This window comes from Mesocricetus auratus, unplaced genomic scaffold (genome assembly GCF_017639785.1).
Source record: "Mesocricetus auratus isolate SY011 unplaced genomic scaffold, BCM_Maur_2.0 Super-Scaffold_100676, whole genome shotgun sequence".
NCBI classification, from domain to species: Eukaryota; Metazoa; Chordata; class Mammalia; order Rodentia; family Cricetidae; genus Mesocricetus; species Mesocricetus auratus.
The window spans coordinates 45799904-45871992 of record NW_024429266.1 but is presented as its reverse complement, the minus strand read 5'-3'; the positions used below and the strand labels follow the sequence as shown (position 1 = coordinate 45871992).

The 72089-nt window shown below is 36.1% G+C and overlaps 1 protein-coding gene across 1 annotated transcript; it reads right to left on the bottom strand.

Annotated features, from left to right (window-relative positions):
- Window positions 1-17870: 17870 nt before the first annotated feature.
- Rgs21 (regulator of G protein signaling 21) lies at window positions 17871-40895 on the bottom strand. The gene is made up of 4 exons (XM_005073464.1): window positions 40885-40895; window positions 36736-36812; window positions 33268-33434; window positions 17871-18074 (listed from the first exon to the last, which is right to left on the bottom strand). The coding sequence occupies exons 1-4, from the start codon at window positions 40893-40895 to the stop codon at window positions 17871-17873; spliced, it is 459 nt and encodes a 152-aa protein (XP_005073521.1).
- Window positions 40896-72089: the final 31194 nt, after the last annotated feature.

The following is a 72089-nucleotide window of genomic DNA, read 5'->3' as shown; positions in this document are numbered from 1 at the left end:
ATTCCTTTAAGGTATTTCATCGGTATAGGTTCCCACTGGTTTATGATGGTCCCATTCTGCTGCCTCTATGATGCTGGATTTTCTGTCACAGTTGATGGAAAGACCACCTTAGGAAGATCTCCTAGGTGTCTTGTAAGTATACCTATTTCATTGCCAGGTGGCCTAAAGGCTAGTGACTCAGAGTCTGAGGTTTCAAATGGTGAATCCTCTAAAGATGGTAATCTTGTGTCAATATCATCTCGGGGGCTTGGATTTCCTGAATCAAAAAATTGTTCCAATGACTTGATAGAATCTGTACATGCATGATTCCAAGCATTTCATATTGTTGTCATTAGAGGCTCAAAAGGCATGTAAATTGCCTTCTGGAAATATCATCCTATCTGCTAAATGGCCATTGCCTTCAGACACAGAGTGAATTGTCCCTGCTAATTTGGTAACTTCCTCCTGGCTGGACTCTATTTTGGCTATAAATGCAGTGGATATTGAATTAAATGTGTCTTGAAGGTTGTTCCTATTGAGTTCCAAATTATCCACTCTGGAGGCTAAGTCTTCTTTTCCCTGAAGATCCTGAATCTTTGACTCTAATTTTTTAATCATTTGTACAATTTGTCTATTATCTGTCTGTTTATTCACTCTTTTCCATGTGATTATGTGTATTAGAAGGCTAACCATGAGCATTAGACACAAATACATTTGAAATATATCATACTTGTCTTCTAATACATAATCCATGACATTGGCAATGGGATCTCCATCCTTCTGCAGTGTTATATTATCTTCCATGGTATAATTAGATATTCTTACCACCTATTACAAAGTACTAGTTGTAACACTTTTAACTGATTTGTGTTGTTGAGAGGAATCTTACCTGTACTTACTGCGCATGGCCAGCAGACAGGGCAGGTGTACCATTCGGCTTCTCTTCAGAAGATCTGTTTTCACCAAAAAGAATCTGAAAATTCTAACAACAGCTTGTAAAGAAATTAGCAAACAGATTCAGGGAGGAAAAGGCCTGGGGACATGCGGCTAGAAGTAGCCATAAATTCTCAGAAACAGAAGGGGTAAAATCATGTTGCATGGCCAGGATGAGCTGTGCAACTCTGGGAGGCTAGGTGGTCAGGTGGGCAGCAAGCATGCCAGGCTGCTGGGAAGCCAGGAGGGCGGGTCAGTGGGGCACAGGGCCTGCTGCAATTGCTCCCCTCGGTCTTGCATGCTGGTGTAAGAATGGTGTGGAGCACAGAGCCCACAGAAGTGAGGTGGGGGGCGGGAAATGCAGGTGAGCGTGGTGGGCCTGGCTGGAATGCGGTGGACCACTAATGGCCAGGGTCAGAGTCATAGAGAGCATGGAGCCGAGAGATGGTGGTTCTCGTGATGTTGCTAGAACCCAGCAGCAGCAGACACATACCCCGTGGCCCGTTGTGGCAGCGGGGAATGTGTGCTTCTTGGCAGCAGTGCTGTGATGCTATCTGGGTGGCAGACCAGTTTGTGAACTCCTGTGCACAGTCTCCTGGGGTAGGCAGAAGGAAAGCTGCCCATGGGGGGCCGTGGGTGAGCACTCACCTCGGGGGCTGGTCGAGTGGAGGGGAGGCTATTCAATGCAAGCAGAGCCTGGACCTGCTGTTACTGAATGCAGCATAGCCTGTGGGCAGTTCTTTTTTTTCCCTCAATATATGTTTTTAGTTAAATTAGAAACATGGATGTTTCACATGTCAATCCCAGCTCTCTCTCCTACCCCTCCTCCCTTGTCCCTGCACCAGCTTGTCCAGCCCCCCACCCAGTTTCCAGATCATTTCCCAGGGAGTGTGAGGCCCTCCTTGGGGATCTCCAAAGCCTGTCATTTCATCCAGGGCAGGACCTAGGTCCTTCCACATGTGACCAGGCTGAGAGAGTATCCCTCTATTTGGAATGGGCTCCCAAAATCATTCATACACCATGGTAAGCACTGATCTACTATCCAAGGCTCCAGTGATTTCTGTGGCCTCCTCACTGACACTACATTCATGGAGTCTGGATCAGTCCACTGTTGGCTTCTCAGCCATCAGTCTGGGAGTCAATAGCTTCCCCTTATCCGGTCAGCTGTCTTTGTAGGTTTCACCATCATGGTCTTGACCCCTTTGCTCATCACTCCTCCATCTCTGTCACTAGGTTCCAGGAGTTCAGTTCGATGTTTAACTGTGGGTATCTGTCTCTGCTTCCATTAGTCACTGGATGAAGGTTCTAGGATGGCATATAAGGTAGTCATCAACCTTATCATCAAGGAGGAGCTATTAATGTAGACTCTCTGCTATTGTTTAGTTTGTCAGTTGGTGTTATCCTTGTAGACCACTATATATCTCACTCATGTCAGCTCCCTCTTCAAGCCTATAATGACTTGATCTATTATGGCATCTCTCATCCTGCTCTCCTCTATTCTTACCTCGACTCAACCTTCCTGCTCCCCCATGCCTTCTTCTCCCCTTCTCTTATCCCCCTCACTTTTTCCTGGTTCCTTCTCCTCTCCCCTGATTTTCCCAGTCTGCTCAGGAGATCTTGACTCATTCTACATCTCTGGGGTATTATGCATCTCTCTTGGGAACCTCCCTGTTTCCCAGACTCACTCAGGATGGTTTCCTCTAATGCCTTCCTTTTGCCTGCAAATTTCAAGATTCCATTCCTTTTTTTTTTTTTTTTTTGCTGAGTAGTACTCCATTGTATAAATGTACCACATTTTCTTTTTCCAGTATTCAGTTTTGGGGCATCTAGATTGCTTCAAGGATCTAGTTATTATATGTAATGCTGCTATGAACATAGTGGAACAGACATCCTTGTTGTGTGAATGGGCATCTTTTGGGTATATGTCTAAGAGTGGAATTGCTCGGTCTTCTGGTAGACTGAGTCCCATTTTCCTGAGGAAACTTCATACTAATTTCCACAGTGGCTGTATGAGTTGGCACTCCCACCAGCAGTGGAGAAGTGTTCCCCTTTCTCTACATCCTCTCCAGCACAAATTGTCATTGGTGTTTTTATTTTAGCCATTCTGACAGGAGTAAGATGATATGTTAGAGTTGCTTTGATTTGCATTTCCCTAATGGCTAATGATGTTGAGCACTTTCTCAAGTGTCTCTCAGCCATTTTATACTCCTCTATTGAAAATTCTCTATTTAGTTCAGTCCCCCACTTTTTAATTGGATCCTTTGATGTTTTGGAGACTTGTTTCTTGAGTTCTTTAAAAACTCTAGCAGGGAACTATTACAGTGGATAAACACCTTCAGCAATATGGCAGGCTACATGATCAACTCAAGATCAGTAGCCCTACTATATATAGATGATAAAAGGGCCAAGAAAGAAATCAGAGAAACATCAACCTTTACAATTGCCACAAACAATATAAAATACCCGGGGGCAATGCTAACCAAACAAGTGAAAGACCTGTATCGCAAGAACTTTGAGTCTTTAAAGAAAGAAATTAAAGAAGCCCTCAGAAAATGGAACGATCTCCTATGCTCTTGAATAGGTAGGATCAACGTAGTAAAAATGGCAATCCTGCAAGAAGTAATCTACAGATTCAATGCAATCCCCATTAAAATACCAGCACAATTCTTCATAGACATTGAAAGAACAATAACCAATTTTGTATAGAAAAAACAAAAGACCCATGATAGCCAAAACAACCTTACTCAACAAAGCAACATCTGGAGGCATCACCATCCCTGACCTCAAGCTCTATTAGAGAGCTGTAGTTCTGAAAACAATTTGGTATTGGCACAAAAATACACGGATAGACCAATGGAATCAAATTGAACACCCTGTTATTAACGCATACAGGTATGAACATCTGATCTTCGACAAAGAAGCTAAAAATATACAATGGAAAAAAGAAAGCATCTTTAACCTGGCTTAACTGGATGTTTGCATGTAGAACAATGTGGATAGATCCATGTCTATCACCATGCACAAAACTTAAGTCCAAATGGATCAATGACCTCAACATAAATCCTGCCACACTGAACCTCTTAGAAGAGAAAATGGGTGGTATCCTTGAACGAATTGGTACAGGATACAGTTTCCTGAACATAACACCAGTAGCACAGACAGTGAGGTCAACAATTAATAAATGGGACCTCTGAAACTGAGAAGCTTCTGTAAGGCAAAGGACACAGTCAGAAAGACAAAAATGCAGCCACAGAATGGGAAAAGATATTCACTAATTTACAAAGAAGTGCGGGAAGTTCTTTAGGCAGCAGTCACTTTTTTGCTAAGGACAAAGAAGTTTGGCTCCAAGCTGCCTGTCTGGCTGGTTAGGGCCAAAGTTTCTGACTCCTTACAGGAGTGGGTGCTGACACCAGCTGAAGATGGAAATAATACTATCTGCAAAGGGAGGTCTAATATATTTATTAAATATACTTAGAAGATAAACAGAGGGAGAGGAGCTCTGGGAACGTAGCTAGCTTCCAAGAGAGCAAGCTTTTGCTTTTCCTTTCCTTTTAGCCTCTCCGGTCCCCATACCCCTGTCCACCCCTTTAGGGCATGGACAGTATTGTGGGCTCACTGCTACTGTAAGGATCGGGTTTTTTTTCAGTTTTGCATAAAATTTTTAAATAGAAGATATATAGAGAATGATAGAGATTTCATTTGGCCTCCAAATCCTGAGATATTTATCATCTGACTGTGTAGGCATTCACAAACCTTTGATAGCCAGGAATGAACTTACCATTACTCTGCAGTGTTGACCAGATTTCAGACTCAGGCATATGGTAACATGTAGACTCACAAGTTACAAGCTGTTTCAGCTGATCTGAACAAGGGGTTGCTCTCGGACCTCAGACTGATATCTGGAAAACCAGCATAGGACTGTTCTAAAACCCCTGAATGAGGATGTCAATTTGGAGGTCTGGTTAATCTATGGGGCCTCTAGTGGTGGATCAGTATTTATCTCTAGTATATGAATGGACTTTGGGAGCCCAATCCATGTAGAGGGATACTCTTTTAGCCTAGACACACAGGGAAAGAGGATGGGTTAGGAGGTCAGTGGGGGTAGGGGGAGAGGGGAGGGAGAAGGAACTGGGATTGACATGTAAAAGAAGCTTACTCTTAATTTAAATAATAAAAGGGGAAAAAAGAAGTTATGAGCTGTTTCACCAACTAGATAAACCTGTCAGATAAACTTAAAAGTTAAAATTGTATTATTCTCAAAGACATTTACCTGTTTCATCTATAATTATAAGAATACATCAGCATTTTTAAATTGGCTATAAAGTCTTATTGTCTTCTTAAATAACTTTATTCAATTAATAAATAAATAAATTTTGATGGCATGTTTGTCTTTTATTTGCACCTCAATCATTCTTTTAACTCTTAACAATTTAAGCAAGGTATAAATGAGCAACTTCTCTCCATTCTATTCACGAACCAACTTTTCAGCATCCTAATACAACATGACTTTAGACAAATATGTGTAAATTTTCCTATATTGTTCATTTAAGAGTCTAGACATTTCTGTAATAGAATTGGAATTAAGGCTTCTGTGTTCTTGATTTTCTTCAATATTTTTAAGACTACATTTTTTGAGGGCAATTTAGTTTCATAGCAAAATTAACAGAAAGTTGTGAAGATTTTCCATGTATTACATGCTTCCATACACCCAGAACCCTTCCCAATGTCAGCAATCCTCATCCCCACTGATGAGATGCATTTAATGCAGTTGACAAACATACATTAATGTGATGCAAACACTCAAAGTGCAGAGTTTCCATGTAGACTCATGTTGATGTTCTTGTTTAAGGCTAAGCTGTTTATGTAGGCAGTAGTGAGTCCTCATAGCCAGTGCCCATCTGCTTTTGCCAGCAGATCTGCATATTTGTCAAGAGACAGGCACAGTTTGCTTCAAGTTTTAGGTTTTATTGTTACTGCATGCCTTAATTAAATAATGTGCTGCCAGATAAAGATAGTGAGTACAGGATTTAGTTCAACAACGACTAAATTAAGTACTTTAGGAAGATTTAGTAAAAATGAATTGTTTAAAAATTGCTGTGCAATTAAGTCTGAATGAAGTCTTTGCAGAAGATTGATCTGTTGGGCTGAGAACAAGCATTTGTTTGGAAGAACTTATTTTAGAAAACACTTGCATTACACTTAAATCCACTTTGTTAAATAGGAAAGTGTTCACTTTATATAGATGAGTAGCAGCTAGAAGACTTACTTGTTTTCGTGTATTATGATAACAAGACAGTTGTATTTATTTTTCATAGAAAGGGATCAGGACTTACTGGGATTCCCTAAGATTGCAATTCCATCATAAAGAGACACTGCTCTGCTTTCATATATTAGCTCAAGGTCCTGTGTGGAAGTGTGAGGACTGAGAAGTTGTTGGGGGGAGAGTGTGTGCCTTTTGGTTTGAATGCCTGAAGTACTGACCTTTCTCAGGTATACAACATAGACAATTGCCATGAATAGTTTAAGTACTGACACTATACTAGATTGGGCTGTCACATTTGGAAGAAAAGACCTGTAATAATGTCTACATTCAGGTCATTTCTTTATGTTTTCACTCTTTTGAAAAAATTTATAACTACAAATTGGAGCATTTTAAAATGATTGGCTTGAAATCAAGAGATAAACACTGTGATATTGAATCCAAAAACACCTGTAGGAGTCATGTTTTGAGTAATACGCATGATTTACTAATTGCTATCATATCCTAATTAAACTGGAGCTGATCAGGTTTAATAAGGTGTCTCACAGGCTGATAAGAAAGATAATCATTAAGAAGAATAAAGAAGAATAGATATTTTGTGACCTTCTTTTAAACTTTGTTTTCATGAATTTTTCCTGGAACCCTCTTAATGATATATGTTTGTTATCATAACCTTTGTACAAAAGTTGGAAAGAAGCAATTATTTTTATATAAAAGGAAAGAGAACTTTGAATCGTCAATGTTCTCTTTTGAGGATTTTAATATAAATGTGGAATTCAGTTGTACTTATGGCCACTTATGAGGATGCAGGTCTTGTGCCAAGCCTTTACCCACCTCATCAGGCTGTGGCCACAGGAAAACATTGTTTAGAAATTCAGAATGGTCATAATCATTGAACCAAGGGAAGTTCAACTCGGTGATATTAAAGAAGGAATAGTCACAGAAACCTGAAGTGGTTTATTCACCAATATAGGTAATATTATAATATTAGTGGAACATTGTTATTGTGGAAGAGTGAACACAAAAGTCAAAAGATGAGGATGCCATAAGCAGGACTTGTATTATAAATGGGTTATTGTACATTTCAGATTTAAAAGCTTTGAAATTATCTGGAGCATAGAGTGTCCACTTAAGAGCTCAAAAAAGGAGAACTGATAATATTTTCAGTTCAGGAACACTCAGACAAAGAACAAAAGTAAATAAACATCCTAAGAGTTTCAGAGAAGGGGTTAGTAAAAATATTTGGAAAAGCAGAAGAATTATGAGCCATGACAACTATGGTGACACTATTGATGGGAGGAAGGTAGAGATTCAGTGGTCCTGCCATTTGTTACAAATAATGTTGAAGAACCATGGACAAAATGATTGCTGATGTTAGGCTTTGGAATCCAGGAAATAGGCAGCCGATATCACAAGTGATGCTGGAGAGTATCATACATGTTCTGGACTAGAAGCAAGATGGTAAATTGCCTCTGGTTATATGCTATCAAAGGTCTTGAGAAATAGCTATGTGTTGGTCTTCATCTGGTTAAGCAAACTTTAGTTTCAACTATGTGGTTACAAGGAGAGTCTTCACAATATTTTCACACAATGTTATATGTTTTTTAAAGGTTTCAAAAACTAACATTAAATACAAGTGTTTAAGACGGTTGTCCCTTTTGGTTCTGATTTATTTCCACTCACTCTCCACTTTTGACAGCAGTTGGCTGTGCTTTTAGAAAGCAGTTGAAAGACCCTGTAAAAGGTACTTTAAGAGGCCAGCAGGAGCTTCTCTGTCAAATCCAGACTCAGGTTGAGGCAGACAGTTAGCCAGTCCCATGTGCAACCCAAACTATAGCTTTCTTTAATTGAACAATCATGGACTTTGTCTTTTCTCCTTGGAAATTTTAGGGGTTCTTTAAAATGAACAAGAGAATACTGAGTATACACCAAATACACACGATGGTTTTCATGGGGAGTGTAAACCAGGTTGGTTACAGAACAGTGACCAAGTTTATGAGAGAAGTGAGGCTTCTTCACTGAAAACTGAATCATTTGTGTATTTATAACTGCTGCCGGAAGCTGGGTATATTCGCTGCAACATGCAGCTCCTTCACACCCTTGCTAAGCATGTGATGGAGGGAACAGATAGGCTCCACATAGAAAGATCAACACTTCTTTGCAGGGGATATCATCGCCTTGCTTCTGTCAGCCTGAATCTCCACCAAGATATTTTGTTATAATCTAGCATTACTATTTCATTCTTTCAGATACAAAAATCAAGGAGTCAATATTTGCTTGACTTGCTTGGTTTATTACATGATGGTTTTTGTTCGTTTTCATCATTTCTTTCTAAATGTGTCATCTTCCCGTGTTCTGTGTTCTGTGCTGTATATCCTGTTTCCTATGGTCTGTATTCTGTTTCCTGTGCTCTACACCCTCCTTTTTGTGCCCTGTATTGTGTTCCCTAGGTTCTATACTCTTTTTGTTGTATCTTCTCATGTTTTGCTCTTGACTTCTTTGCTGTCTTTGCTAGGTAGCCACTGTATTTACCCCACATTGATTCATAATTTCCTTTATCAGTTCACTTCATTTAAATGAGCTCAGTTCTTCATTGTTATGTACTAAAAGGTGGCAAGATGAATATCAAATTTATATGCATACATGTTATGAAATTATTTTGGCTTTAGTTATTTTAGTGATAGTTTTCTTTGAGCAGATATTTTGAAGTATAACCCATGGCTTTTTGGTTTGTGGTATAATTTTATAATTTTTTAAACATTTTTTATTTCTACAGTTTATTTCAAAATGTTTTAGTATGAAATTCTGAGGACTACTTAGACAACAGTTATTAAACACTCTGAATATACTCCTTAATATTGAGGAGAAATGATCTCATTTCATAATTCATGATTATTTTTTAGTTATTCACAGAATGATGAAATGAATACATTATTTCCTATTAAGCATCTTTTAAGAGAGGTATTGATCGAGAAAATAGATCTTCTGACTTGATTAGTATTGTTTTATTTTACAATGCTTTAGGACATTGTTCTTCTTATAATTACTGCAATTTGTAAAGATTGAAGTCATTAACACTCTCCCCAAAGTGGAATTTTTTCTTTTTGAGGCAGGGTTTCTCTGTGTAGCCATAGTTGTCCTGGAACTCGATCTGTAGACCAGGCTGGCCTTGAACTCACAAAGATCTGCCTGCCTCTGCCTCCTGAATACTGAGATTAACGTCACATGCCATTACCACCACCTGGCTGCCAAAATGGAATCTTAAGCAGAAAAAGTTCATTGAGTAGGCATGTATGTTGTTCATCTATAAATATGATTTTAGGTTTTTCAACAGGTTTTCAACTCTTTCTTTTTTTAATTTAAATCAGAAGCAAGCTTGTTCCACAGTCAATACTAGCTCCCTCTCCCTCTCCTGTCCCCTACCCCCCCCCCAACCTCCTACTTCATCCCCTCTGTGCTCCTCAGGGAGGGTGAGGACTTCCATGGGGGATCAAAGCCATTATTGCTATGATGTCAACTTTTTACTTGATATAAAATCTGTAGTTTGAAAATGAATTTTATCTGCCTAAAACATTTTTGAAGTTCAATCTGTAACCTTCAACTGTTAGGATTTATATAATTTTTAGAGAGACTGGTTCTAGAGGAAAAACCTGCAAATGAATCAATGGATTTATTTTACAAGGCCTAATAGTTTAAAGTTTCAGTACATCAGTCATAAATTAAACAATGTAAATCTTCCCTAATATGATCTGCTTTGTAAACCAAGGGTTGTGGCATATTTTCATAATAGATTTATACTGCTATTAATTATTTGAATGACTAATAGTAAAGCTATATTTTTCTTCCCTACAACAGTGATTTTTTTAAAAACTTCTATGCAGAACATGATTTTAAAAATTTATTTATTTACTTTTAAATTTAAATTTAAATTAGAAACAAGGTTTCTACACATGTCAATTCCAGGTCCCTCTCCCTTTCCCTCACCCCTCCCACACCCTCCCACCAACCCCTCCAATATCCCCTCATTTCCCCAGGGAGGGTGAGGCCCTCCTTGTGGGTATCCATAGTCTGTCATTTCATCTTGGGCAAGGCCTAGACCCTCCCCCAAGAGTCCAGGGTTAGAGTGCATCTCTCATTGTTGGATGGGTGCCCAAAGTCCATTTGTATACCCGGGATAAATACTGATCTACTACCCAAGGCCCAATAGATTACCTAGGCCTCCTCACTGACACCCATGTTCAAGGGCTCTTGATCAGTCCCATGATGCATTTCCAGGCATCAGCCTGGGATTCAAGAGCTAGCCCTTGTCAGGGCAGATGTTTCTGGGGGTTAAACCAGCCCAGTCTTAATCCCTTTGGTCATCAGTCCTCCCTCTCTGTCACTGGATTTCCTGAGTTCAGCCCAGTGTTTAGCTGTGGCAGACTGTCTCTGCTTCCATCAGCCATTGAATGAAGGTTCTGTTTCCCAGACTCTCTGGTCATGGGATTTTAGGCTGGCACTACCCAGATGTATGTCTAAAATCCATATATGAGAGAGTATATGCCATGTTTCTCTTTTTGTGAGTGGGTTAGCTCACTCAGGATGGTTTCTTCTAGTGCCATCCATTTGCCTGCAAATTTCAGGATTCCATTGTTTTTTTCTGCTTCATAGTACTCCTTTGTGTAAATGTACCACATTTTCTTTATCCACTCTTAGGTTGAGGGGCATCTAGGTTGTTTCCAAGTTCTGGCTATTACAAATAATGCTGCTGTGAACATAGTGGAACAGACATCCTTGTTGTATGAATGGGCCCATCTTTTGGATATATGCCTAAGAGTGGAGTTGCTGGGTCTTGTGGTAGGTTTATTTCCATTTTTCTGAGGAGTCTCTATACTGATTTCCAAAGTGGCTGTACAAGTTGGCACTCCCACCAACAGTGGAGGAGTGTTCCCCTTTACCACAATGTCTCCAGCATAAATTGTTGTTGGTGTTTTGATTTTAGCCATTCTGACAGGAGTAAGATGGTATCTCAGAGTTGTTTTGATTTGCATTTCCTGGATGGCTAAGGATGTTGAATACTTTTTCAAGTGCCTCTCAGCCATTTTAGATTCCTATAATGAGAATTCTCTATTTAGTTCTGTACCCCACTTTTTAATTGGATCCTTAGGTGTTTTGGAGGCTTGCTTCTTGAGTTCTTTGTAGATTCTGGAGATCAGCCCTCTGTCATATGTGGGGTTAGTGAATATCTTTTCTCATTCTGTGGGCTGCCTTTTTGTCTTTCTGACTGTGTCCTTTGCCTTACAGAAGTTTCTCAGTTTCAGAAGGTCCCATTCATTAATTGTTGACCTCACTGTCTGTGCTACTGGCGTTATGTTCAGGAAGCTGTCTCCTGTACCAATTCATTCAAGGGTACCACCCACTTTTTCTTCTAAGAGGCTCAGTGTGGCTGGATTTATGTTGAGGTCATTGATCCATTTGGACTTAAGTTTTATGCATGGTGATAGATACGGATCTGTCTGCATTCTTCTACATGCAATCATCCAGTTATGCCAGCACCATTTGTTAAAGATGCTTTCTTTTTTCCATTGTATATTTTTAGCTTCTTTGTTGAAGATCAGATGTTCATACCTGTATGGGTTAATATCAGGGTGTTCAATTCGATTCTATTGTTCTATCTGTCTCTTTTTGTGCCAATACCAAGTTGTTTTCAGGACTACAGCTCTATAATAGAGCTTGAGGTTGGGGATGGTGATGCCTCCAGATGATGCTTTGTTGACTAAGGTTGTTTTGGCTATCCTGGGTCTTTTGTTTTAACATACAAAATGATTATTGTTCTTTCAAGTTCTGTGAAGAATTGTTCTGGGATTTTAATGGGGATTGCATTGAATCTGTAGATTGCTTTTGGCAGGATTGCCATTTTTACTCCATTGATCCTAACTATCCCAGAGCATGGGATATCTTTCCGTTTTCTAAGGGCTTCTTTAAATACTCAAAGTTCTTTTGATACAGGTCTTTCACTTATTTGGTTAGCATTACACCAAGGTATTTTATGTTGTTTGTTGCAACTATAAAGGTTGATGTTTCTCTGATTTATTTCTTGGCCATTTTATTGTCTGTATATAGTATGGCTACTGATCCTGAGTTGATCTCGTATCCTGCCACTTTGCTGAGGTGTTAACCAGCTGTAAGAGTTCCCTGGAAGTGTTCTTTGGGTCATTCATGTAAACTATTATATCATCTGCAAATAGTGAAAGTTTGACCTCTTCCTTTCCAATTTGTATCCCCTTGATCTCCTTTTGTTGTTGTATGGCTCTAGATAGAACTTCAAGTACAATATTGAAAAGGTATGTAGAGAATGGACAGCCTTGTATTGTTTCTGATTTTAGTGGAATCACGTTGAATTTCTGTCCATTTATTTTGATGTTGGCTGTTGGTGTGCTGTATATAGCTTTTTATTATGTTTAGGTATGTTCCTGTTATCCCAGATCTCTCCAAGACCTTTATCATGAAGGGGTGTTGGATTTTGTCAAAGGCCTTTTCTGCATCTAGTGAGATGATCATGTGATTTTTGTTTTTCAGCTTGTTTACATGGTGGATTACATTGATGGATTTTCGTATTTTGAACCATCCCTGCATCCCTGGGATGAAACCTACTTGATCGTGGTGAATGATTGTTTTGATGTGTTCTTGGATCCGATTTGCCAGTATTTTATTGAGTATCTTTGTGTCAATGTTCATGAGGGATATTGGTCTGAAGTTCTCTTACCTAGTTGTGTCTTTGTGTGGCTTAGGGATCAAGGTTATTGGAGCCTCGTAGAAAGAGGTTGGCAAAGACCCTTCTGCTTCTATTGGATGTAATACTTTGACAAGAATTGATATAAGCTGCTCTTTGGACTTCTGGTAGAATTCTGCACTGAGGTCATCTGGACCTGGGCTTTTTTTTGGTTGGGAGACTTTTGGTGACTGCTTCTATTTCCATAGGGGTTATAGGTCTGTTTAAATTGCTTATCTGTTCTTGATTTAATTTTGGATAGTGATAGCTATCCAGAAAATTGTCCATTTCCTTTAAATTTTCAAATTTTGTGGAGTACGGTTTTGAAAGTATGACCTGATGATTCTCTGAATTTCCTCAGAGTCCATTGTTATGTCCCCCTTTTCATTTCTGATTTTGTTAATATGACTAATATTAAAACCATATTTTTCCTCCCTAACAACAGTGATTTTTTAAAACTTCTATATAGAACATGAATTTAAATTCAGGATTATATTTATAGAGCAAACATTACATATTTGGAAAATAGAATGAAAACAGTAATTCAAAGATATTACACACAAAATATTTATTATTTAAAGGCCTATACTGACACTGTAAAAATAACACTATTATTGAAAGCCACAGCAAATAAATATAAGCATTTTATACATCTAAATTATGGAAACTGTAATATTTTCATTAGTTTTTATTAAATGAACCAGCCATTTATTAGATCTTTGTCTAAGTCATCACCATTTCTAACATGAATGTTTCAAGTATTACACTCTTTTTCTAAATATATAAAGAAGTAAAGTTATTTGAACAAAGAACCCATATAGATGTAAAGAACCTAATATTTCAAAAAATTCTCACTTTTGAAAACAAATAAATGCTTAAATTTATATAAGAAAAACATGGAATTGAATAGGATAATTTTCAGTGCTGTGCATATAGCAGAGTTCACATAGGTACTTGCCACAGGAGCATGAGGACTGGAGCTCACTCAGTTACACCGTATCATTTACAAGTGTGGGAATGGTAATGAGGCACCTCCAGCTAATCTAGTTAACTGAAGAGTGATGGTTTCAGTTAGTGATCCCCTTCTCAAACATTAAAATGAAAATCATCAGGGAAGATAATTGACATCACTTCTGATCATCATATACATAAACACACGCATATGCATTTACATGTACCCATGCACACATACACAAAATGATAATTTTTATTTCTTAAGAATATTCAGAAACTTTAATTATGCCAGCACCATTTGTTGAAGATGCTTTCTTTATTCCATTGTATATTTTTAGCTTCTTTGTCAAAGATCAGATGTTCGTACGTGTGTGGGTTAATACCCGGATTTTCAATTCGATTCCATTGGTCTACCTGTCTATTTTTGTGCCAATACCAAGCTGTTTTCAGGACTATAGCTCTATAATAGAGCTTGAGGTCAGGGATGGTGATGCCTCCGGACATTGCCTTGTTGAACAGGGTTGTTTTGGCTATCCTGGGTCTTTTGTTTTTCCATACAAAATTGATTATTGTTCTTTCAAGGTCTGTGAAGAATTGTGCTGGGATTTTAATGAGGATTGCATTGAATCTGTAGATTGCTTTTGGCAGGATTGCCATTTTTACTACGTTGATCCTACCTATCCAAGAGCATGGGAGATCTTTCCATTTTCTGAGGGCTTCTTTAATTTCTTTCTTTAAAGATTCAAAATTCTTACGATACAGGTCATTCACTTGTTTGGTTAGCGTTACCCCAAGGTATTTTATGTTGTTTGTGGCAATTGTAAAGGGTGATGTTTCTCTGATTTCTCTTTCAGCCCTTTTATCATCTATATATAGTAGGGCTACTGATTTTGTTGAGTTGATCTTGTAGCCTGCCACTTTGCTGAAGGTGTTAATCAGCTGTAAGAGTTCCCTGGTAGAGTTCTTTGGGTCATTGATGTAAACTATCATATCGTCTACAAACAGTGAAAGTTTGACCTCTTCCTTCCCAATTTGTATCCCCTTGATCCCCCTTTGTTGTCGTATGGCAATAGCTAGAACTTCAAGTACCATGTTGAAAAGGTATGGAGAGAGTGGACATTACTATAATTCTACACTTAACTATATAATAACAGAATAACAACCTGATTAAATGTCTTTAGGATTTTTTTCTGTTACAATATATCTGGCAATCTATATATGCGAGCTCGTGCATGCACATACACACACACACACACACACACACACACACACACACACACACATTCAAACTCAGGCAGTCCTCAAACTTGAACTCTTCCTGTTGGGGTGGTAGAATTAACAGTATGTTCCAATGTACTTGGCTTGCAGCCAATATTATTTAAAAGAACAAAAACATGATGTGGTTTCCTAAAAATTAAGATCTTTTGTGAAAATAAAAGGGGATTTTTGGAGGAGGAAGAGGACTAGTGGGAGTGAGAGGATAATGAAGGTTGAAGTAATCAAGGCATCTTATACCTATGCTTGAAAAAATCACATCACAGGGAATCATAGTGCTTTGCTCAGCTAATATACACTAATAAACAGGAAAACCAGCCTTTGTTTCACTTACAAACATTCCAGTGTCTACTCATTTAAAATTGGAAGTAATTATACATATATTCTGTATTCTAATACAATCTATAAATAGCAATTATAAAAACACATTTCTTCTTTCTTCAATGGCATTCTGTAAGTAGTTACCACTTAACATTCATTCCTGATACTTCCTATTAAAATGCAATGGAAAATCTGACAAAAAGAGGCACACAGAAAAAAAAGAGGCACATGGCCTGTGTGACTCTTTATATACATAATAATTGATTACTATTCTGACAACACCCCACCTTTTTACATACTCGTAAAAAGAGTTCATTTTAAATTAATTTACAACACCATGAAATAAATTGCTTTACTATGTGGCTGGAAAGTAAAGCAGACCAATATTAGACATAATTGTATTCAAATTCCTATATAAGGCCTGTGTGGGTGAAGACTAGTGACAGAAGTTTTTGCATTGGAACTATATGTGTGAAGATTAGTGATGCTGATACCAAGTGTTCTGTTTAGTTCTCAAAGACAATTTATTTTTGTTTTCCCCCTGATAAATGTTTTTTTTCTGTAGTTATCCAAACTGACTGCTTATGTTACAGTCATGTCACTGTAAAGCTTTCGTGACTGGGAATATCATCTGCTAAGTATTGAACAATGTTGTAAGGTTTTCTTTTCTTATTGTTAAATTGGTAAATACAGAGTTATCACTTTTGATGTGTGTTACAGAAGTAAAAGAGGCTCATTTCTGAAGGTCTTTGGTTGGTGTTTCTTAAGAGGCCATTTAACATCCAGTTTTAAACAAACCATGCTGGTCTCAGTATATTGCTATGCAATATGTCAAGCTCCTATGGCCTTAGCGTGGTGAACATGGGATGGGAGGATCCTTCACTTTTGTCAAAGTTTGACTGCACTGTTTGCTAATAAGTTGAAAACTAATTGTAGAAACAATTCAGACGTTTGTGGCAACCTGCCAGAGTGTGGGAGGATTTGTAGGAGTTGAGATTCCACACTTCGGTGCAACTCAAGTGGGAAGGGACTACACTACTTTCTTGGATCAAGCATCAGTATGACAAGGTGGTGACATCCACTGCTCTTACAGCTTTGTCACTCACCAGATGTGTGAACTCAAGAAACAAGTGAGATTTCAGAGTTTTTCCCTGTATTTGTAAGTAAGAGTATGATTTTATGATTTCTGGATGCCTTACATTTCCTGGAATAAATAGAGTATCCCATTTTAAAAAAAGATACTAATGTTAGAACCTCTAGAATAAATGCTACTACAGTACAAATATTTTACATTAGTGGACAAAAATATCCAAACATGTCAGTTCATTTGTTTTATGCTAGGATTGGAAGAATTTGCAAGTACACAGGAAATAGTCCATTTGCATGTGTTTAAGTGTCTTCATGATGATGATGAGGCAAGATTTTTGTCTACCAAATGAATAGTTCATGGAAACAAAATAAGTTTCCGTTGTTGTCCCTCCATTTCAAAACCTCAGTCTCAAATAGATAATGGCAATGAACATGAATAAATCTGCAAATATAAAATGGAAATGCAATGATATGTTGAATCATTACAACATTGCCTATACAGAAAATAATTTATTTTTGTCACATTTGCATAAATAAATGATTTAGGAAAATAAAAATTTTAAACTTGTTTTGGATATCATGGACAAATTCCAGCACTGAGTGAATGAATAGATTCTTAGCCTACAATGCAATAACAGTCACTGCAACATTAATCATCATTTGTAGTTGGTTGTGCCTCTTTCCTCTCTGTTTATCTTAGTAGGAAGATATAAAATTCACCACTCGCAAGTCCCTTTTCATATACATGTTTATGTCAGGCTACTGGTGATCCAAGTAATAAATTTTGAAGTATTTGGTCTCTGGGATTCTCAGGTTTATGCACTAGTATGTACCATCCATTAAGTTTTCTTTTTAACTTGAAAGCCCCAGTAGTTCAGATAATCATCACATTATCAGTTATAATTCATGGGGAATAGTTGAATCCAGCAAGTCAAAATTATCTTTAGGTTCAAAATTTTTCTTTCTAGAGAAGTGAGGTTTTTGAATAATGCAAATAGTATTTAAAATGTTGTATATGATATTAAGCAGTCTTCAATTTTGTGACATGAAGATATGTATTTTTTGAAATTATAATGTATATAATTATTGACTTATGCTTGAAAAGTATATTTGTCTTCATGAACTCACTCTGTATCCTTCCAGCAGTTTTCTAAGTATCTGATATAGTGACTAAATTTGTAACACATAACTTACATATGTATATGAATTTGGCTGAAGTACAAGCATTTTCTAAACTCTGAAATGATTTGTAGTCTTGGTATATTTTAAATATTGCAGCCTTTAGTATACTGTTTTCATTTACCTTCATCACAGGAAAGGCAGCCATCTTTTATGATTTGCAACCTGTTGGCCATTTACCAGTTTCTTATAAATTTCTGATTTTAGAAAACGAGGAAATGAATCCTTGGCCATGAGACTATAGATTAATTTCTGAGCCTCATCAAAGCATTTTGGAGTTGGTTCATCAATATTTCTTGAGATGAGGTCTCTGGTACTGAAGTCAATGTTAATCTGTAGAAAACAAGGTTACATGTCATTATATGAGGTTATTCAACCCATGCATGACTTACCCGAATAGTAGGTACATGTGCTGCTGAATTTTTCCAAACACAAAGTTATTTGATGGAAAGTAGCAGCAAGATCATGCATTTACTTTTGACACGAAAAATACATTCTTGGTTTTAAAATTTATTTTAGAGAGGGGTGGCATTGGCAGGAAACAGATAAAGCTGACTTTTAATATTTTAAAATAGCAAATGTAAATGTAAACAAGACACATTATGATCTGAAACATCTTTTCTTTCATACCAGTTTAGTTTTCTAACATTGTGATCTGACTTTCAAATGTGTATTTTACCTAGGAATAACTATAATATCCTTGTTTTTCACCATTCTCCATATACCTAGCAAAGCTTTTGGGTTCCCATAGCATTGCTTTTCTATTTTATTTCTTTCTATTTGACAAAATGAAACAAATTATGACTTTTCTTCACTGTCATTATACTTCATGAAGAGCAAAATATACATGTATGTATATGTATGTTCAATTATATATACATACAAAACAGACAATCAAAAGCAAACAAACAATAAAATCAACACACCCAGAAACCAGAACAACTGTGTCTTCAGAAGGGCCTAATAGAATTCAATTATATTGGATAGCATTCATCAGAGAAACTGCTAACCTGCAGACCAACTTTTCTATCCATATTCCAGGATAATTGAGCAGCAAATATTTTATCCAAGGCAATTGAATTAAACTAAAAATATGCATGATGTATAAATATATATTTGAATCTTAATACTACTATAAGCTCCTCAAAGGCAGGTGCTGTATCTCATTTATTATTATTTCTAGTACTTAACTGAATACCCATGACATAATAAGAAATCAATAGATATTTACGGAATAAAATGAGAACATCTCAGGAGAAAATGTGAGAGTTGATAAAGTGCTACAATTTGGAGATTTGGTAAAGGCAAACCCATAAATTTCATTATGCATCATTGAAGTGATACAAAGTGATAGATAGACAGAACTGCAATTAAATCTAATTCAGCTGCTGACTTGCTTTGCATATAAGAAAATCAAATCTGTACTTTTAATTTTCCAGGCAGAAAGGAGAACAGTAAGGGCTCTTACCTTAATGTGTTTTATTTATTAATGACTAAATATTACAAAATATTTTAGTGAACATTATTATTTTAGGGAGAAGAATAATACAAATAATTAATTGGAAAGGAGTCATCAAAGGAGCATGATTAGTCTTTGTACAATTTTCTTTGATAAGGATTTCAGACACTCACTGATCCCAGATCCATCTATAATTTTATCCTTTTATTCAGCTTCTTTTGTCCCTCCTCAGAGATCCAGATAAAATGTTGAAACTTCATTAAGCACCACAAAACCTGTAATCAGTTGTCCCTTCTTCATTTATGAGGACATGTGAACATTTTCAGATCTATGCTCTAACATTGATGCCTTGGTGACCTTGGGTCATGTGTTTCCTTACTTAGTGTATTGATAGTCTGATGATCTAACAAGAGGAAGATCCATTGATTGAGTTCTCAAAATAAATGGCGTTGTCTAATATGTGTCAAATGCTGTCTCCATTTTGGGAAAAGACATCGGATGAAATGAAATTTATCACAGTTAAAAATGAATAATAAAAGATTTCTGACAGATAAACAGTACAAAACCTTGATGCAAGGAAGAATTTTAAGTTAAAAAGAGATAGTTGCCTAGTTGGCTGGGGTATAATATACAAGATGATGTGTGGAGCAACTTAAGTTATATTTAGACATTATCCAGAAGATGTTTGACTGACAATAGCCTTAATTGGTGCTTACTGTATAATCATGCATACTGTTATCAAGCCACCATTGGCATCACCTTTACTATAATCATCACCATCTTTGTGATCATAATCATCTCTGATTTATGCATTCATGACCTTTGTGGTGTAGTCTCATTACCCATTTCTTTTGTTGTATGTGTACTCTGGAGCCAACAGCTCTACCACTGAGCTGTACCTCCTGTTTCTATGTTTACTTTGTATTACAAGAAGACTTTAAAATTCTCAGGATATTCTTACTGCTTGGCTACTTCAGAACATGTTTTCCATGTATCCTGCTTAATAAGATAGTGCTTCTCATATAAGTCTTCCACCAGACGTTTTGTCTTTCAGACTAGACTCAAGTACTACTTTCCTTGTGGGATAATGAGCAGATTAAAAAAAATCATGACCTCCCAAAAGATTTTTAATTACAGAGAATCTGTCAGATATTTATACTTTCTGCATTCCTCACAAGGTTAAGGAACCAATAAATACGTACTGGAAAGCTCAAGTGAAGAAATGGTTGTATATTTATTCAAAATCATTCTAAAATGTAAAAAGAATTCCATTTAAATCCATTAGTGATAATTAATATTATTACCAAAATGTATTCATTTCTAACTTGCTTGCTTCTCTGCCAAGGAACTGCCAACCATGGGTATTGATAACTCAATGATGAGCATATCTTTGTTCCCAGGAGACAATCAGCAGTTTGATGAAGATTTGTCTTGGCAATTCAGTTTAATGTCAGTGACAAAAACATCACACCCACATGTTTATATAAATGCCATTATTTTTCTTCAACTTGTTCAAGCTTGACACACTGGAGTCATCCCCGACACCTCTTCTCTAGTCATCGAGTGTGTGTGCTTCTGTGCCTGTGAACATTGTGCCTTTGATCGTGGAGTTTCACAGTAACTTTTCTTTCACTTTCACTCTTGTGTCTACACTTTAGCTTTTACTACTTAACCTTATTCCTGTCTCTTTTGCATTTCATGTAAAATCTTTTCCTCTCAACACGGTGTACTGTATTACCACATCATTTTTTACCAAAACACTGTTGATTGCATGAATATTATGGAATTCCATTAATTTTCTGGGATATGCTTGTGAAAGATCCCACTGTGACATCTGAGTCAAAGTGTCACAGAATAGATGTCTCTTATTTTCTTGTTATTATGTGTAATTTTGTTGTAGAAGTCTTAATTCAGATATGCTTAAAAAGATTTGGGTATAAAAGCTTTAGTTAATGTTAAGAACTTAATTTTGGTTTCTGAGAAAGGAAATTCATTATGACAAGATACTCAAAAGTTAAGAGGATGGAAATTGACCCGTCTTTTATCTCTATTTCTTCCGATTCTTTTTTCTAAATTGTTCATTTTCTACATCTCTCAAAAATATCAGCAGAATGGATATTCATTTCCAGTATTCTGTCTTCTTTTCTTTTTAATTTTATTTTTCTTAGAAACTCTCTTTTTTCCAGTGACAAATTTTTGAAAACTAGATTCAATTTGAAAATAATTTGCAAGAATATATAAAAATGATTTTAAATCTGAAAACAGTTGCAAGTGGAATATTAATAATGATGTGCTAATTGTTCATGTGAACCTTTTTTGTTAACTGTCACATATGACTGTAAAATGATTACATTTATATTCCTCATTGTTTAGAAAATGTGTCATATATTTAAACCCTAGTCATTTTCATGATTCCCTGAGTTGAACTCACTTAGGGTATTATTTAAGGAGTTGTATAGAGTGGGGCTAAAATCTGAGGATATGAAGAAAATCATGATGAAAAATCAGCTTGAAGTACACATTTTGAGAAAGCAATTCAAAAGAAAAAAAATACACTATCTAGAAGTGTGTCTCTCCCAAGAAAATGAGATTTGAAATCAGTCTTTGAAGTATCTGTATGAGTAGGAAATATGAAATCTGGGGCATGCCTGTGGGAGAACTCACTGTAAGAAGCCTGCTAGCCTCCAAAGAAGGAAAGGCAAGAGCTGGGTAAGTAAAGCAGGCAGGAGACCCTGTAGCGCTATACTGCTCTTTTATGTATAATGAGTGCAATGAGGAGAGTTTTAAGTGATGTGAACACATGTTTGAATAGTTGCTGACTCTGAGTGGCCTCAAAAGCAAGGTTTGAATATGAGGAAGATGATCTAGAAAACTTATCAGACAGGTGGGCAAAGATGGTGGATTAGGGAGTGACAATGCAAGGACATATGTAACTTCCAAAAACATTTAGGAATAGGGTAAAGAGGCCTCATAATCCAATTGTTATGACCTGAGAGCATGTCTTAAGAATGTCTGGGTTTGGGGCATATTCTAAAGAATGATAGGAATACTGATTAGCTATGGACTGTAAGAGAAAGAATGATGAGCTGGGCGGTGGTGGCACACGCCTTTAATCCCAGTACTCGGGAGGCAGAGGCAGGTGGATCTCTGAGTTCGAGAGTTTGAGGCCGGGCTGGACCGACAGCCTCTAAAACAATACAGAGAAACCCTGTCTTGTAAAAACCAAAAAAAAAAAAAAAAAGAATGATGAATGGAGAGATGATTACAATGATCTAGTCAAAACAATGGCAAACCACAGTTGTCATGAACTGAGATTTTAACAAGTCAGTAGATGAAAGTTCTGAAAGAGAAATAACACTCAGTTTTCAATTTATATCTATTAAATTGTTATATATTAACAATATGAGCATTGTTTATATCAAAGTAAATATATATTAATAATATAAATGAATATTTGCTTTTGCTTGTATAGATACTCTTTGATTACAGACACTTTGAGAAATAGTATTTTATTTGCTTATATTTCAAACCTTTAGCTTCTGTAACTCAGACTACTATATTGTCTGCCAATCTCACAAACAGGACATAAGACTGTGATTCTTATGAAAGGACAGTTGAGATTTTATCACAGCCATTTTGAGGCTTTTAATCCTTCTGATTTTTGCAGGGGTTGTGCTGCAGTTGATAAGGACAAGTCTTTGCACTGAGATGATGACTCTCAGGATGATGTTTGTTGCAGTTATTTAACATATCTTTATTATAAAATGCAGAAAAACTTAATACTTATGAGCACTGGTTAGTTGAAAGTTACACAAGACAAGTTCCCCTTTGCATTCTACACCATCAGTTTTAAATTCTTTCAGCTTTCATCAAATTATTTTCACAGGAACGATGTATTTTAAAATGTACCTGTTGGCTCTCTCTCTTGCCTCTAAACTGTGCCTTATATATTTTCACATAATTTGAATGAAAAGTTTTCAGTTCTGCTCCCACATTCAAATTGTGTGGATGTTCCTCATTTAGGATATAGAGTGTAGCAGGAGACTGTCATTAAGCAAAGCATGCAAGCATTCATAAGTAAAATGTTTTACAAAGCCTGAACAGGTACGTCTGTCTTAGACCTCATTCATGACAGCACTTCAAAATTACTATTTAAACCAAAGCCATCTGTTTTTTTTTCGAGGCTGGGTTTCTCTGTATTGTTTTGGAGGCTTTCCTGGAACTCGCTTTGTAGACCAGGATGGCCTCGAACTCACAGAGATCCGCCTGCCTCTGCCTCCCGAGTGCTGGGATTAAAGGCGTGTGCCACCAACGCCCAGCTCCAAAGCCATCTGTTATCATGTTTTTGGTTACTTACTTCTATTTAATCATCACTAACACTTCTTGTATTACTTCATTTTTGGTATCATTAAAGGCAAATAAATACCCTGAAATGTATTCTTCACAGTCATGATTAAAGAAAACATAGACTTTGCAGCATCTACAAGGAAATTGTGCCTGCTCAAGACTGTATCTGCTTGTTTTCAGTGGCTTTGGTGACAGAAACAGATGCCAGAAGTTGGGAGGCATTGCTAGCATATTAAACTGGGCAAGAGAAAGGAAGGGAATGGAATTAAAAAGCACCTTGACTAATTAGACACACAGTCAAAGCAAAGATGGAATTGAATAAGAACCAGATGCCTCTTCAATTTCTGTGGGAAAAAGAGCTGACACATATAAAATCGTGATGAACACATATTTCTAAATATACATTCTGGGGCTTTTTGTTGCTGTTAGTACAGCTGGAAGGGAGTCAGATTTATGGCTTTATCACCATTATCAACTTGGTTGTCCCGACTTTAAAGACACAAAAATACAGGGAAGCTTAAAGATTGCATCAGGTTTGTGTTTTTAGCTTGAAATTCATATTCATGGTTCTCTGGGAAGGAGAAATAGGAGAGATCTCTTGGGTGGACTGGGGGGGTGGGTGGGAGTGTGTGGGCATGGGAACTCGAGTGATCGGGTTGTGGGGTGGGAGGAGGAGAAAGAGTACTGAAAGTGATGACTGGAAAGGGGGGGCTTTTCTGGGTCAGGAAGAAACAAGATCCAAGGCGAGTTCCCATGAATCTGTAAGGAAGACTGGCCTAAGACTCCCAGAAATAGTAGATATGTAGCCTGAAATGGCTACCCCTGTGACCAGATTGGTGACTAACCTAAATGTCATCAGAGAGAGAGCCTTCATCCAGTAACTGATGGAAACATATATAAAGACCCACAGCTAAATATTAGGTCAAGCTTGGGGAATCCTGCTGAAAAGAGCAAGGAAGGATTGTAGGAGTCAGAGGGGTCAAGGACATCACAAGAAAGACCACAGTGGAAACATGCTCTTTATGGTGGGATGTCATGCTCAGCAAATGTAGTGGGGAGGGGCTTGGTCCTTCCTCAACTTAAAGGGCCAGGCTTTGTTTTCTCCCCATGGGAGCCCTTACTCTTTGGGAAGAGTAGATGGGGATGGGCTAGAGGGGGTAGGTGAGGGAGTAGGTGAGTGGGAAGGAGAACTGTGATTAGAATGTAAAATGAAATTTAAATACATAAAAGAAAAAGAAGGAAAACCCACAGAAACAGCTAAGTTGATTCATAGGAACTCACAGAGTCTGAAACAACAACCAGGAATCCTGCATGTGACCTACCTAAGCCCTCTACATATATGTGACAGCTGTGTAGCTTGGTCTATTTGTATGACTCCTAATAATATTTTGGCTGGCTCTTGGGAACCTATTCTACATACTGGAGAAGCAAAGGGGTCAAGACCAGGCTGGAGAAACCCACAGAAACAGCTGACCTGAAGAAGGGGTTGATCATGGACCCCAGACTGACATCTGGGAAACCAGCATAGGACCAATCCAGAACCCCCGAAAGTGGGTGTCAGTTAGGAGGCCTGGGCAATTTATGGGGCCTCTGGTAATGGATCAGTATTATCCCTAGTATACGAATGGACTTTTGGGTCCCATTCCACCCATTCCACATAGAGGGATAATCTCTCAGCCTAGACACATGGGGGAGGACCTAGGCACTGATCCAAATGATATAACAGACTTTGAAGATCCCCCATGGAAGGCCTCACCCTCTCTGGGGTACAGGAAGGGAATGGCATAGGGAGTCAGTGGGGGGCAAGAGAGGAAGGTAGGAGAAGGAATTGGTATTGACATGCAAAACAGGCTTGTTTCTAATTTAAATCAAAAAAGGAAAAACTGTACAATTAGAAGACACACTCATGTTACTCTTTGCCTCCTAATACCGTATTTGAACCTGGACTTCATAGTCTAATATGTCCCAAAAATTAGAGAAAATGTAAGATGGAAAATTAAATATTTCATAGAATAGAAAATAGATTTTGTATGACTATGTTTCATTCTGCCTTTAGGGTAAACATCAAGGCTACAAGTCTATGTCAGAAACACTTAAAATGAGTAGCAGATCTAGAGAAGGAATTTGAAACTTAGAAGCATAGGCTGAAGACATCTTTCCTTACTGGCCCTTGCAGCTGGGAGTCTCATCTTCATCATTATGTTTTTAATGTTTGGGTCATTTTTCTCCTGCACCAAGGGTGCTAGAAACGTGTCTAATACAGTAAATGAATGTGCTGATGAAACAAGACAGTCCACATAAAAGCATTTGGCAATTACTTCAGTTCATTTAGTCATCATTCCGTATTTCTGTTTCTATCATCTGTCTGTCTGTCTGTCATCATCTATTATCTCTTACACTCCTTTGTTCTTTAAAGAGATCTCTTTTATATCCTGCCATACAGCCTCAAGATGCCTAGGTAAATTGCTTTATGTTTGGATGGTCCTTTCCTTGACTCTTGTCTCTCTCATTTATCTGTCCTTTCTTCTTCATTTCTTGCTTTACTCATTTCTGTCTCTTCTTAAATCCTGTTCAAGGTTTATTGCTTAATTTCTCTGATATTTGCTTTCTGATCTCCTGGACACAGACTTTCCCATTGCATGGTTTCCTCTTACTTTGCATTCTCCCATCATAATGCTTGTGAAACCTACTGTAATTTATTTAAACATTGAGTCTTTCCAATGAGTAGCTCATTTACTGAAGAACTAATACTGTCTCTTTTCTTTGAGGTTCCAACATAGTGCTCCGCATAAAATATATGCACAGCTGTCAAAAAATGAATAAATGGAAGGGAATTAAGAAATGAACAAAACCAATATATTTGGAGATAACTAGTTTTGAGTGAACTATAAGTTATCAGTAACTAGTAAATAAAAATAATTCTCAAAGCCACTTCAACACATTGGAGAATTGACACTAAAATGAAATATGAAAATGAATATAGAATATAGAATAAAAAGTGTTATTACAGTAACAGAGAAATGCACCTGCACACCTATTTTCATAGACTCCTCTCTACCAACAAGCCCCATACCTATTTCTTCCCTCCAGTTTCAAACTAATCTTTTTAAAATGCTTTAATTTAATGCCCTATGTCAGAATCATATGTTTTTCCTGACAAGAGATAATGCAATGTCATCTGCTTCATACTTAATCTTGTACTTTAGGCCAGTTTTCTAATTATATAAATCTCATTTTTAATAAAACTGGAAAAATGTCTAGTTAGATACCTTATTCTGTTTACTTATCCTTATACCTACAGGTAAATATGGCTCATGCTTTTCATTAGAGAGTCTTTTTTTTAAATAGACAAGACCCACAAGTGCTAAAATGCAGAGAATAAGTAACTATAGAGTGCTTATTCCTACCTCATACATCGACAATGCGACACCTGCACCCAAGGCTCAGGGAACACAGGCATGGGACTATAAAGTCTGTAAGAGCCAGAGGACAGGATAACTGCTGTAAGATAGTATCTTCTCTACATAACAGGGAAGTTGCACCTAATGGCAACACTGGTTGACATGCCAACATGGATGGGGGAAATTTCACAAAAGCCAACCCTTAGATGAAGAAGTATAAGCAATCAATGGCTGTTGAGAATGAATCTGTTCTCTTCAGGGATTAGCCCTATGAGATCATCCAAACCCAAGTGGTTAGCTTTTAACAAGTGTACAGACGAGCAACACTAAATGTACCCAGTAAGATGTGTACGTAGGCAGAAGTGATAATGAACAGCTTATGAGTTTGAGAGGGAGTAGGGGTGTGGGGGAGGAGCTGAAGATAAGAAAGAAAGGACGTAGAAATGATGTAAATATAGTGTTATACATGAAGTTGTCTCCAAAATTAAAAATAAAAACAAGGAAAGAACCTAAAATGAAGCTAAACTTGGACATATTTTTTTAATTAGCTCAATTAGTGCAATTCCCAGCAATTGAACTCAGGGCCTTGTGTTTGCTCATTATGCACTCTGACAGCAGGCTGCACCCTAGCCCCTAAATTTATATAATTTATAAACACTGTACTGTAGTTTTACTGAACAACTTTCTAATCTCACAGAGTGGGAGTGAACTACTGGCAACTAGTAATAGTGGATGTAACAGTGGACTTGGTATTTCTCTTAGCTTTTAAGATTTTTTTGCTTTTATTTTATATATACGAGTGTTTTGTCTACATGTGTGTATGTGAAACACCACATCAAATCTGTGGAGATAAGAAGAGGGCAGATTCCTTGGAACTAGTGTAGCCAAGTATGCTGTGAGATAACATGTAGATGCTGGGAACCAAATTCAGATCCTCTGCAAGAGCAACAAGACCTCTTATTGCCAAATCATCTCCCCAGTCTCCCAATACTTTTATTTTATTGATGACATGTAATAATATAATTTATAAGTATTTCAAATATATAAAAGCCGTTGGTGAGAAATACAGTATTTAGTTTTTCTAGGATAGTTTCTTAAACTAATATTTGACTTTACAATTTCTAAATGTATGAAATTAATGGTACAAAATGAAATATGAACAAGTACAATATGGAGAATTATGTTTTCTTTGTTACTTTCAAGTGCTTTTCATGTAAATTACTGAAACTTGGAAAAGAAGTTGTTTAAAAATATTCTAAATGTGTAGTCATTTACTCAAAATAGCTGGAAAATGCAACTTTCTTCATGACACATTTTTTCCCTTGGCCCATTATGGTGAGGTTCCTTCAGTGAGTTTCCCCTTTGAGTGGAAGCTGATGTTTTGTTAATGTATTTTGTGCAATGTGTGTTCACATGTACTTTATTAAATTCTTAGAAGCCTGTCTTTACATCTTCACAGAAATCTTCAAGTGATTGCTTATAATATTCTAAAATTTAACAGCTTTCCTAGGGACATGCTCACAGAAAAGTCTGATTAAAATATCTTACAAACTTTTCCACTTGATTTGAGTCCCAATCTTATTATTTCATTTATCACTATTTTCTTCTGCTTCACGTGTGTATGCTATTCTCCAGTTTTAGAAGAGGAAGATGAATCCCACATATGAAATAGTTCCACAATATAAAGGAGGCACAGGGTGAATCCAAATTATGATTTAGCCAAACTTTAGAGTTTTTGCCATATCATAACCTCTCATGGATAAGTGGGAAGCAGAGGGAAGGTGCCTCTATAAAAGAGAAGGCATGAAGTGCAGCTGAGATTGCTAACTCCCTCAGAGAAACCTGAAAGTCCACTTTTTGTGTGTAGTCTTTGCTTGTGAGGACCATAGTCTGATAACCATGTGACCTCAGTTTGCAGACAAGGGTCAGTAACTAGCTTAGTGTAATCTAGATGCAATGAATTAAAATTGATAAGGTCTGTAGCAATTTTACAGAGGAAAAAATAAAGGCATGAGTGTTTGAAAGGAAATAAGGCTTAGTAGACATCTAGACCACATGGCTCTGCCACTGTTCTTCAGTGCAGGACTTTCTACCAAGGAAATTGGCTATAATTCAATTCTTTATTAAGAGTCAGTTACACAGTGTCAGCTGAATACAGAATAAAGGAGAACAGTCTCCTATGAACTCCTCTGAAACTAACTTTCTACTTATGAAAATTACTGTATCTTCTAACCCAGTTATAAATATGATCACATAGTCTCCTCAAGTTTGTCTACCAGATAAATCTGAATCTTCGATATTGCATTTTTATCTCCAACAATGGAGATAAAAATCTCAAACCTATTCTCCACTCTTCTGCTGGTATTAGCAATATAAAAATCCTTGTAATATGGATTTTAGATATGGATCAGGATAGTGCCAGTCTGCACTTCCACAGATAGGGAGTCTGGGAAACAGGAAAGAACCTAAAAGATATGCATATATGCATAGTACCCAAGAGAAGAGGATGGAGACAAGATCCTCTGAATGGATGGGGAACACGGCGAGGGGTTGGGGGGAGTGGGACCTGGGAAGAATAGAGGGGGTAAAGAGGAAGGGAGTTGGTCATGGGGGAACAGGAAGTTGAGGGGGTGGGGGTAGAATAGGGGGAAGAGGGAATCATAGGATCGAAGACAGATCAGGCACCAGAGTGACCTCGAGTGATCTAAAGGTATAACATCAACCGACAGTGGGGAGGCCAGCATGGGACTGATCTGGACCCCCCAAATGTGAGTGTCAGTGAGAAGGCCTGGGCAACCTATGGGGCCCTGAGCTGTGGATCAGTGTCTATCCCTGGTATACAAACTGTCTTCATGTGCCTATAGCACAAAGAGAGATGCTCTCTCAGCCTGGACTCTTAGGGGAGTGCCTTGACCCTACCAAGAGTAAAATGACAGACTCTAGATATCCCCTATGTGGATGGATTTGGCAATAGGGGGGGGAGGGGAGTGCGGGAGGAGGGGTGGGAGAGGGAACTGGGATTGACATGTAAAACAAGCTATTTAAAATTAAAATAAAAAATGATAAAAAATACTTGTAATATATGAAAATACCTCAATGCTTTATATCAGAGTGCTAAAGCAGTATGTTTTCATCTGAAATATCCTATCTTTGCTTGATCTTTTCATAACCCATCTGTTTAATCAGTGATTCACTCTACAAATTTATCCTATACCTTTCCATGTGGTTATAATCTCTTTTCTACAATGGCAATAATTAACTTTAAGTGTGGTTTATTACCATATGATCTCCTTTATATTTGTGGAGTCTTCTCAATAACTTATTCTATCTTATTGAATTTATTATGTGAACAGATACTCAAAAGTTCTAGTTAGTAAATAAACCTACCAGCATATGTATTACCATTTATATGTAATTGAAAGGCAAGAAGTATTTGGACTTAGCAACTTTGTTGGTAAATAAAGCAAAGCATTCAAATATTCTGAGATATTTGCATTAGAAACAGTGAATGGTAATGGTGAATAATAGAAAGAGATTGGCTATATATGTATAAACACACACACACACTTTGATTTAAATGAATTTTGTCGTGTTTAAATACATTTTTGGAGTAATTTTGAAACAATCTAACCATTATTTGAAAAGGAACCATAATTTTATTTAAATTATTTGGATGTATAAAATGTCAAAAGCTATAAAACTTTTATATCCTACAACAGTCATTGCATTATTTAACTAGATTATTACTGATGTTTATTTTAGAAGGAAATATTAGAAAAATAAACATAGCTGTTTAATCAAAACTGTTAACTTAAGTTGGAGTTCAGCTACACAGTTTTATACTTTCAAATTTTATTTTAACCTATAAGTATAGATGTTTTTCCCTGTATATACAATTATGTGCCACATATGTGCCTGGAACCCTTGGGTACTAGAAGACAGTATCCTATTTCCAGGAAGAGAAGTTACATTTGTCATCTGTTTTGTGGGTGCCTGCAATTGAACCCTGGTCCTCTGCAAGAGCACTGAGTGCTCTTAGCCACTGAGGCATCTTTTCAGTCCAGTAGCCAAAGCTTTAAAACTATCTTTTCATTAGCTTTTTTTTTTAAATGAATAGTGTTTACTAATGCTATCTTAAAGTAGCCACTGCTAATTAGATTTGTAAGGGAAGAAAAATACTGCCTTTAAAATGAGGATTGCAATAAAAAATATTTTTAGGGCTGCTTTCAAAACCTTTTAGGAAATGACACATTAATCAACTTGACAAATCACATATACTACATTTCCAATTTTCCAGAATTATTTATTGATTTTTAGATGGTGACTTGGAAATGAATGCTGAAGTATCTCCACAGGAGTTAAAGTTCTTCTCTACCCCCTGTGAATTCCAGACCACACTTGAGTGGTTCTCCTGTCTGTTAGTGTTATAGCAAACTAGTAACAACTGCAGTAATTAATGTCCATCTAAAAGTTGAACTTCCTATAACTTTGTCTTCTAGATTTTTATAAATGTGTTTGCATTCCATGTAACTTATGCTTTGCCTATAATAACCACCACTTTTCCCTATGTTGGAATAGAAATTATAGTAACTTATAAGTATCTTACCTCTGTAGAGAAGGTCACTGATGCAGTGAACTCATTACTAGTTTATTTCAGCTTCCTGTTTGCCTACAACTTATGAAGGCCACTACTTCTTGTTACATATTTTCAAGGTAACTTTACAGACCTTAACATGTAAATTCTTTAAATCGTAGTTACAGTTAACACTAGATTGTATAGTGCCCAGTCTTTATATTGATGCACTGGAAATTAAGCCAAACACAATGAAGGCTTTCCATACCAGAAACACCATCAAAGGGTTCAGTGAAATATTCTGTTACCAGTATGATTTTCTGAGCTTGGATTTCCAGCCCCCAAGTAAAAGCTGAGTATGATTATAACCCTGAAGGGGTGGAGACACATGGATCCTCAGTGTTAGATGGCTATCCAGTGCATCCAAAACAGTGGGCTCCAGATTTGGTGAGAGACCCTGTCTCCAAAATTAAGGTGGGTAATCACTTGGTATGCTCTTTCCTGGGAAGACTCTCTCTCTTCTCTGCCTTCCTTGGTTGTCTATGGTTCTTTACGTGTCATTGAGGCCTCATGGACTTTCCCCTGTCCACTTTGTCATGTATGAAAAAAGAAGCCACAAATTTGAAGGAGAGCAGGGAGAGGTATATGGGAGGGTTTGGAGGAAAAAAAGCTGTTGTTTTTCTACTTACATAGAGGCTGCATCATTGTTGTTTCTGCCAGTAACTGCACAGCTCCTGGCCCTCTTCTTAGGCAGTGCCAGCTGGGACTTTTATGTCCCATCTGCCTCCTGCCACTGCCACCAAATGTAGTTTTTAACTAAGTCTTTATCGTTCTATTTATCAATAAGACCCAAGAGTCAGAGGCAGGGATGAAAACTGCTGGCTCAGAGAAGTTGAGGAACAACCAGCTCACTTCTTCACCAGCATCTTGAAAAGAGTGTCCCTGCGCTCTGCCAAACCAGAAAGGACTGCCACACTCAAAGGCCCTCCCTCCTACTTCCTGAGAGTCTCTCTATCCATTTTCCCAGACTCCTTCTTATTCTCTATGGTTACAATTCTGTCAAGTAGGTGCTGGCTCGGCCTGCTGACACAAGGTTGATTTTTACTTAATTAAAGCTCAGGATTCACAGTATGATCATATATCCCACAAAAAAAGGGAAGCAGAAATGTTGTAATTATGCTGTAATCTCAAAAATAAAAATAATTAAAAATTAAGGTGGATGATTATATAGTAACATTCCTGAAAGCCAATGCCTGACCTCTACACATACAGCTGGGTGAATCTGCACATACATGTGCATGCATGAAAGTGGGCACAGACAGACACGTGAACACAATAAAAATCTAAAACGAACACTATTTCAAGAGATATTGTCAGCATAATTCTAGATTTCCCCATAAGACCCTTTGTATTTTCTTGTATTTAAGTGGCATGGGTGGGACCTTGTCACTTCATACATACCTCTGGCTCATTTTCACACAAAGGCAATCCACACCTCATTTTGAGCAGAGGGCAATACTGCATTCTGTAGGGCATACTTCTAAGACATTAAAAATGAAGATTGCTTAGATCTACCACATGGTTTTCTTTCACATATATTAATTCAAAAGTATACGAGTGTTTAATGTATTTTCATATTGCTGACATCTTCTGTCTGGAAAACGAAATGGTCAGCTTACTCTTTAGACAGAGCCAACTCTAACTGTGAGTAGCTTGTGTGGGCTGCAACTTCAATGCTCTACTCACCTCTTTTGGGGCATCAGCTACAATGAATTCAGAGTAAATCATCTTGGCTTTAGTAGCAATCTTTTCTCTACTTTCTGTCCTCTTGAAGTCTTCACAGGCAAGCCAGAACTCAACATTTTCTTCACTAAATTCTGATTTTAGAAATGTTCGGAAAGCATCCAAACCAGCTAAAAAACATTTAAGAAAGCTTTGCATCATCTACAAGATACTAACATTCCCCACATAAGTCCATTGCATCAAATGAGCATTTATTGAATAGTCAGTGGTAAATATTTAATCATCCAGTCTAAAATATTACTTACATAGTATCAATTCCAAATTAGTAAACTTAATTTTGAGGACTAATCATAGGTCCAAAGTATTTCCATTTATGCTTTAAAAATTAACTTCATTAACAGGGAAATCTACACTTTCTATTTCTAGATCTGTCTTACATTTCAGAGTATGTCTTGATGACTACTGGGTAGGAACCCCATGGGCTACTGAACTGCTTAGCTCAAGTTAATTATGTTATAATAACCAGTTTAAGAATATGTTTCTTTTCTATGAGCTTTTGAGACATAATTTGAAACTGAGGGACAAAGCTATGTTGGTTTGGGCTCAAAGGAGAAGCAGCAATGCTGATATTAAATGCTTTGTGGGGACTACATTGGACAAATATGATCACTAAGCAATAAAGTAACTGGGGGTGAATGGTTATTCTTTTCTTTGTTGATGGGCAATTTTAATTCTGAAAGTCAAATAACGGGGTTTCCCCAATGTTTCTTTAAGCGATATACTTTATGTGAAATGTCTCATATTCTGCCTCACAGTCAGATTTTCTTGTGGCAACTTTGCAGTAGGTGTTGCATAGGAGCCCACTTATTTGTAGGCTAATTTCCTTTGACTTGACTAGAATATGTATTTATAGAAAAAAATCAATAACCGCAGTTACATCTTTAACCTATAATACCGTATGTCGTATCCCTCTATTATTATACATCCATTAAAATATGGGCCACAATCCATAGCTTTCACAGATATTTTAGTCCTCATCAAAATGCACCTTGCAGAATTTTTTGTGAAATATCCACAGCTAATTATAAAAGGTGGTTCTTGCTCAATGTTTTGAGCTAAGTGTGGATGAGAGTATGCCTCCAGACATGTGCTATGTTAGAACATTATGTTCAGAACTCCTATTTTAACTAGACTGTTCTGGTATCTTAAGGTCTTGGTATTCAGGTTTGCAGTTTGCATTTGGACAGATAGGTTTGTAAGTATGGCTTTATGTCTGATACGGTACATGTTTGCTAGGGCTTTTGTCACTTAAGACTTTGCCTTCCAAAACACTGGTGGCATTCTCATCCATCTGTCATAAGGGTCCCTTTGCAGATACTCAGAGCACCTATTTCCCCATGGTAGACTGAGAGAGTTATCACCAATGTCCATCATCTGGAAGAAGATAGCTTATGGAAATACAGGGGATTGAAAGACTGGCTGGAAAAAGAAAATGTGAGAGAAATGGGAAATGTCAATTTTTTATAGGTTGCTGCATGTGAGAAACAAAAGTGAAATTTAACAATAAAATAAGGCATAACTTTCTAGAACAAAATCTCAAGTGTCTGAAATGCTAAATAAAAGTGGCATGATGTTTTTCTTATGTGAAGTAGCACAAAAGTGAAAATTCATTGTAAAAATGACAAGATATTAATTAAAATTCTTAGAATTAATGGTTGTCATTAATGAATGAAAACTATTATTAACTATATGGAAATTAAGTTAACTGTGCACTAAGCTTCTTTGTCATAAATTTAGATGCTAAAATTTTCAGTAAAAGGTAAAATTTTCCCTGAAAATCCAAACCACGATGCATTTTTGAAATCCCACTATGTAAGTTAAAGTATCCTTTAAAAATGAAAGAATACTTCAATTCTTGTGTGTTGTTAGGATATTTGAAGCTTTTTTTCCTTGAAGGCGTACATGAATGTATCCTAGAGAGATGACTGTTTGAAATTAAGAAATAATCTTGTCTTCTGCCACTCTTCAGTTTCCAGGAAGGCCTACCCTGGACCACACATTCCTTCCATATCTTCCTTTGTATCCAAGGAGCAAAATAAACAGTTAATTCTGGGCCAGGAAGCTGTGTCCAGTATTCACCATTTCACTGACTTGGTCTTCTCTTCTAGACACATTTTAATTTGAAAACATTCCAGATGAGTCTGGCCTAACACACTATATGCCATATGATCCTTTCTTGAGAACAGTGTGCAGGATGGAATGACTTCATCTGTTTAGAAGTCATAGAGAACATAATGGAGTAGGTAGACAGTAGGAATAGAAAACAGCCAGCAAAGTCAAGTCTGTGTAGAGGCAAAGCTGGCAAAAAGTGTTTAAGTAGTTTGCTAGTCTACTAGGTGTTTAAAGGGTTATAGGCAAAGTATACCACTATTAATTACTTTGATTTTACAAAAGCCACATCAAATAGCTATTTAGGTGAATCTATGGCTTTTGTCTTTTATTTGAGTATTAAATAAGTGCCCAGAAATTGTGCACATGAGAACAATTGTCTCCTCCTCAGGACTCTCCTCAGCTCCATTTTGTACTGTTGTTGTGCAAATTTCATTTCCTTTGCAGTCCCTGCATGACAGGCATCAGAGGGACTCTTTAAGAGACACTTAGGAAACTTGGCGTATTCCTTGGTTATACCTGGAAGAATACAAGACATTGCCCTTCTAACTTAGAAAAAGTTATATCCACATCTTTAATGAGTATCTTTAGTTGTTCCTGAGCTATAGGTGGATTGTTTCACAAACTGCTTTACTCAATAAAGATAAAATATTCAGAGTATCTTAATGTATTTAATTCAATCTAACTTTACGTATGAATCAACAGCAATGCAGACTGTGCCTGGTTTTATTATTTTAAGCTTTTCTGATACTTTATTAATCTCAAACAAAAATGTCATTTGGTAAATACAATGAATACTATAAACATGCTCTAACTGTCATTGTAGGGCCACCTTTTCCTCTTTGCATGACCAGAAAGTATTGTGAAGCAGACTGTTTATAAAACAAACAGAAAGTGGGGCACTTTATGACTATTTCGTATTTAAAGTCAATATCAAAATATTTTATATGAATGGTCACAATTACTGTATTGAATCCTGCTCTTAGATATAAACACATATGCAATAATAAAAATGAAATGTCTTTACATTTTCTATTGTTGATAGTTTGCATATTTTTTCACTTTGTACCAATGGCAGTGATTAAGTACATCAAATGATAGGTTTAGAAAATGGCAAGCTTAAACTTGAACTTTTGACAAACTTAATTTAGTTTCAAACTGAATCTGCTTTGACTCTGGGTCCTTAAAATTTTATGCTTTGAATCCTGATCAGTATTATACATCATGAAATATGTCATTTTCCAGGTTTAATGAATTATGTTTAATTATCATCTTTAAAAGGCACTATTGCTTGAATCTTACCTTGGTTAGCTAAGAGCGAGTCCATATTTTCTGACCATGCCAGTGTTTCCGTAGTTGGAGACCTGTAGAAACAGCATCTACCCTTGACAATAGCATTGTGATCTTTTTCTTTGATAACTTATTGTCATACTTAAGCTGAAGATAATTTTTGAATTGTATCATTAAAATGAGCCAATGATGAAACAGAAAAATGTCAGTAAATATCATATCATATTTCCAATGTGAAAAGTCATAGAAACACAATGTGGAATATAATCTAGAAACTATTTTTCAATCTAGTCAACAATGTTAATATTTGTAAATAATGAAATTAATTGCACCAGGGACATATTGGTTCTGTGAAGCAATTATAAATTTTTCTGATTATATTATTATGTGTCACTTTGTTCTGAAAATTTATCCTGATTAAAATTTAAAAAATGAATGATCATTTCTAAGTTTCATAGCATACAAATTTAACTGTTTAATAATCATGAATATTTAGAAATCGAAGAATGACTTTAAAGGTCTCTAATGTGATGGTACGGAAGTTGTTTGATTTTAGTATTTTGATATGTTTACTCTATTCTGAATCACATTTTATTTTTAGCCTGGTAGACTAGTTCTGGACTGATTTATATAAATGCAGGAATCTGTCGAGAGTGTGGTACATTCTTTCCAAAGTAGTAAAGTATTAATGGACTGAAGTTTTCTAAAGAAGGTATGCTTTGGGGGATATTATGTAAAATAATAAATCAACTTTATTTCATAATCTTTGTGTAATGCAAATATATCATATACTACTTCCTTTAACAGATAAATACCTTGATGAAACTATCCCCTATCCACAGGAAATTATTCCTGGCCTAAGAGTTTGGTTCTGCAATTGTGATGTACGAAAGGACAAGGGGAAAACTAATTTAAATAATATATTAAAACAATTGAAAATAAGGTAGAGATTGTCTCACATCTAGCCACCCTTACGAAATGTTGTATTGCATATCAAGATGCTAATCCTTAATGTGGTTTTGTGAAGTCCTTATTATTCTTTTGTTGTCCTTTGTTTATAATTTACATTTTAAAGGGTTGATTGTGTTTCCCCACTGTTTGAATACCAACTGAATTTTCATATAATAAAAATAATACCTAGAAAGAGAGGCTGCTGGGTATTCATTTGTACTCTTCTATTACTGACGTTTTCTGTCTCAAATTTCCTTCCTAGGTTATGTGCCCCAGACATCAGTGTTTCCCTTTAACTTACAAAGGAAGGCACATGTTTTCTAGGAGACTTTTGCAATAGTGGTCTCTAATTGAAGTGGGCATTTAAAAAGATTTGCATTGTTTAGTTTTCATTGTTAATAAATTATTAGCCTTAATCCTAGATGTAATTTCACACTGAAGTGCTTTTGAGCATTTACAACTTGTTATTTCACTAAGATTATGTTGTATCACACGGCACTCATACTAAGTTTTGTTGGAATTCTAAAATTATCATAAAGGCAATTTAAAATGTACTTGTAAAAAGTAGTCATTTTCAGACTGAAATGTGATGGTTGATGTAATATTTTAATTATACAAAATCCAGTAACTGTGGAGTATATGTTAATGCATAAGGCAGAGAGGAGCTGGGCCTTAGAAGGCATCCTTCTGAATGAAAAGTGGCCATCAGGTAAAACAAAGAAACAGAATCCACTCCACCACAGAAGTGTACTTCTCTGTTCATATGTAGGTTCTTTAATAACAGATAAAAGTTGTTATTTTCTATCACCCAGAAGAGTGTGGCTAGGCCTAGAAATTAATGATCAAATCTAGATAATGGCTGGCATAAGGCCATTGCTGAAAAGCAGATGTGGTTTTCAGGATGCTGGGAGAATACAATGAAAAAGCTTGTTAAAAAGTGTAGACAAATTGCTGAAGTTGAATATTTTACAGTGCCATGGGCAAAGGGAGCAGAGACAGAGTGTGACAGCATGCCTGGAGAGTCACAGAACAACAGGATTTTACTGTCATCCCTGAGGGAAACAAGGGCAAAGGGAACACAGCCTTTAGGTTGAGAATTTGATTAAGCTAAAGGCAAAAAGTAATGTCCCATAAAGACAATTTTGGAAATAAAGGAGTCTGAACATGGAGATGTTATCAATAACGTGTAGCCTTTTCTATTGTTTACATCACTGTGAAAAAGTAGGAAAAACAGAAAAGAAAACGTTCTGGAATCTAGTGTGGAATTAAGGACTAAAGGAAGAATGAGGTTTTGAATTACAGATGCACTTTAGTACTGTGTAATCTGTAGATATGCACATAGAATGTTAGACACCTTACAGTTGGAGTTGCTGGAGTATTCTACTATAAATTCAGGTCAAGAAATGTTGCCTATACTCTTAAGGGTTAAGCTGCTTTTCTGGCCTCAGAAGGGATACCCCTGTTCCTTGGGAAGATGCTGGGAATGCTCACTTTGCTTACCTGTTCTCACCTAGAAGATTCCGTTTTGAATATTTATTATTCTGAAAAGACTGCAAGTAGTGGAGGGCTTCCTTTTCAGAAATTAGATATTATGTATATATTTTAAGGAATAATCTTTCCTACCATTAAAATTTTTAAATTTGGGTTTCTTATGTATTTTCATTTTTTGGGAGGACAAGCTTTGGTATTGATAAACAAACTGAAAGCTAATATTTATCAAAACACTAAAATGTGCAGCCGGGCTTTGGATGTTTATACGTTAACTGTGTTGTGTTAAATATGTCACACACCTTCCATCATATAACCTTGACAATAATAGTATATTGAATTCCCCTGTTACCTATGATTAAAGGGGAATATAAATGCTAGGGACTTGTAGAATATCATACAAACAGTAGTTGTACAGTTAATATTTAGGCACAGATTTTGTTTAGGACCCCAACTCGTTTAAAACTTCTTTCCCAGATGTATAATTCCACATGCATGTGCTCATTTTGGAACACTTGTAGTAGGAAAGTGGTTTTCCTGTAGTGGAATGTCACACACTTCTGCCAGACTGTAAACAATAGCTAAATTGTGGCAATTGATCACTCAATAGAAAGTTTCTGCAATGCATTCTTAAAGCTTGTAAATTGTAAAATAAATGTAAAAAATGTCTTAGGGTAGATGTGCACAAGAAATGCAATTGTTTTATAAAATCCAAGTACAGAAGTATCGTTATAATTCATTAAATAAAAATTAGGGAATAAGAATATTGCCACTAATTTAAAACTGTATAGACTTCATTGGTTTCCTTTTCACTTATGTGTTATCTGAAATAAACGGACAATATGCCATTCTCTCATTATTATTTTTCTGTTTTTAATTTTGTATGTGTTTTGATTATAACATTAATGGAGGTTATATGTGGCTCTTTTCCTGTGTGTGTGTGGTTGAGGGAGGAGAACTTTATAGAATTCTGGTGGATAATCAGAGTAACTTCCCATGTATGTATGATTTGCCAGAAAATTCTGTGTTTCTGGAGCCAAAATTGCACTTAGTGTTTCATGGGGTTTTGGCTGATTTCCTTTCTGTTTTCTTCATTAAGCTAGTGCCATCAAGGCCAGCAGTACCCATATTATATGTCCAGAGAAGAGCCAGACCAGATGGGAACTGCGTGAAAGCTACCAGTTATCTTGCTAATTGTGCCAGCTAGAACCAGTTGTATTGCATTAAAAAATGTGGAATCCAACAACTTAGCTGTTCACACTCAATTAGCAGTGTGCCGGAGAATGGAAAATTCAAGCAAGGAGTTCATGTGCCTGAGGAAGTGACAGCTGCTTCCTTACCCAGCACTTAATATCCATGCAAAAGTTTCTTAATAAGGACTGAGATAATGAAAAATATTTACAAAGATCGTATACGTTTTATTTTAACTCACCATTTAAAAATACATATTAAAAACAGACATTGATGTTCTGTCTAGTCTCACTTTATCTAGCAAACAGAATTTAGAGTCAAAACTAGTCACACATTGTTGACATCTTTTAGAAAGGAAAAAAGAAAGGAAGAAAGAAAATGAATCAATAGTGAAAGGCAAAATCATTAGGATGAAAGACAGTGATTAACATTTCTATCATAAATGAAGGTAGCAAGTCATATAGACTGCTGAAGACTCAGGTGTTTCACTTATTTCTTCTGAGATAAAAAGAGCTTTAAACAGGAACTCACTTCACTGGCATTTTGCGTTCCACTGTCTGCCTGTCACAGACGATGCAGTTTCTCTTTCTGACTGATCTTCAAGCTGAAGGTAACATGACAGTGGGAACATCACGATTAGTATGCAAATACCTGTCCCTGGGTTACAAGTTGGCATTTTTTTAAGTCAGCTTTTATCATTTTGTTAAGTTTTCTCTGGTCAAAACATTTTAACTTCTAAGGAACAAATAATTCTTTGAATAAATATGACATTTCTCTGAATCAAGCATAAAAGATAACTATTCCATTAGAGTAATCATTCTGCCAGTTTACTTGCTAAATTTCATATGCATTCGTTTCTATGACAACTAGTACTCTCAAGATGTTCAATATTATAATATTATAGCATGCACTTAATAATCACCTTTATGCTTTTATTATGTGTAAAGATCATTCATTTTCCTTTAGTCTTTGATTTTGTGAGATAGGCTCTACCTTTTAGCACATGTAAGCAACCACTTAAATTAACAAATTTTACTTATATGAACAAAACTATTATAGTAAATGCATTATATTGTTACCTGTAATTTTTTCAGCTGCTCATGGATTAGTCACATGATTTTCTTTAATATTTTAAACTATGAATCTTATATAACTTATGCCCACATGTCTTAATCCAACACTGATGATTAAAATAATGTCAGTATATTTATCAAGATAAAGTCCATATGCTGGTATTTCAGCAAATGATATTAGGTAACCCTATGTATGGTTTGTCAAGATTTGATAGCAATATAACAATAGTAACAGTAGTATACATAGATAGGCTTCCTTGTAACTAGGAGTTGGAACATCTCTGTGTGGTTGCTGTACAAAAATTCCTATTCCGTGAATGACCCTGGGATTCTAAGACTAATGAAAGTAGAAGGGATGACCTAAACAAGCAGAAAAATCATCAATTAGTTCAACTCATTTTGTTAGTTCAAGCACCATTAAGTAATGTTCTTATGATATGCAAAAACTGAATCATTAAACATATTTTGACTTTATGTTTTGCTGATGTGGGATAATACAACACTGAGTCTATAATGATTATTCGAAGTTATTTTCAACATACACTATGTTAGACAATAAATTTAAAATTTAGATGTTTTTCTTGTTAAAGTGTGTCAAAATATTTAAGAAATAAGAAACAGAAATAAGATTATTTTTCACTGAAAATTGAAATTCTTGCTTTGAGTTCATTGAAATTATTTCTTTTCTCATAAATCCTTCTAGAAATATTCATCACAATTGACTTAATTATGACTTCCCATCCTCTTTAAAAGGCTCTTATTCATTATTCAGGGAGTCATTCAAAACAAATTTATTTATCAAAATGAAGAATCATAATGAAATGAGCAGGAGAGTAAATAGATTCTCTTTTGCAGATAAATGTTTTTGTGTAGTGTCCAGTACATTCTAACAAGCAATTGCCCAGTGAAGACACTGTTTAGGCATATAACCGCCACTAGTTTTTAATTCAATGGTTTCTACTTCAGCATAAGGACTTTTCCTCAGTATGAAAGGGTGAATACTGCCCCAAGGTGTTGGCATCCTACTACCTAGTTAATATGAATGTGTGTTCTCACATGGCAAAGGGACCCAGTGTAATTATCTGGCGTTATTTCAGAGGAATGGTAGGAGGCGTTGAGTGAGGATGACGATGTGTGAGGAAAGAATATGAGACCAGAGAAGTATGAGAAGTGTTCAAGAGTGGGGGAATTCAAATGGCATCTAGACTTGAACAAAGGGTTAGTAACCGATTCTCTCCTCAAAGAATCCAGGAGTCTATCCCACTAACAGTTTGATTTAACCCATTGGGTCTAATTTTGGACTATGATTCACAGGACTTGATGGTAGTAAATTTGTGTAGTTTTAAACCCTGAAGTGTGTGGCCGATTCTCAAAGCAGCAGTAGGCATTTATTACTGTTCCCGGGAATTCCACTCCTTAAAGTCCTTAAGAGATTGGCATGTAATGAAATAAGTACAAATTTAGAGGGTAGACCAGCTACTTCATAGATAAATGTGACTTTTTAAAGATTGGGACAATAATTTTGTCCTCTGTGAGCTTCATTTTGCTAAAATTGAATGATGCCCATCTCATAAGATTCTGATAGGAGAGTAGTGAGAGACATGCTAAGTTCATATATGTGGATACTGTTATCCATGCATGATTGTTTTATTATTTTCCACCAAATTGAACTTTCATAGAACCATTGTCAAGGTAATAGAGCAAAGGAAATCTTGGCAATAATTTGCCACATTGCAATTACTTAATGTTCCTGTGTGGAGAAGGGGAATGTATCATACAAATTCTTACTGTTGGGCACTCTAAGTGTCTTGGAGATACCAGACTTTATATGAGTTTGAAGTTGATAATTTTGGAAATTGACATTGTTAAGATGTATGTGGAATAAATGGGAAGAATGCCGAAGTAAAGGCACATGTAAGTCGACATCATATTTTAAGTATGGAGTTTTATTTATCAATTAAAGTCACAGGAATCAACAGAATCAGAGTTTTGTGTTTTGGCTTATTGATTAGCAGGACTAATTGCACTCATACATCCCATGTTTATGCTCCTGAGTGGCACAGTTTGGGGAACTGAACTCATTTAATTTCCTACTTTAATAAGCAGCATAATTCTTTATTCTTGAAATTTGAACAAAAATGCCAAAGTAAAAAGTTTAGTGCAGGGACTCAAGAGTAGAAGGACAGGGTGGGCATGTCTGAAGGATGGGAATGGAATTGTGAGTCCAAGACAATTGGAGGGGTCACATGAATGCATTTACTCCTTTTATCCTGAGTAAATGGGGTTCTTGCTCATGATTGAAGTAAAGACAAAACATGTTTAGGAAAGTACATGTACGGAAGGGGAAATAGACGAGATTTTGTGGGTAGACAAGATTTTGTGGGTAGACTGGGGGTAGGTTGAGAGATACATAGATTGTTTGCAAATGTTTGATTATTTATTTTTCCTACAAGATATTGCTACACTTACATAACCTGGAGAGGCAACAGAATGAGTTTTAAATCTGTAAGAAACTTTTTAGTATGTATATACATCACTATTTGTTCCTCATTTTTTTTTTTTGGTTTTTATGAGACAGGGTTTCTCTGTATTGTTTTGGAGGCTATCGGTCCAGCCCGGCCTCAAACTCACAGAGATCCGCCTGCCTCTGCCTCCCGAATGCTGGGATTAAAGGCGTGCACCACCACCGCCTGGCCTTGTTCCTCATTTTTTTCAGGATAAAAAAGTTAATAAAATATTAATTCTGTATCATATAGTGTTGTTTAAATGGAAAATTCTTCTTTTAACCTGATGTATGTTAGAAAAAAAGTGTTCCTATTTTTAAAACTATTTCTGAACTAGTTGAATAGCATTCAGGTGAGAATGCCATGAATGATTTGGGGAGGGGAAAATCTCAATAGCTAAAATAATTGCAGTTGTATAACTAATTAAGAGCTAATGTATTTTGTTCATGTATGTGTCAGAAACTGCATAGGCACTATCTGCTTGACATTATTCTATGCACCAGGCAACATTTCAATGTTCACTTTGTATATTAGCACATTAAGACTCTCAGAGGATAAAAATTTCCTAAACGTTTTGTACAGACAATAGTGTGGATGGAACAAGGTTAACCATGCAAATCAACAGCACAGTGGTGCTACCAGCAGCATCAGTTAGTTTTAGTGCAGTTTATAATCTCATAATATCTCTTATTAGTTGAACCCACACTTGAAATTTCCTTAGTATTGCTGAATATTCTAAAGGACACACACACACACAGACACACCGATACATACACACACACTCACACACACACACACACACACACACACACACACACACACACACACACAGAGCCTTTTAATTGACTCCCTCTCATCCACATTTCAGACATCTACATTGCCATTTTGTATGTACCATCTGTTTAATTCTTCTCTTGAGGTAACTTTCCCTTTTCTTAAACTCTTGGTAAAGAGCTTAATATTCAATCCAAAAATATGCAAAGCAAGGTAATAGTTCTGAGAAATATTCACAAAGCTAAATAATATTAAAAGAAGCTTGCAGTTAGACCGTGTACATCCTTGACCAAAATGACTTTGTTAACTTTCTTGTGGTTCAACCTTTTGCAGTGAAATTTTGATAAGGAACAACTCTCTGTAAATTATTAATAATATATTTAATAATGTAAAAAATAGAAGAATCTGATTAGATTTTCTTTATATTTGAAATTTTCAATCCTAACATCAAGTGAATAGACACAGATTGAAATGCACACAAACAAAAAGTCACACACACACACATACACACACACACACACACATCACAGGATTATATTCCAATATACTGAAAGCACTGAATATGGTCTGCTTTTACTACTTTATAAGATAAGAACTCCAATTCAATTATAGCTTATTTTATTTTCTTATATCAATGAAATATTTTCTAGATAGATAATTTACCCTATCCTATTTATTAATTGTAACCCCAATGAAAAATGAATGGTCCCAAAATGTCTTTCTCAACCAACTACCATTTTCCTAAAATACATTAGATTATTTCCACATATTTTGCTCACAACCAGTTACCTTCCTTTATACAATAATTTTGATTTCATGTTTTTATCTTTAAAATTATAAAATTAAATTTTCTAGAGTAGCAAAGGCAATGAGAACTATTCAGTCTGTTGTAAAAGTACTGATTAAATACCTGGCATGCTGCTTTGGGACACTCCATCATGTAACTTTTTTGACAGGCTAAATGGGTTTCTCTTAATTTGTAGATTATTGCTGAAGGAACTCCCTTTTCAGCATTATGAAGAAGGCAGGAAGTCATCAAATAAGTGCACTGCCGGGAATCAGACAGCAGTGAGTCTCCCACTGAATCTATCATCCTCTGACTATTGGGCCTTTTAATCTTCTGATTAGTGGTGCTTAAGCCTGACTTATAGACTGGCTACAGGAAATTCAGAAATGTCATACATGCATTAATTTTCAATCAATTGGTTTTTAGGAAATATGTTTCTCAGGAAAGGATCACATATAATTTGCTACTCTAGATGCTATTATAATGATATGGTTTCCTGAACAATCACTAAACAAGGATTCACTGGTTTCCTATTGCTTACTTACTGTGCCCAAATTTCTTAGTGCCATGCTTTGTAAATAATTTCTGTAAAAATATAGTTTTTTGTTCCTCTCGTACACATTGATTTTTCTGTTATTTCCTAAGAGTGTGTTTAATTTATAACTATTCATTTATATTTTGTGGTGCAAGGGTCAAACCAGGGGCTGTATAGAAGCTAGGCAAGCATCTTACCATTGAGCAGCTACATACTTAGTCTTTTTTTTAAAGATGTTTATTTTCAGAGAACACTAGATTCATAGGAGTTTGGAAGGAAGCATAGAGCAAAAGGGTCTTCCATGACTACCAACCAGCCTTTCCCAGGGGTTCACATTGAGTTTAATTATATACAATAACAAAAATAGAATTAACTGATGCATGTGCATCTTTTTTCTGACCTTTAAAAGTTTTTATCATGTATATCTATTTTACCACCATAGCAACCAAGTCATAGAATTATTCCATTGTCTCAAAAATATCCCTCAAGCTGTTCTTTTATAGTTATCCATCTATATCAAGTTACTAACCTTTCTTCAACTTTAATTTCATCATCTCAAGACATTTTGGTAAATGTTCTCACATAGTATACAATATGTAGGGCCAGTATGATCCTGAAGATAATTCATACTGTGATAAGTATGAAGTCTTTTTCTTTTTTGCATAGAATAGTTATATTAGTATTGTTATATTACTATCTTATCATCCACTTTTTTAAGAACACTGGTTGTTTAGAGTTTTAATCTGATAAAAATAAGCTGCTGCCATAACTTAATTATGTTTATGGAGATGACAGTGAATATGTGCCTATATGGCATTTAATCCAACATTTACTCTATTTGTGTGCATATATGTTAAAGAAACTAGTTAAGTACTTCCAGAGAAACCATCACTTTCTATGGTCTCTGCAGTGTGTGCATTTTTGCCATTCCCTGCCTGTCATGTTTAGACAATTCTGCCCTTTGGTAATTCTATACAGTATTTTTGATTACTAACTCCAAGTCTTTCTTATTTTACGTCTTTATTGTTGATATTATGGAATATTTTATGTTTCCTTATTATGTATCTTTTTCATTTATTGATCTGGACATATGGCATATCCTTTTAGTAGATTGCTCTGTGTTCTCACCTGGGGATTTGCCTTTCAGATTTCCAACAACTGCTGTTTAAAACTCTAACTTTTATTCTCCCTGGACCTTACCTTTGCCAAATGACTGTGAGCATCCAGTGAGCCCTTAATCTACAGTCTCCTTTTGCTTGCGTCATTGTACAATTTTGTTCATAAAATATTTTTCTCTAAAAACAGTGACATTTAAAACTTAAGACCCTACTATAGATAACTTCATTATTGTAGATTTATGCAATATGCATTCCTTTATATTATTTTAAAGTGTTTTAGGGGAAGAATGGCAACTGTATTGTCAATACTATACTTAGCAGAAAGTAGAGATTCTTGATTCAAAAATGTAAAAAATATGTAAAATTCACTTATAATGTTTCTCTAAGTATGCTTTTTATTATTTCAAGGTATTTTAACCAAATGCCTCTACATTTTAAATTTCATTTGTTTTTGTTTTTATTGTTTTGAGACAGAATGTAACTACATAGCCCAGATTTCTTCAAACTCACTATTTGACTAAGGTTATCTCCTTCAGTAAAGGGAACGCTTAGATGTAGTCATGTACCACTTTCCCCACCGTCCACATAAATCTCAAACAATTAATTTTATTGTAACACTTTTCCTTTTTTAAGTATGTCAACATTTTTGAAGTTTGCTTCTCTATTAGTTTTGTTTAAATGTTCAGTTAAACTCATGTTACACATATATATGTTATATTCATAAATATAAATGTTATGTCAAACTTATATTTTAAAAAGAAATGCTTTTTTTCAGAACACGTAGTTTGTTTTAATCTACATATACATGTAAGATAGCTAACTTCCTTGGGTTGGAGTTTTCCTTCTAGTAACTTCTGTAGTGCTGGATTTGTGGATAGCCATCAAGGAAAAGCAAATCAAAACCACTGTGAGATTCTGTCTTACACCTGCCTGAATGAATAAGATAAAACATGCTGGAGAAGATGTGGAGCAACACTCCTCCATTGTTGGTGAGAGTGAAAACTTGTACAGCCTTTGGAAATCAATATGGCATTTTTTTTTCAGAAAACTGAGAATAGATATACCTAAAGACCCAGGTATACCACTATTAGCCATATATCCAAAGGATGCTTAAGCATATTACAAGAACATTTGCTCAACTATTTGCAATAGCCAAAGTCTAGAAACCATCTAGATGTCACTTAACCAAAAATTAGATAAATAAAATGTGGTACATTTACACAATGGAGTGTTACTCAGCTGTTACAAACAATGACATCATGAAATTTGGAGGCAAATGGATGGAACTAGTTAAAAACCTCCTTAGTGAGGTAACCCAGACCCAGAGAGACAAAAATAGTATGTACTCACTTATAAGTGGATATTAGTTGTAGAGTAAAGGAAAACCCTCCTTTTTACCTAGTATCTCTGGGTCTGTATTATTAAAAGAGGGTTTATGGGGGACACTTGGATCTCCCTAGGAACAGGAAATAGAAGAGATCTTTGGACTCCCATCCAACAACGTGAGGTGCACTCTCACCCTGAACTCTTGGGGAAGGGTCTAGGCCCTGCCCTGGATGAAATGACAGTCTATAGACACCCCCATGGAGGGCCTCACCCTCCCTGGGGAAATGAGGGGATAATAGGGGAGTTGGGGGGAGGGCATGGGAGGAGAGGAGGGAAAGGGAGAGGGACCTGGAACTGACTTGTGAACCAACCATGTTTCTAATCTAAATTTAAACTTAAAAATAATAAAAAAGTAATAATAATAAAAAAAGAAATCTTGTGAGTGACTGGGGGCAGATGGGAAGAAGAACATGAGGTATTGAGGGTAGGTAGAGGGGTAGAGTGGGGTAGAGCTTATATTCCTGGTATACCAACCCAGGAACATAAGCTTCATACTATAGTCTATCCTACCTATGGGATGTACTAGGAAGGTAGGTAAGGGGTAAGGGTGGTGTAGAGATTGTGGGAGTGACCAACCAATTACTGGTCCAGTCTGAGACCCATGCCATGAGCATGACACTTCCTGGAAGACCAGGGCCTATAAGCTGGATGGCCCAGAGACCTGGCATAGAACCAAACACTATTGAAGAAAAATGTCAATCTAATATTGCCTAATGATATTCTGCTATACTCATAGATTATGGACTACTCTATTGTCATCAGAGAGTCTTGATCCTGTAACTGATAGAAACAGATGCAGAGATCCACAGCCAAACAGTTGACAAGCTTGGGGAATCCTGCTAAAGAGAGGGAGGAAGAACTGTAGGAGCCAGAGGGGTCAAGGACTTCACAAGAAAGCCCACAGAAACAACTATCCTGGCTCATAGGAAATCACAGAGTCTACCAGGGAGCCTGTGTGAGACTGACCTAAGCACTCTACACACATGTGACATTTGTGTAGCTTTGTCCATTGTATTATTCATAATAATGGGAACAAGGTCTGTCTCTAATGTTTTTGGCAGACTTTTGAGTACCTATTCCACATACTGGGTTTACTAGTTTACCTTGCACAATCTTAATTCAACAGCAGGAACTTAGTGCTACTGCAACTTGATATGCCATACTTTCTTTGATACCCATGAGGGGGCTACCCCTTTCTGAACAGAAACAGAGGAGGAGTAGAGTGGAGAAGGGAAGAAGGGAAGGGGTGGGAGGAGTGAATGGAGGGGAAACTGTGGTTGGGACGTAAAATAAATAAATACATTTGATAAAACAGGAGATCAAAAGTGTTTAAAATTTCCATAGCTATATTCAGACCTATCCTTAAAAAACCTACTGAATCATATAGTCTGCCTTAAAGTGGTCTAGATACCTGCAGACAGAACAGAAAAATCAGCCATAAATATGAACTCCTATTAATATTACACACACATGAATGCAATATGCTATCATAACCACCCAATCACCAGTGTGAGTCTCTGCTTTATTCCTAAGTACTCAACTCTGGATTTCCTCAGCTCACAAGTTCAACATGTTTAAAAGTGTACTTGTAGTTTTTTAGCTTTCTCCCTTCTTTCCTTCCCAAACTCATTCTTTTTGTTTATGTTTAAAGTATGTATTAAGACACTCTAATATAAAATGCCAAAGTTATAAAATCACTGAAAGACAGTAGCCTGTCAGGTTGTATTTAGAAACTGTTGATGTCTGCCTATCATCAGAATTCTATCAGTGTCACTATTCCATGTATTTATCTTAACTAATGTGCTGTTTTCATATTGTTCTCACTCAAGGCCATTCTGCACACCTTCAAAGAGTCATTTTGAAGGGATATATTATCCCAGAAGTTTCTGTATTAAGACTACATATTATGCAAACCTTTTATGAATTCTCACATTCTCTAATATGTAGTTCTGACTTGATTTTATAGACCACCTTCCAAAGTTATTTATTTTTTATTCATTTGTTCCAAGTTTAAATTTTCAATGTAAGTCTCATTTTTGTTTAACAACTGAGGGGTTGATGATCTCAATTAGAATTCAGTACATTAGTCCTTACACTATTTACACTCTGAATTGTTTCATCCTTAGCAGCTATAATGTTCTGATTTCTGTTCTTTCTCAAAGTTTTGTCTGAATGCTTTCCTGTTTCTCATCCAAATAGCTTGAGCAGGCTGTAGCCTCTGACCTTTGATCACATATGTAGAATATGTAGTCATATTTTATCTTGTGTATTTGTAACACATGGCCGTGTCTTATTTTGCCTTGCCTTTCAGATAAAAAAATAGTTGGAGGCATCATTACGTTAACATTTTTCTTTCTCCAGTCATGTTTGGTTCTGTTCTAGGTCTCTGGGCCATACAGTGTCAAAGGTGGGAATATGCGCAAGGCATGAGTCCCAGGTTGGACCCACAATCTTTGCACCACCCTCGCCCTTTACCAGCCTTTCTAGAAAATCCCATAGTCAGGAAAGACTGTAGGATGAAGCTTATTTGGCTGGGTTGGTGTCCCAATCCCTCCATTAGAAGTCTTGCTTGGTCATAGGTGATGTCCATTTCAGGCTACATATGCACACTTTCTAGGGTCTTAGCTGGGTTCGTCCTTGTAGATACCTGGGAGTTTTCCTTGCATCAGATTTCTACATGGCCCTGAAATGCCCCCCTTTCCAGTCATCTCTTTCAGTAGTCTTCTCCCATTCGCCATTCCCACAGGATCCCTGATGTTCACATCCCTATCCATCACCATTCCACCCACAAAAATCTCTTCTATTTCCCCCTTTCCCAGAGAAATTCAAGGGCTCCCCTTGGGCCCTCCTTGTTATATAGCTCATCTGAATCTGTGGATTATAGCAGGTTTATCCTTTACAGGATAATATCCACTTATAATTGAGTACATAACACAGTTTTCTTTCTAAGTCTGAGTTACCTCACTCAGGATGATTTTTTCAATGAAATGATGCCTAATGATATTCTGTTATACTCAGTAGTCATTAGAGAGAGTTCATCCAGCAACTGTGGAAACAGATGCAGAAAGCCACAGTCAAACATTAGGCCAAGCTTAAGGAATCCTGCCAAAGAGAGGGAGGAAACATTGCAGAACCAGAGGGGTCAAGGAAATTACAAGAAAACTCACAAAATCAATTAAACTGGGCTCATGGGAGCTCACAGAGACTCAACTGACAACCAGGGAGTCTATATTGGACTGACCTAGACTCTCTGCATTTATGTGATAGTTGTGTAGCTTGATCTTCTTGTGGAACTACTAACAGTGGAAACAGGCTGTCTCTGTCTTTTTTACTGTTTTTTAGGACCCTATTCCTTATACTGGTTTGCCTTGACCCCCTTTAATATAAGATGAGATGTTTAGTCTTCCTCCAACTTGATATGTCTTGTTTTGTCAATATCCATGGGAGGTCTGCACTTTTCTGAAAGGAAATGGAGGAGGAGTGGATATATGTATGTAGGGGAGAGGCAGGGGTGGGGAATGATGAAAGACTGGGAGGAGATGAGGAAGGGAAATTGTGGTTGGGATATTAAATGAATGAATAAATAAATGGATTAATTTTTAGTTATATAGGCATGTTTGCATGTATGTGGGTATTCAGGTGCCCAAGGAGGCCAGAGGAATGCTTTGGTTCCCTTGAGGCTGGAGTCATACCCCAGGCAGTAAGCCCTCTTATAGGGGTGTTGGGAACTAAACTCATGTCCTCTGTAAGAGCATCATGTGCACATAACCACTGAGGAGTGTCCCCAGTTTTTGCATTTGAATTTCTTAGTCCATGTGGACTGGTTAAATAGTTCTTCTGTCTCCAGTTCTCAACATTTAGTGGTAATGTCAGCTGAGGTACCATATTAATAATAACATGTAACAAGAAAATTTAAGAGAACACAATGAAAATTAATATTTTTAATTTTCTCAACAGCCAGAGAGTATATTTTGCCTTGCCTCAGAAATGACTACAAGATAGAATTTATTGTTTCTTAAATAAATACATTCTTATTTATACTCAATCCTGCTAATAATGTACAAAAGGTTTTAAAAAGATGTATGTGTCCCTTAATGTGTATTAGGGGTTTGGCGGTCTGATTTAATACTTTTCACTTTCTTATCTGTGTTGTCCCCCCCATTGATGTTAGGGAACAAAGATTTGGGTACATTAATTGCATGATACACCTCATTTGAAGAGCATCCTTCTGCTTTACAAGTTCTAGGAAATTGCCCTAGCACCTTAATTCATGTTTCAGATATTCCTTTAAGTCAGAGTAATAAATAATTTCACAGTTTTATTTTCCTGTCTGACCAGAAGTTTGCATTTTTTCTCTTGCTAATAAGATGATTAAAAAAACCCCACACTTCATTCTTTCCAGAAAAAAGCACTGCAGGACCAGAAATATTTAAAGTGTAGCTTCAGCAAGTGATAGAGGTATCAAATGTAATGAAAAGGCATGATGTTTCTCTTATGCTCAGAATGAAGCTAGCATTATCTTCAACTGGGAGTAATAGAAGAGGTATTTGAATTTTATGTTCACACTAGTATGGTGAGTCCTGTATATTTTACAAGTCTAATGTTTACTAATTAGTTACTGAATTTAGTAGGGTGTTGTCAACTCATTTCTAGTTGAATGTGACAGTAGGAAGGTTTTCAAAGTCTAATGAAAACAAGTAACTTTAAACTTGTGATCTATTGGATCAGGTTATATTATTGTGAATGAAGTCAACTTCCCTTTTGTCACTGAAAAAGAAAAGAAAATGAATGGCCTGTGAAACTATAAGAGTCTCTAGTTCCTTTATTGGCTTTTGGGACCCTGCTCCTCATATTGGGTTGCCTTGCCCAGCCTTAATATATGGAGGGGGAGGTGCTTACTCTTTATGAAACTTGACATGACATGCCTTATTGATACTCATTGGATACCTACCCTTTCTTGCATGGTCACTGAAGAAGAGAGGATTGGAGGGTCGCAGCAGAGAAGAGGATGGGGGACAAGGACTGGGCAGAGAGGATAGGGGGTGGCTGCAGCTTGGATGTAAAATAAATAGATGAATAAAAAAGAGCTGGTCTTTCAGAATAATTTTCAATCACATAACTATTTCTCAAAGTGAATTAATTTATTATAATATTTATAATGTGAAAGTATAAGATACTGATACTATTTGCTTTTAAAGTTTTGTATTACTAAGTGTATCTTAATAATGATAGGAATGTCTACAATATTTTCTATTTTATTAATTCTGCATTTAATTTTGACATGTTTCTCCTATTTCACAATTGTAAATGATAGTGTAATAGATATCTTCCCAATACACATATATTTGTGTCAACTAAATTCTAAATGCAGGGCCCTAGGATTTTTGTCATTATAAACTTTTCTGTAATCATTTTATGATTATGGTTGGGTGTAACAGACTTTCTATGTTTACCAAATGCTCAGTTAATTATTTAATAGGCCTTTGCCTTACAGATGGCAAACCATTTTAAGAATGTTTTCTGTTTCTTTTGTAAAACGCAGTAAATTTTCATTTCATACATTATGTTTTAGACTCAGCATTTTTGTCCTTATACTTTCATGCTTTCTTGAGTTGATATGATCTGCAGCATTGTGGACCCTTCTTGTTGCAAGGAGTGCTTTGCTATTGGGTTGATTTTTACAGTAATCTGATGTCATTTTCCTAAACTCTATTCATTTCTTGCTGGACTTTCATCATTAGTCCTTGTTCTTTCTCTTTGCTAGCTGATAACTCCTGTCTCTAGCTCCTCATCAAGGCTTCAACCTATCAGGCCAACTCTTCACAGCTTCTCAAGAAAGTTGACAATTAGTGCTAGATACCTAAATGTAATGTTGTTTGATGTACACTGAAAAGGATCATGTGAAATGAGATTTTCTTGTTATTTTTGAAGACCTCATTGATTATTGCTTTAGAAATGTCATGGAAAACTTAGTGATAATTATAATAAGACAAAATTTGTTCTCTTCCTATCTCCAAGTATAGCATGAAGCAGGATCAGTGGAGGCTAGAATTGGAGCAGGCTGAACTTCTTTCGTTTCTTTTTGAGACTATACTATAGTTAAATAAATTCTCCTTTCTCTTTCATCCCTCTATCCTCATGCTTTCTTCCTTTCTCTTTTTCAAATTCATGGCCTCTTTTTTTCTTTAATTATTGTCAAGTGCATGTATGGTTATACAAATATGTTTCTACATATAACCTGGTCAGTTCTTGTAATGTTATTTCTATGTGTTTTCGAGGGCTGGTCGTTTGGTAGATAATTGAAGGTATGCTGTTCCCTGGGGAAGGAACAGGAGGCAGAAAGATTCTAAGAACCAAAAGGCCAGGGAGTTTGCCATGAGATTTTCTTGCCTATTAATGTAAAAAACTAAAGCCACAAAATATCATCAGTGTTACTACCTAAACATGATTTGAACATGCATGACATCAACAGATATACCAAAACAGTTTGGGAAAAGCCCACAAGGCCTTAACCTTACACACACACACACACACACACACACACACACACACACACACACACGCACGCACGCACGCACGCACGCACGCACGCACACACACACACACACACACACACACACACAAACACACAAAACTGCAGGCAAATAAGGAATTCTGAGAGTAGGCCAGGACTTTTTGACAGGCTCTTTTGACTTCACTATTATGTTTGCAACATGTAGATACATGCATTAATATATTCACATTATTCACTTGTTCTGAGTAAGTGACTCATACAATTCATGTCCTTCTTGACTTATGTGATGAGGGTGTACATGTAGATGCTCCTTCTAAAGTTTAGCGGCCCCAGTTTCATGCAACTGACATTGGGAAGCAAAAGTAACAGGGTCACATTAGGACAGCTCAAACTGCAAAGAGTGACCCTGTCTCAATAGCTACATAAACAAGACTCAGGAGGAATACTGAGCATATTGTAAATCGGAAGCACATTAGTGTATCTTGCACATGAAAATACTGGTTTTTAATTTACAAGCTTGCTTGTCATTATCACTTACATGCCATAATATAATCCAAATAATATGGAGGTAAATGTTATTTACCTGTGCTTCTTTTAGGGACAAACGTATCTCATTCACTTAGGTTATGAAAATAGCTGCCATGCAGTTAAAATTAGAAGACAGACATAGCAATTTTCCAGATAATCTGTTTTAAAATCATTTTTTCTCTGTTGTGTTCAGTAAAACAGAATAGTCCATCCTTGTTTTCCTCATAACTACCAAAATATTTTAAAATAATTTATTCCTCCAAGTTATATAATATTAAAAGACATTGCATTACTTTAATACCATGCCTAGCATTTTGAAATTCCAGTAACACAAAGATTACCCAGAGTTGTGAATCAATAAAGTCAATAATCATTCCATCATCTGGGTATTCAACTACAGTGATTGCAGGATCCATAGTTAGGGGTATTAATTATTAGTCATGGAATAGTCATATTTTATCTCTGTGATATATCAAATATTATAATAACCTCTTATATAGAACATTACTCCTTTTATATAATAATGTCTTCCTTTAGAATCTGTTTGCCAATTTAATCATAGCAAAACAGACTTTTTAAAATTTGAATAACAATATATTGTTTTCTATAAAGCATTCATTCTAATAGCAGTGTAAATTAAAGGCAGAGGGGAAGTAATCTCAGTGTAAGCAGGCAGATCTTGTGAATTGAAGGTCAGCCTGGTCTAACAAAGGAGAACTAGTTTAGCCAGACCTACATAGTGTGACACTGCCCCAAAACAAAACAAAGTGCAAAGATGCAAATTTATCCTTATCATCATTAGTTTTCCACTGCTGAGGATGTCTGACCTTCCCTAAGCACTCTTAGACCTTCCAGTTTCCAATTATTTCCATCCAACTTGGGAATGATTGCCTGTTCAATTGAAAATATTTGTTGTCTTGTAATAGATTGTGTGTGCTTGCCTTTAACAAGATGCAATTTAACTTATTTTAATTGTTAAGGTTAGAAAAGATGAGCAGTGGAGAGGATGTGGAGAAATGGGAACACTCGTCCATTGCTGGTGGGAGTGCAAACTTGTACATCCACTTTGGAAATCAGTATGTAGATTCCTCAGGAAAATGGGACTCCGTCTACTACAAGACCCATCAATTCCACTCTTAGGCATATACCCCAAAGATGCACATTCATACAACAAGGATGTCTGTTCCACTATGTTCATAGCAGCATCATTTGTAATAGCTAGATCCTGGAAGCAACCTAGATGCCCCTCAACTGAAGAGTGGATAGAGAAAATGTGGTACAATTACACAATGGAGTACTACTCAGTGGAAAAAAACACAATGGAATCTTGAAATTTGCAGGCAAATGGATGGCACTAGAAGAAACCATCCTGAGTGACAATGTAACCCAGTCACAAAAAGACCAACATGGTATGTACTCACTCATATATACATTTTAGACATGAATCAGGGGAGTGTCAGCCTACAATCCCAGAGCCAGTGAGTCTGGGAAACAGGGAGGTTCCCAAGAGATATGCATGATACTCTAGAGAAGTGGAATGAGACAAAATCTCTTGAGCAGATTGGGAACAACGGAGGAGGGGAGAGAGAACCAGGAAAAAGAGAGGCAGATAAGAGGAGGGGAGAAGAAGGCATGGGGGAGCAGAAAGATTGAGTTGAGGTAAGAATAGAAGAGAGCAGGATGAGAGATACCATAATAGATGGAGTCATTATAGACTTGAGGAGAGAGCTGACACTAGTGAGAAATCCAGAGAGCTAAAAGGATAACACCAACTGGAAAACTAAGCAATAGCAGAGAGACTACATAAACAATCTCTGCCTGATGATATGGTTGATGACTGCTTTATATGCTATCCTAGAACCTTCATCCAGTGACTGATGGAAGCAGAGACAGATACCCACAGCTAAACACTGAACTGAACTCCTGGAACCCAGTGACAGAAATGGAGGAGTTATGAGCAAAGGGGTCAAGACTGTGCTGGTGAAACCCACAAAGACAGCTGCCTGGACAAGGGGGAGCTCTTGAACCCCAGACTGATAGCTGAGAGGCCAACAGGAGACTGATCCAGACTCCATGAATGTAGTGTCAGTGAGGAGGCCTCAGAAATCTCTGGGGCCTTGGGTAGTAGATCATTGTTTACCATGGCGTACAAATGAACTTTGGGAGCCCATTCCACATGGAAGGTTGGTCTCTCAGCCTGGACACATGGGCAAGGGCCTAGGTCCTGCCCTGGATGTAATTACAGACTCTGGAGATCTCCCCAAGGAGGGCCTCACCCTCCCTTGGTAATGAAGTAGGGATTGGGTGGGTGGTTGGGGGGGCTGGTGGAGAGACAAGGGAGGAGGGGTGGGAGAGAGAGCTGGGATTGACATGGAAGCATGCATGTTTCTAATTTAAATAAAAACGTATACTGAGAAAAAAGAAAAGATGAGCAGTATTTAAAAACACATGAAACCAATATACATTTTATGGATATGTATTTTTAAATGTAAAAACTTTGCCAATAGGTATATGTGTATGTATGCACACATGATATATTGTTTTGTGAATATTTCTATTTTGTTATGAGTAGATTTCCAGGTGAAATGTAGTTATTATTTCCATTTCCCTATGAGAAATTCACATTGAGGTGAAATACTATTCTTTAGGGAATATGAGTCTTGTTTGCGACTCTCAGTTCAATTTTGTAACTAGTGTAACAGAAAATCTCAGTTAAATGTAGCAGGCAATACTTAACCCTTTTATGAAATAAATCTTCTTCCCAGATAATCCTCAGAAAGGGAGAAGTCGTGCTCAAATATAGAGCAAGAATTAAACCCAAATAAAAAGATACATAATAAGAAAATACTGTTAGTATTTGTCATGATTCACTACTTGACCAACTTTTTTTTTGTTCAAATTTGAACTGCAAATAATGTTCATGACAAGCCTCATTGATCATCTAATTTTAAACAAAATTGTGTTGATTTTTGTTGGTGTGTGCGTGCACACATACATGTACACACATTGCAGAAGCCAAGGAAGAAATGGACCCTCTTTTTGTATGGCTCTATCCATTTTTCTCTCTAGGAAGGGTCTAGAATGAACTCTTTTCGCTAGTCTGTCTGGTCAGCACACTCCTAGCTTCTGTCTCCACCCTCCAATGCTTGGCTACAGGTTTGCACAGCCATGTCTGCTTTTTATGTGAGTGCTAGGGATGTGACCTCTAGTTCTCATGCTTCCACTGCAACCGACTGAGTTATTTCTTCAGCCCCTATACTCATGTCTGTACAAATAGTTAAAGACTAACCTGTATTATGTTTCTATTTGTATTTAGCTGTGTATTGAACAATGAAGCAAAACAAAAACATAATAATCACTTCCTCACTTCCCTGTCCTTCCTCCAACCTCTCCCATGTCTCATGTGTACTCCCTCTCTAATTGATGACCTCTTTTTGATTATTACAAGTTAGTATTTTGTCTACAGGATACTGTTTTTTGGAATGAATTTTTTAGTATAGTGCTATAATCTTCATAATGAACATCATAGTAAATAATCTCTTGGTCATGTACTTTTATGATTCACATATACATCTCTTTCCCCTTTGAATGTATATTTTCATTGTGGGCAATCTCAGTACTTACTTATGTAACTTTACTGTATTTTCTGTAATCTTGAGTGCTGATTATTTGGATTTCACATGTTTCTCAAATATTCCTCTTGATTATTTCCCTTTGTATCAATACTCAAAATTTCCACCGACTCTATAATTTTATTTGCTCTTCAAATTTGTCAGCTATTTAAGTATTTCCTCCCCTTTAAATTTGCATGTATCCACTGTACACAGAGCTGACTTTCATGATGGCTATTTTGTTTGTGTTGTGTCCCCTTTGACTATGACATCTTTTTATTAAGCTCTTTTCAGTCATTGTTTTCTCCCATCTACTCAACATTCTGAATGAAGATCTATGAGTCACTTTCTTCTCTCTCCTCCCTTTCCAAATATTCTATTCATTTTTGTATTTCATGACTTATTTCACCTTGGATTTTGCTTCACCAGAGTAAAAATCTCTGCCTGACATTTCTACAACAGATCTACAACTGCTCATCTAGCTCCCTCTCTTCCCTGGCTGATGACCACACCCAATAATGGAACAGGTTTCCATTTTCTGAAAAACAAATCAGAGCTTATGTCATCCCCTGACCAGATGCCATGCAAAGTAAAGCAATTTCCTTCATGGCCAACCTTTATGCAAAGGCAGGGAAAGCCAGCTGCATCTATGAGGTAAAGTAGGGAGATTCTTTTTCTACAACACAAATTTCTTGCTTTACAACACTAGTCTATCTAACATTTCCATCCCTGTTCATCATATTAACAAGCTGAATTTTCTCTGAAGAAAACACAACACTTAGGTTTATAAACAAAATTATGTTTGAGTAGTTTCAGTTATACATGGAAATTTCAAAGCTGGTACTGAATGTACACTGGTCCATCATCCATTTTCATGACTTAACATTATTTTTATAATGGTATGTTTATTAAAGCTAAAAAGGAATCATGTCATATTATTGTTATCTCTACTACAAATTTTATTCATATTTCACCTGCTTTGTTTATGATTTCCATTTCTCATCTCAATACTCAATTAATAATGTTTAACTACATTATTCCTTTAAGTAGGAAAAACGTGATTGTAGCAATTGAAAATTTACTTTAATTATACCCTTTTAGAAGTTGAGCAAAGAGAAGCAGGGTGAAACTGGTAGTTACAATGTGAGGGTATTTTCTGAGTATGGGGTTCTGTCCTTGAAGAGTTTGTTTTTTGGAAATCCTGGAAAGTCAGGGATAACTTAAGCCCTTGATTGATGAGATTTTAAATGTGAGGAGTACTGGAATGCAAGCATTTCAATTATGTTTAAGAATATAAATTTATGATTCCAACCTCTGAATACATTAGGAAACAATGAAACATACACCATTGACTGGAGCTGGAGCTCTAGTGGACAATAACAAATCCCATCCCAAGGAATTCTTTGTGTGACCTTTGAAAGACCTTTTAGAATGTGGATGGGCTTTGGTAGTCAGAGGTTTGGAGTAATTAGGCCTGATTAAGGCCTTGCAATAGGGTTTTGTTTTTCATTATGCACAATTAGTAATCAGCCTAAACGGTTTGAATTCTGTGCATCCATGTTCACATAGATCTTTTCAAGTTTCAGTAGGGGCTACTGACTAAGTCTTCTCCCTAGCACCCTGAGGGGAAAAATCTGTGTGGCTGTCTGTTTCCCTGCAAGAGAATCCTGTAGACCCTGCACTGTCAGGATATTGGATTAGCAAGTCCACTTTTAATTTCCTGGGTACATATTGTGTAGTTATGAGTACATTATAAGAAAAAGAGCATTAAATGCCTATAAACTATGAGGTATATTCAAGATTTATTTGCTGAAGTATGTGTGAATGTGTATTTATGATGTTGACTTTATTTTCAAAGTCACACCTCTCTCTTTGATATAGTGTGAGATAAAACAATTGCTTAAGTATTAGAAATGAAAAACTTACATTCCAAATGTTTATTATCTTCAGATCAGGGTTCTTGTTATTATACAAAAGCATGTTTATATATGACTCATTAGAAGGTAGTTTGATTTATTCTGTTCTACATCTAACTAATAAGTCTTTTACTTATCATCATGTTCTTATAATATATGAGTATGCAAATAATTTATACAAAAGCAATTTAAAAGGCATAAAATAAAATCAATAAACACTTGTTCTTTCTTATAAAGTGTTAATAACTCCAACAGTTATTTGTTTTTAGGGTTTTTTTTTGGTGTGTGTGTTTAGTACCTGAAGTTATAATTAGAAAATCAGGAGGATTTTACACTAGTTGCATTTCACCAATGTGCCTTGGGATTAGAAATTCCCCAAGTCATAAACCTTCCCTCTATTTCCAGTGGAAATTCATCCATAATGTCAAGTCATTATAAGTTTATTAGGTCCTTGTCACCATACCAGTTATAAATTAGGTCATTTTACAGTCTCAAGAATGGAAAACTAATTAAATTGGTGGTTTTATTAGTTGATGGACAGTTTCAAAGAGTTTATTTTTCTTGGAAAATCAAGGTATATTGTTCTTTTATCTTCCAAAGAATTGTAATAGAAAAGTGGTGCTGAACAGAATCTAAATGTAACAGAATAAGGTAATTTTAGTATGAATATAGACTTGATTTTATTAATAAGTATTAAAATATGTATTTTAAAGATGTGAAGCTTTTGCTTTAGAATTTAAATATTAGGATCTTTCTTCATTAGTATGTGAATTCATTTTCAAAACATATATTTAATTAGGTGAATTAGAGGTAGTCATATTAACATTACAGTCTATTCTTTGAAAGTATGCTAATTGAAGGCTTTATAAATGACATGGAGATTAAAATCTTTGTAAATTCTTAAGTGTTAAAATTAGTCTTTATTTTTTTTTGCTCTCCAGACTCAAATAAAATAGAAATGATTAAAGTCAGTTAAACTGAAAAAGAAATCTTGAATATTTTCATTCAGTTAGGTAATTCTAAACTTGTCTCCTTGCCTCCCATGCTATTTATTGTTTTCATTTTATTCGAGACATGATAATAGAAAAGTATTGGACCCATCTTCAGTATCTCTGTTAGACCACACGTGTTCTCTTATGTGAAATGCAACTTATTGTCTTACACATTCATTTCCATTTAATTTTTTATATTCTGAGCTTCTTCAAGATGGGGTTCTCTGAATCTCAGAGTTCATTCTCCAACCATAATGTAGAGCATTGTGTATACATATATACTAATTTAAATAGGTGTCATCATGAAAGAACCTCATTGTATTTCCTTAATATGTTTCAACCAACTTGTACATTTAGCAATGCTTTACCCATGTTCCTGTGTTTGTCTTATAATATACTTTACTGAGTGTGACTTCCTTACCTTTTATTTATCAAAAACAATTTTACCTCCCAGCAACTAATGTGAACACACTCATTCAGATATCCCTTTATCACCGCTTCTGTAGAAGGCATGGATACTTGTGTAATATTACTGTAATTTTACAACAATGATTAGAAGCCTGGAAGTTTGTTGACAGATTCCATCACTCTCTCTGCTTCTATATTGTGTAGCTAAGATTTGTGTAGCCATAAGCACAGGGAATGTTTCTCTCTCTCCATCTCTCTCTCTCTCTCTCTCTCTCTCTCTCTATATATATATATATATATATATATATATATAGCTAAGTATCTTGTGACATCTTACTAACAGATAAGAAAAAAAGATATTGCTGGTCATGAGTGAAAATTGTGACAGAATCAGAGTTAAGTGTTTACTTTAAAATGACTGCCCTCAGATTCCTTCTTTGTTACTAAATCACAATTTTTCATTTTCATGCACAGATAATTTTAAAAAATAAGCAAGATTGCTTTGTTACATAGGTGTTAATCTAACTGTAACTGTATACATATCTTTGGCAAGAATTCCTGCTCTAATACTAATTTTGTATGTTTATTTTCTTTTAAAAAATAACTAATGGAAGAAAATGTATAAATACACATTTTATGTTTTATTTTTGCATATAAACTGATTTTTTCTAGAAAAATGTTTTGAAATACATGAATAAAGTTGAAATGAATTGTTGTATTTAAAAGTTTATTTCACTCCAGAAGCTGTTTGACTCTGCCTCTCTTTTGTTTTATTCATGACAGATGCATTCCTTGACTGCCCTTAATTTACTTTTAAGTGTAGTGGTCAGCAAATAGTTGCTGCTGTTGATGATGATGATATAGACTTATTAAAAACCTGTAATATCTCTTCAGTGAGTTACTTTTTCACAACAATATTAAATAAAAAAGTCTTACTTTTTTAGTAGGCAATTTATTTCTTGAGTGTGAACAGTGATGAATCCATTTCTGTCAAGGCACTGGAAAGATCTTTGAAAGCATTTACCTATAGAAAAATAGCTTAGTTATGAACTAAATTATACTTGACTTAGGAGAATTTCTTTAAGTCACACCTTTACTGCTTGGTTTCAGCTAGAAGAAAAGTCTTAGGAGAGAACAATATCATGGCCCAGCTAAAACAAAGAATGGCCTCAACACAGAAGTTTTGACAGATTCTCTTGCTCTGGGCGGTGGGGCTGGGAATAAACTAACCTCAAGAGATAGGGAATTAATTATAAGTAGACTGATGGGGTAAGAGCTTATGATGTCCCTCAGCAAACCAAGGTTTAAGGTTTACTCCTTTCCCAATTGCTCAGAAGCAATTAGCATAAGTAATTAATACCATTATTTTATGAAACCTGTGGCTGCTTGATTTATTTTCAAATAATATAGAAAATGGTAGTATCCCTTCAGTATTATCTGAATTAATATTTCTAGGTTTATTGACAAGGTTTCTTTAGTATGATAATACAATGTCTAGTATTTTCTATTGATTTCTTATAAACAGACCTTAAATGGTACATATATTAAAATTTATTATTTTAGAACACAACAAATGCTAGAAACTGATCAAAAGAGCTGTCAGAAATTTGACCCATGGTACAAACTTCTTACCTGTAATTGTACACACATAAAAACTAATGTAATGCACGGATGTAGAGACACAGATAAAACATTTCATCTTCACCCAGAAGTGCATATATTGGCTATCAGGATTTTAGTAAGGTAAGAATTAAACAAGTATAGACTATTTTTTAAAACTAAAGATTTTATGACCTAAGTAAATTAATTTGCAAAAAAATATATAAGATTTCAAATTAAGTGTGTACTATGTGCTATTCGTATTCCCTTCTTCACATTTAAAAAAGTTAACTTATTATTTCGGAGTCTGATAATTAACTTTATTTGTCCTTGTTGAAGGCTTTATTCTAGTCTTTTTTTCTTGGAAAAATAAAGGGAAAAAGATCTTTTTCCTTTCATCCTTGATCTATAATTCTCTGGATTCTACGATTCTGCATCTTGTCTTTTCTTTCCTCCTGTGATATCTGATATCATTCTTTGTTCAATTTTTCTTTTCAATTTTGAATCAAACTATTTGGCAGAGTGTCAGTGCTTTGACAATCTGGGACAATATATTATTTGTTACCAAATGATTAGCTAGTAAAAGTTTTCCATTTTATGATTCTTATCTTGCTGAGTTTGATGAATGTGATCTAATATCTGGAACTTTTATCTTTAAATGTCATCAGTTTCCTCTTTGAGGTAAGTTCAATTTTATAGCAAAGTTTAAATCGTTTTATACTTACACAAATGTGCTGCAGGAGAAGCTACTTCTTGTTCCCTTGAGGTGGTCCTTGGTCTCTGGGCAGATGCGAGGATCCCTTCTTCTTTAATGGGCTTCTCTTCCAACCAGTAACTTTTCTATACTAACATGTTCCCTATCATGTATACATATTTGTTTTCTAAACAATCTTCAAATAACCACATTATTCTTTAGTTTAATATCTGAACACCACTGAATCCATTCCATAGTCAGGACATTTAAATTTTAGTTTGAAGAAGTTTGGTAAGCTTCTTATCAAGTTGTAATAAATCAAATCCACTCATTAACATGACTCTTCTGGTCTCTTTTTTAATGATCTACTGCTTGAATATGTGTCCTGGAATCTTCACACTGTGAACTCACTTACCCTGTGATATGTAAATTATTTTTTCAGTCAAAAAAATGTAAATCTTTACTTTGCAATTGTACTCTGATGACAGAGATCAATTTGAAAAAATAATAATGACAAACATTTTCCTTCTGAAGGCTGTATTTGCATGGCTTCTTATGGTCTAAATGTTTGCATGGGAAATTCATCTTTCATTTTACATCTGCATACCTTATTCTTTAGTTTCACTCACTCAAAGTGCATCTGGAGGACACTTAAAATACTTGAAAGTGTTCAGTATAAAAAGAACATCTTTATCAAGGGAAGACAGTGGAGAAAATTGTCAAATTATTTAAAAAGATATAGAGTAATAGGAAATACTTGAAATATGAAATAGAAACACACAATCACAGCAGTTCCTACAATCATTTTAGTTTTTAAAAAATATTAATGTAACAGCTACTATAGTGAGATCATCTTTAGTGATGACTGTTCTACTTAAGAACTGAAGATAAACCAAACCAAATCAATATGTGTTCTCTATGGCATGGGTAAAAGTAACAAACAAACTGATAATGTGGTAAGATGGCTGAGTGGGTAAAGACCCTCACTTCTATGCCTGATAACCTCAACTTTAATTCCAGGTACAGGAGATTGACTCTAGCATGTTGTGTTTTTGCCTCCATATGCATGAACAAAGAAATAAATCTAATAAAAATTTAATAATCAAACAAATCTCGAATAAGATTTCTTTTAAGTTCTAACACTTTCGTGTGATTAGTAAAAGTAAATAACCAGAGACTAGTAAAATGTCTTAGCAAAGCATTTGATATGCGAGCACGAGGATTGGAATTTGGATCCCTACCCTACCAACCACACAAAAATTCAGAATTTCCAGAGGTACACTCCTATGCTTCAGTGCTGAGGGATTGAAGACAGAGAAATCCCTAAGTCTTTCTGGCCAGTCAGTCTATCCAAACTGGTGAGTTCCAGGTTCAGTGAGAAATGTGGTTTCAAAACCTGTGGTGGAGAGAGGTTGAAGAAGACGTCAAATGCTGACCTCCAACCTATAAATACCTGTATACCTGTGCTCTCTTCTTACACACACACACACACGAAATGAGCATGCATACACATATATGTAGACATGCATATTGGTGAGTAGTTATTATTCAGAACTTGCTGTTGCTGGCCTGTAATCCCAGTACTGGAGAAGCTGAAACAGTAAGATCACAAGTTCAAGACCAGCCTGAGTTCTAGTGAGTTCCCATTAAAAAATATTTTAGAAAAGGACTGGCGATGGAAGTTTCAGACTCTACCACTGAAATGAAAGACACCACGTGTAGTCCTTTGTTATAGGGTTGATTGTTTTAAGTGAGATTAAAGATTGTCACTTGGTTTTGAATCTCAAAGAAGCATCACATTTGAATACTGATACTCTTCTCTAAGCAGTCAGATTTTAGTCTAAATTTCAAAACCACTTTCTACTTGGAATTTATTCCCAAGATATATCTGTAGTACAACAGTTTTGTAGATGATGGATGAATCCTGTTGAAAAACAAAACAAAACTTTATATTGTTTTCTTTAAGCTTTTAATGCACAGTAATTGCTTAGAGAAAACAAGAGTGTCAAATATGGGTGCACTTCAATGCAAACCAATGTTCAACCACTCAGCATGTACGTCCTTGGCCCAGTTATTTTATATTCGGGACCTTCATGTTCCATCTCTAATATATAGGCAGTAGGCTGGAGGTGAGAAAAAAATTAAGTAGTCCACTTATGTATTTGCCAAACAGATTACCACATGGAAAATACAAACAAATTCTGGCTATCCCTACTGTGAGAAGCATATTTTAAAATACAAAATCAAGGTGAATATAAGGACTGACCTAGACACTCTCCATACATGTTACAGTTGTGTAGCTTGATTCTCTTGGGGAACCCTAAAAGAGGAACAGGGACTGTGTCCAAATCTCTTTCTGGCTTTCATGACCCTATTCATCATACTGGACTGCCTTGACCAGTCTTAATACATGAGCTGGTGCTTAGTCTTACTGCAACTTGATATGCTATGTTTTGTTGATCCACATGGGAGACCCGCCCTTTCCTACACAGAAATGGAGGGGGAGTGTAGGACTGAGAATAGAGGGGTGGGGGCAGGGAGTGGGAGGACAGTAGGGAGAGAAAACTGTGACTGAATGTAAAATGAATAAATAAATAAAAAGAAAAAGAAGGAAATCTTGGAATACTAAAGGGAAAAAAGATGGATACATGAGTCAAATAGAATTCAGGATATGACTTTAATTACTAGTTAAAAATAAACTAGAGAGGGATATAAATATAACTTAAAACAAACATAGGTGACATGGTTAAAAAAAGAAGACAGTCACAGTATCTTATAAAGTGAGATTATTTCACTATATTGGAGGTAAATAACAAAAAACTGTCAAAAACCTTAGTAACCTAATACTTGTCATGTGAAGAAGCAAATCCTAGAAACACAGCTGGTGAATTCTGTGCACAAGGTTCGAGAGAAAGGTCACCAGGGTGATAGAATTATGCATATTTTCTCTGGACACTGGGTTTTGAAACTGATTTACAGAGTTTACAGAGAAGGCAGCCAAGGAGGGAAGAACTAGAGAGATGGCTGGAGGTTTGGATGGAGGCATACTTCAGTCAGGGCTATGGGCGCTGTGAGGGAAATTTTTAGGATGAATGTGGTAATATATATGAAACACTCTCTGTTCCCTGGAAGAAAGGTTCTATAAAAACATAACATATTGCTGATTCTTAGAATGAATGGAGAAGGTTGAAAGATTTTCAGACATGGGGAAGGGCACATTCACAATCCAGTGAGAAGCAAAAGATATTGAAAATGGAAGTTAGAAAAGAGAAAGTGAAAAGCAATTTTAAAGTACCCCAGGTGCTTAGGTAGAAACACACACACACACACACACACACACACACACACGCACACACACACGCACACCACACATACCACGCACCAGACACACATACATACCACACACCAGACACACATGCACCACACACACACACACACACACACCAGACACACACACACCACACACCAGACACACACACATATGAACATACCACATACACACACACACCACACACCAGACACACATACCATACACCAGACACACACACACACACACAGACACACACAGAGTGTTAGTTCTAAACATACCCATGATCAGCATTTTTGTTACTCTGTATAACTAGTTTTTTCTTAACGTATGTTATTTCTGCTATTTTAGGAATATAAAATTTAAATATTATAGTGGCCAAGAAGATCAAACAGTGAATTCAGGATGTCTGAGAAATGTAATATGAAACAAAGAACTCAGGCGGTACAGTAACTAAGCAGTCATTTAAAAGGGCTGGTGTTGAAGTTCAGGGGTAGGTTGCCTCTTGCAGGAAGGAGTTGTGGTTTCAATCTTTGAGCTCCTCCCCAAAACAACAGCAAACATTGTTAGGATAGAAATTATTTTTCCAAACAGTTCAGGGAAGTGTTTCCAGGTATGGAATTGCTGAAGCACTGCTCCACAATGGTCTATATAACAGACAAATGTCTTTCCAAAGGATTTATGACCCACTTCCCATGAATAAACAACATGGAGGGAAGACACGGAAATGAGAGTGTGCCACCCACAGGGTCTCACGTGGAGCTGCTGATTATAAATCTGGAGCTCATAATTGACACAGAGGTGGCTCACAGGTGACTTGGCCAGCAGAATGCATTTGAAACAATCCAAATATCTGTATTGCAAACTCCAGTGAAAAGTGCTTCCAGTAAAGGTGTGGACTCCTCCATTCAGGATCCAGATCCAACTATAGTATTGATGGGCTAGTTAGCTTACAGCATTATGTTGTCACTGAGTTGTTGTTTTATCAATTAGAAATTTATAGTTAAATGGTACATGGATCTAATAAAAGAAGCCTTCTTGACCTGAGGGAGAAACTTTGGGGAACATATTTATTAGATGATCACAGAGAATAATTCAATTGATAAATTGAAACAGCATTTTGTTATGCATCTGAACTACACTTGGAAAGTTAACTGTGTTTCTCACTTGTAGCGGTTCTGATATAAATCCTATGGAAGCCTGAATTTCATGTTCTTGAGTTTAGCATCCTGTCAGAATCTTTAATCAAACTATACTTAAGTGAAAATAAATGATAATATCTGGCTACCCGTTCGAATTTTGGTGGTGATTTTCATTTGCTTTGTTTTGGCTCTTTTTCTAGATGTGGAAGAGGAAGAGAAGAAGAGAGACAAGGAGGGGAGAAGGAAGGAGAGAGAGAGTTAATTTTTAGTTTTGTTTATAAACTTTTCCTTTAGCCCTCTGACTCTTTCTAGTCTTTCTCATGCTTCTTTAGTTCAGTAACCTAATTATTCATAAATTTGTTTTGAAATGGTATGCGTTGCCTTATCTTTTCTCTGTCATATTAATCCCCACCATAGTAATTCAAACCTAAGCCATGCCTCCACTGGGTTCCACAGATGTTTCTGAGCCATTTTAGACATTTTTTTTTGCCCTTGTACTGAGTCGGCTACCACACTGAAAACTTGGAAAACAGGGCTTTCTACTTGACTCAAAGTTAAACCATATCCTCCAGGAGACACACAGCCCTGGAGAATTTGTCCTTTGTCTCTTCTCTAGTATTGTGTACTGTAAACACAATGTTTGTTCTGTCCCAGGCACACTGTCTGTTGGCTGGTTTACCTTTCCAAACATCCACACTCTTTGCCATCTTTATGCTTGCTTCCTCTTACCCCTTCTGAATCACCTTTCCATGCCCATTCCCTTTACTTATTCCCCCTCTGGATTCACTTCAATGTCCAAGAAGAATTAATATGACCAGGAAAGTAGTCATTGCTAACACTATGTAGTTCCTATTTCTAATTATCTGTATCTTCTTCACAACTTTATCTACCAACACGCAATAACACTGCCCTATGCTGACACACTATGTTATTTATTTCAAGTTTTCTGTTATTTTCACCCAAGTTGTAGGTGAGCAGGGGTTTCAGTATGAGATGCTTACTTTTATGACATAATGCATTATACTGTTTATAGCATCTAATGTTTAAATTATTATTGAAAGTGTGAATGAATATTTTTCACTGGAAGCTTGCTAGTGTGGCAGCATCATATAGTGCACCGGTATCTTGAAGAGAAGGATTCCTAGGAACTGTCATGATAAAAGTCTAGGAAATCATACTTGATGGGAGAAAAAAGTTGGGGAAGGAGTTTGAATATGAATGAGAGCTCATGAATGCACACAAATGAAAATCTTGGTGATCTGATTTGCTTGCAAAGTATTATGTCTTTTCCTGTCTCTTTTAAGAATTGACAGCAGTATGCATTTGCTGAGTTTAGCCTATCTGTTCTTTTAAATCAAAATCTTCTAACAACAAATGTTTTTATTTTTAACTTACACTCTTCATCTGAAGACAAATAAGGTTATCTATGTCACTTTAAGCATTCTTCTTTCATACTTGGGTTTCTGTGTTTCAAATAATAAGGGTCTTATCTTACTTGATCTAAATCATTGCTAAACACCATTTTAAGCAAATATAATATTTAAATTAGTACAATTATAAAATCCTATATTTTTACATTACCCAACCCTGTATGGCTTATTTTTGCCAATAGATGTCAGTGGTTGACTACATTAGTGAAATCATTCAGGCTCACTTGTTTCTGTTACTGTTAAAGGCTTAGTCTTTAAAAGGGTGACTCATTCCTTGAATTATCTTTTATTATTTCAACCTGTATTGATATTCTATAACTTTCTGAAAGTGTTAAAATATCAAATAACTGTAGGGACTATTTAAAAATTGGAGTGATTTTAAATGATTGGTCTTTTCATAGTTTTATGTGGATTTCTTTTGTCATGCCATTTTCAGATTACAAGCGGACTTATTGTTTTGTCGTGTTTTTGAGATGGCTTCATACTCAGACTGGCACCAAACTTGATATGTAGATGTAGATTAAGGTGACCTTGAACTGCCAAATCTTAACTCTACCTTCACTTCCTGAGGGTGGGTTACAAGCACAAACAGGTCTGATGAAATATTTTAATAATGAGCACGTCTCATCATTCATTTATTAATTCTACCATTTACTAAATAACAGGAATTTATGTTAAATACATGATTTCTTTCATGAATAAAAGAAAATACAAGCCACAGAGTAGGAGAAAATATTTCTTAATGTAACAGAATCTGTGTAAACTGAAAATTCAAGGAACTGTTATGAATCAAAAGGTTAGTGTTAGATCCTCTGAAAACACGTCAAGGAGAGGCAAACAAGCAACAGTAAAAGAAAACATGTTAATGGGCCAATAAATATATGAAAGAATCTTTACCATTATTAATTATAGAAATAAAGGGGTGACCACTATACTTACCACAGTCTAAAATACTGTCAAAGATAGGTAAGACTGGAAAATAGGATCTTCACCTGCTCACTTTTGAGTGCTGTGGTCAAAAAGCCCCCACCGCCACACATCTTCTGATACCTAGCTACATTCTCAGATCTTGACTTTACAAGACAGGATATATTTGTGTAACTTGGATTACTTTTGAACTCACTACATAGCTTAGACTGTCTTCAAATACTTTATTCCCCCTACCTCTGCCAGTCATGTATGTGTGTCATCATACCCTATAGCAATCTTCAATTTTATGGTAATGCAAAATGTCACATTTTGGAAAATTAGTTGAAATAAAGTAAATTTAAACATTTGCAAACATTTATGAGGTGATAACTTGATATCTAGGATTCTATTTACAATAGGAGCAAACACACATGTAGAAAGCACACACAATTAAATGTTGTAACATGCATTGTCAGTAATATATACACAGTAGAGACAAACTGCATATT

Bases quoted from the DNA above. Each gene is read 5' to 3' on its own strand.
- Rgs21 (XM_005073464.1), bottom strand. The intron at 33,435-36,735 runs GTAAGATTCAAG...AATGTTTTTTAG, and splicing joins CTCGCTCTTAGCTAACCAAG to CTGGTTTGGATGCTTTCCGA. The intron at 18,075-33,267 runs GTGAGTAGAGCA...TGTTTTCTACAG, and splicing joins TAGCTGATGCCCCAAAAGAG to ATTAACATTGACTTCAGTAC.